Below are 72,089 nucleotides of genomic sequence, written 5' to 3'. Positions count from 1 at the left end.
GTGTTCCCCAAAAATGTCCTGGAGACTTGCAGTGCCAAAGCTGTCCTGCCACTGCGACAGCAACAGAAAGATGAATTCAACCCAGAAAGCAACATTCTTGGATGCTTAGCAATGTTCTTTGTTGAGCATATACACTTGGAAAATACTTTGCAAAATATTTACTTGCAAATATTTTCAGCTATGCTATAGTGTACTACAAAAAAAAAAAATAAAAAGAAAAAGCTGAATTTATCCATTCGTGGCTGTTTTGCAGTACAGACTGACTCAGAGCGTGCTAGTACAAGCTGAGTCTGCCCTGCTGCTGGGTTGTGGTTGATGGAGTCTGAGCTCTTACCTGCTCCATGTGCTCCTACTGAAAATTGAGACTTCATTGGCTAGTGATGCAAATGTGGGGGTTTTTTTCTAATGCATTTCATTAAAATTGTTTTAGACACAATAAATAAGGTAATTTACATGAAATTTGATTAAGAAATCACTATTTCTGGAGTCTGGTAGAAGGCAGAACTGAAGGAGGGTGCTGACGGTGTTGCACAATTATTGTTATTATTGTTAGCACTTACAGGCTAGATTGCAAAAACCAGATTTTTAACCTGGAAAATAGAGGCTTAGAGCAATGTGTCTGCCTTTTCCACAGGTAGAAATAATTGTTCCCACAAGAGAATACAGCAGCTTACAAAGCGTGCCAGAAAGTTTAGGACTGGAAACGCTGGGAAAAAATACATGGTTTAATGCTACCCACCTTAATGTGAAGATGTGATAATTTGACCAATCACATTCATTTTAACAGTGGATGCATTTCATCAAGCTAAAAGAAATAATCATACAAACATACCTGTTGTTTTGCTGTCAGCCAAATATAACCTCAATGCTAGAAGAGATTAAAAACCAGAGCGGTGACAGCGAGGACCAAAAAGCAAGAATCCTCTGCTAGTAGTGCAAGTGGTTGGCTTTGAAATGGAGTTTGTTTGAACACACAGTCTCTGTGCACATTTTTGGGCATTATTTGCACCTCTCTGCTCATACTTTCATGTTGTGAGAGGCCACAGCCCACACCTGATTCAGCCTCCTGGCACAAAATGAGTGCAACTTCATTTTTTCTTGAGTTGGAGCCCACGCCTGTAAGCGATCAAAAGAGAAAACTCAATCCAGGCATTGCTGTCCAAAACTAAGATCTGAATCTCAAACCATCTGTGGCTTTCAGTTCCTCTGCGTTTGCTGTAACAAAAACTATAGGAAAAAAAAAAGAACAAATAAACTTGTTAGGGGAGATGTCTGGGGTCGCTGCACAAGCTGTCACACTTAGTTAGCTACAACATGTTCCTGCGAGGCATATTTATGGTCCAGCATGGATCAGGCCAGGGGCTGGGACAAGGTACTTTGCCAGGAGAGATGGATCCTTCCATTTATTCTTGTACCTAAATCCAGACTAAGTTCAGTACGACTTTAAAAAACACAGATACAAAGGAAAAAAAGGAAATAGGAAACGTCTAAAGTAGAAATTTAGTTTTTCAAAAGAATATAACATACAGAAATAGGTTTATTACAGACTGTTGTTTGGCCAAGGGGTAAGTCAGTATCAAGTTAGCATGGTAAGACCATGCAGTGGCTAATGCCCATAGAGGTGTCAGGGCTTTTATCCCACCATCCCTGATCCAGCTGACCCTTTCTCATCTGGAACTGGCCCTTTTCAGAGTGGGGCTCAGACAAGGAGCCTGACAGCTCCCCCATGGTGACCTACCAGTCCCTGGGTGGTGGGACAGAAACCAACCCCCAGCATCAACCGACCATGACGAGAGCAACCTCCAGAGAGCCGGTGGTGGGAAGCAGACCAGAAACCCACGATTTCTCTACTGCTCTCACAACAATTACCTTTTACTCAACTTTATGAAGCTATTGCATTTTTTCCCTTTGTTTTCTTCCCTTGATTAGTCCACGTCCCGCCACCGCTCCTGGCTCCAGTTGCCATCTGTGAGCAATCTACATTCCCAGCCTCATCATTAAGTTGTGTCATTTCTTGAAAACAGCACAACCGTATACTCGTGGTAAGTATTTCATTCTGATTCAGGAGAGCTTAAAATGCCCCCATGTGTGCCTGCCCGAACCAGCTGAGTGTCACCGGACCACAGCCTTGGCTTATTTTTACAGTTTGTATGAAAAAGCCTCTGCCTCACGGTCCCTATGAGCCACAGGCTCTTTGCAAGCACCCAAGCTATGCTCCATTTTTCACTGTTGATTTTTCTTTTCCCCACCTACGGTAATAGTTTTTCATGAAAAAAAAAAGTCAATGACATTTTCTGCCTCTCTATATATATATTTTTGGGAAGTTTTCTTTATGGAAAGAAAACAATGCTTTCAAAAGTTTTATTATAAAAACTTTCGTTGCTCGTGTAAGTCTGAGAATATTGGGCTTTATTTCAAATACAAGGAAAACAGTTTTTGAAATATCCAGATTTACAGACATTCCAGTCTTCAAAGAGCTCTGGATCCAGAAGGTCCTTAGAAACACTTGGGACAATGCATCCCAGAGACACTAAGCCACCGTTTTGCCATTTCAGTGGAAAATAGAGACATTTTTTGGACAGCTCGTTGCCCCCAGACCATGAGGTTTGCTATGCCCATGCAAACAACTGGTCCATCGAATAAAACCTTCTTTTATGGCAGGATCTTGGACCCCAAAACCCCTGTTCCCCTGGAAAATAAATGCAGGGGAAAGTTTCTCCTCAGCGTATAGCCTGAAGAATCAGATGTTAGGCTGGGCTTAGCGCAGGATCAGTTCTGCAGTGAGGTTTCAGTCTCTGTGTACACAACGGGACAATGGACAATGTCTAAGGAAGAAGAACTCACTCAAAGAATGCTCAATATTCATCTCGTTGTGACAGGTATCACTGGCTTCTGTGCCTCTTGCTTAAGAAATCCATGTAAAATGGAGCCAACGGGGCACGCTGCTGCCTTTGACACACATCCGTATGTGCCACATGCCACTCACGTTAATGTAATTAACTTAATTTGACAAACGGCTTCGAACAACAGGCGCGGTTGTCTCAGAGCCTATTTGCTCTGTATGGTGACTACTCCCCGAACCATCAACATGACAGAAGAGCTGTGTCTAATTAACACTTTCTTAATACCTCAACAAATAACAAACCTGCTGTTGGGAAAAAAATAGTTTCACACTTCCTTATCAAATTAGGGTGAAATCACTCCTAATGAGCTAAAATCAATTAGTGCGACACCAAAATGAATGTATTTACGCTGTCAGCAAGCATTATTTGCATAACAGTTTGCAAGGGCAGGGAAGATGCTGTAGCTTCTCAGTGCTGCTAATGAGAAGCTGCTGCAGGAAGGTGCTACCAGAGAGGAAATTGCTTTATGTAGCCTCCGTACAGCATCACCTGGCACCCAGGGCCAGAAGCATCACAGGGGATTGTGCAATGTTTTGTACTCAAAAAATCCAGAAGTCCAAGTAAATGGGGCCCAGGGGTGCATCCTCCCTGCATCACCAGGAGGAACAGGGATGTCCCTGTCACTCATCTCTGCTCTGACAACGTGCACGGACTGTGCTGGTGACCAGGACGAGCTTTATGGCACCACCAGCACCTTCTCCATGTGCTGATGGGGGACCTTGTTCTTCCCTTATTTACCCAAAGGGGCAAAAGCTTCTTCAATACCTCTTCTGCCCACACAAGGAAAAACAGCTGAAAATGGTACATAACAAGAAAAAAAACTCCTTTATGAAAATCATCCTTAGCTTTCTGTTGTTAAAACCTTTAATCAAATTAGACGACTGGTTCATGAACAAACGGAACAGACATAGACAGTAGTAGATTTGAATCATATTTATTTTTTATAGCTACTTAAAACATGTCATTGCAGTTCTGTTGCGCACCGATGTATTCTTGACCTTGGAACGAATTGCTTCAGAGCTGTGCTTGTGACTAATGCCCGCATGACCATGTGTCTTTATCTCAATGCCTTTATAGTCATGCACGTATAAATACATATATAAGAAGAAGAATGACACAATGCAGACTGAAATAGCTGCATCTAAGCTGGTACAGCTGTAATCCTTACTAAGACACTGGTAGCAAATTATGTCATCTTTTTCTGAACTTAGGCTATTACACAGACAATAGTTGGATGCATTAATAAATCAACATCCTGAGGCTTTTATCACAAGAAGAAAGAATGCACGAGTGGAACACTGGTCCAAAAAATAAATGCAGAGAGAAGCAAACACAGGGAGGGACCAGGAGGAGAGTAGGGGAAAGCGTTTTTGGAGAGGAAACTGCAGGGTGACAGCAGGGTTGGGGTAGGGACAAGATGCATGACCCAACTACCTGAAAGAAAGTTGTAGCATGGAGAGTGTTGTCTCTTCTCCCAAGTAACAAACAACAGGACAAGAGGAAATGGCCTCAAGTTGCTCCGGTTGAGGTTTAGGTTGGATATCGCCTGTAAAGAGGTTTAAGTTGGCACGTTCTTCTACTCTCACAAGAATGAAGCAAACATTCCCCATTTATTTAATGTCCTTGGAGAACATTTGTAGCAAATATGAAAAGCAAGCCAGGCTCTTCAGCAGGGGACACATCTGCATGGGCAGCTTTGTAAAAGCACTAGGATTAAGCCCGTTTTGCTGAGCCCATGCCTAGAAAATAAGTATTAACTGGGTCAGGGTAAAGCCCCTTTGCTGCTGGTGGTCCTCATCCATTACCCCTGGGCTGGGGAGCCCATCGGGAATAACTCGATGTCAGCCAGATCCCTCCTGCTTTGCACATGGCCAAAGTGAATTCCTGTCCTCAAAACTTACACGAAGTACATGTGGCTCACCCGCCTGATTAACTGGTGATTAATTGACATGAGGCTGCAGCATCGTGGTTGCAGCATCGCCAAAACCCCATTTGAGGTCATAACAGAGAAATCTTTCTAGGCAACACTTCTTCTTGAGCCCCTCACATCTTTCAGGAATATAGTTTTTACTCCGTTTGCTGTGGTTTTCTCAGCAAACACTGCATTTTACCCACCGTGGGGTTTCCACCAGCGTGGCTGCTGTCGTGGGGTCTGGTTGGGAGCGGGTCAGCCCCAAGCGTTCCCGGCGTGCTGGGACCGCAGCCCCTCCACTTAACATAGCGTCACGCATTCCCCGGCACCGTACATCACCTCCCATCGCCCCAGCATCGCTCCAGCTGCCTCCTGGGAGCCCAGCGCCGCCAAAGACGGCAAAAATGAAGAAATGCAGAAAACACATCCATCGTGCAGAACGCACGTGGGTAATGGGCAGCATGGGATGGGCCCCTGGCGCTCACCCAGCAAACTGCAAAGAGAAAAGAAGCCATAATATTTTAACTTTCTGCTCTAGATAGAGTCTGCTGGGGTCTAAGGCGCTGAGGATGAATCTGTTTCTTATCTTTGCTTTTTATCTGGCAGCCACGGGGAAAGCATTTACTAATGCAATCAATGCACTCAGAGAAGTTTCAAGCAGACTTTCTGGCTTTCTGAAGAAAACAAAGAATTTGTCATGGATTAGCGTTAGTGGTAGTTATGAGTAGAAATTTGGGGGCAAAGAAGAGTCTGTGGCTGGGATTTCTTGGCCAGAGCTGCACATGCAAGCACCAGAAAGCCCACGCCAGGGAAGGTGGACACCTCAGCTCACAGGCAAAAACTCCAGATGGAAAAGGAGACATTATTTGTCCAAGAAAACAGAAGTCAATGGTAACTTATCTTAGAACTTCATGCAAAATAAAGAAAATTTGATGGAAGCAGATCTTTCGCATCACTCAACGGTCTGTTGAAAGCTGTTTTCTCTCTGGAAAACAAAACAAAACAAAACAAATTGTTCTCATGTTATATGTGGGTCTAATGTATAATTTCTACATTATGACTGGGATCTTTGAAAGATGATCTGAAATAAGGTTGCGATGTAATCTCCCGGAAAGGATGGGAGTCTGCATGGTCAGCACGTAAATGAGATGTGAGCATACAGGCAGCTAATGAAGCAAAGAAATATTAGTGAGAATGGGAAGAAAATATATTCCCGAGAGATTGAAACCAGAGCATTGCCATGTTGCATGAGAGGGAAGAAAATCTGGGTATGAGGTGGGCCCCAGGAGCTCCTCCAGAGTACCCTAAGGCACATGGAGCATCCCCCATGCCTGGGACATGCCTGTCTCTTGGGGCATCCTCAAAAACCCCATCTCAGCAGCTTTTAGACACCTTCAAAGTGATTTCACTTCATACATGAAAAAATTGGCAGGGGGTAGCTCGTTGGCTTGTGCAAATGGACCCACCCAGGGCTGGTCCAGCTGGAAAAATGAATAGCTGAAAAAGGCGGTGCTGTTGGAGCCATTAATGACACTGAGCAGCTCCTGTGGCAGAATCATCACCTGTCACAGTAATTAAGGCAGGACAAGCACGTTGTGCTGCTGTAGGTGCAGTCGTTCTTCAAATGAGTGATTTATACGGGCACATTAAATTATATCGTGTGTAATTTCTCACCTATCATTGCCTGAGGGGAGCACACAAGCCTGGTTCACAAGGAAGTGCTGCACAGACACCACGCGGTAGGATGTGAATAACAGATATTTTAATTCTACAAAGCATGGAAAACACCCTTGCGAAACTAAATCCCCCGTGAATTGCACCCTCACGGTGCGTGGGGATACAGGAATCCTGCTGGGAGATGTTTGGCAGCTGGTGCTGCCCGGAGGTGTTTTGCAAAACCTTGCAGATGTTTTGCTGGATGCTCATCTGGCACTGATGGAGCATTTGCTGGAGCAAACGCACACTGGATGGGTTCAGCCTGGTACTTTTCAGACTTTGATGCTCTCATGTGTACCATCTCCTCCAGGTCAGCTCCAGGAGTGCTCCTGGACCTGTTGCATCAGGCTTATCCTACACAGTTAATTCCGTATTTATTGTCTCACTTTCCAGTGGTTCTTATGGTCATTCAAAAAATCTGAATCTCTGGCACATAATGTACAAAAGTCAAATTTGATCATCAGATTTTGAACCTCAGATTTGGATCAATGTCTCGCTGTTGAGTCTGTGATGTACAACAGCAGCTGTGGCTACAGTAGGAGGGGACCATGGATTCATAAAGTGTCCAGAAATTAATATGATGTGACTAGTCTCAGCCCTAGAGGGTAGAAGAAAGAAAAACAAACACTATTGCAATTCTACACCCCAGCTACCTCAGTTATAGAGAGAATACTTCTTCTCTTGCCAGCTCAAAAGGAAAAATGAGGCAAATAAAATGGCACATCCAAAAGCAGGAGGACATGGAGGACCCAAGTCAGAAGCCAAGTCACATTAACTAGTGCATGTGTTTAATATTACTCAGTAAAAACCTACTTGACACCACAATAGCCTCAAAGAGGTGTTGAATTTTTATATTGATGCACGTTCAGCATGAGGCCAGCAGAACAAAGCAAAATGTTTCTTTTGACGAGATTTGTGCTTTTCCAACCTCTTGGGAAACACAGCAACAAAGGTCCTTTAAGATGTTGCAATCCTGCATCACGTCGAAATGTCATGGACTACCACAAGACAAATATATCTTTTGTGCAATTTAAATGGCAATCAGGGAGCTATTTTTTCTGATTAATATACGGAGAGTTGGCGGTCACAGCAGGGGACTGATGAGGCTAATCCGTCAATGTCCTTGAGAGTGGTACACTTGATTGCTCCGAGCAGCTAGAAGTACATAATGACGAAGAAAGGCGGTGATCAGAACCAGGGGATGCCATCCCTTCTGCTCGAGTCATTTGGATGTTTGCACCTCAGCTGACGCTACATGAGATATTTGAATGGGCTCTCAAGAAGGCATTGTTAATGAAATTAGGAGCGGGAGGGGAGATCAGAGCGTTCATGGGAGATCAGAGTCCAGAAACACAAGATGAAATTCAGGATATTTGTGTGTCTTTGGGAAGTATTCTCCGTATGAGCAGAGATGGACCTAAAGAACCCGAAAACATTAATATCTCTGAGATGAACTTGTCCTTTCAGTGCTTCTGCAGCAGATACTTGCCACAGCCAAGTAACCATAATTAGATGCACAAGCAGCCATCTCCACTGTCCTTTCATGAGAGAATTTGTGTCCTCATCAGGGGCAGGAGAGGGTGTTTGATGGTTGCCACTGACCACCCTTCCCTCCTACACCCTGTGAGACCAGATGCTCGTGATCCCTGGATGGTCCTACATGGAGAAGCCAAAGCTCTGTAGTTTGCTGACTCAGCAGTTAGCTGTCAAAAGAGAGGCTGAACACCAGCTGAAGGCCAGACTTGCTGTTTTTTCTCCATCCTTTGAATGAGCTGTGCTCATCTCTGCCAGGGCTCCTCAGTGCCCATGGAGGTATTGACAGCGTGAGCTATGGAGCCCATGGACACATCCATGTTACTTCCCAGAGGGTGGAGAGAAGGAATCATAACTAAAATAGAGCTATTCTTCTTATTATTATGGATTGAGTCCATATTTTTGAAACACCCTGTATTAATTTTCATTCTAAATGCTGTAAACACTCAAGTGCAGAAAGTCTTAGACCTAGGTAATGAACTGAAATGGCTTTAGCTATGCTGGAGAAAATTTACTACCATTTGAAATAATATGTAGCAAGCAATAATAATGGTGCAAGTAACACTCACATGATTCCATCTCATTTTTTCTTCAGGAAACAAAACATAGAATCATAGAACAGTTGGGCTGGAAGGGATATTCAAACCCCCCACCCAGTGCCCCCCCTGCCATGAGCAGGGAGATCTTCACCAGCTCAGGGTGCTCAGAGCTCCGTCCAGCCTGGCCTGGGATGTCTGCAGGGATGGTTCAGCCACCACCTCTCTGGCCAACCTGGGCCAGGCTCTCACCACCCTCAGTGTCAAAAATTTCTTCCTCATGTTCAGCCTATCCCTACATGCAGACATCCATCCTACTCTGGCAATGCATGGAAGGGTGTGAAGAGGTCATAACATCTCTAACAAGTACCAGCAACCCCAACACACATTAATTACACAGCTCAGCCGCTATTTCAAGCTAATTTTCCAGTGCTGCATTGAAACCACAGAATCTGACTAAACTTTCCAGCAACTAGACTGCAAGAATGGGCAACATATCCTTCCCTCCATCCCTTAGTGCTGTTGATTTTGCAGCATGTTTGGTCACAATGGCTACTGCCAAGGAAGAGAGATGTCCCACAAGAGCTGGGAAAGCCTTGTGGTGGAACAGGGTCTGCGGGACCATGGGTGAGCAGCACCCAGTCCCGGATGGGACATGCACCCAGCGGTGGTTTGCACAGGTAAGGTGGGACACCGGCTGTGAAGATCACTCACCATCTGCTCATTTGCTGGTGTAGAGCAAATCAAAGGGAGTAAAAAATTTCTAATGACCTGAAGATTTCAATGCCAGTACATTTCTAATTAGTAGGGGCTAATTTGCTTTCAGATCTTTTTCTCTCCTGTAAAGCTCAGTCTGCTTTGCAAGACAAATGATCCTTTTTCTGAAATAGTTTTCTTCCCCTTGGACTACAAAGCAACCAGCCCTAGGGCTCAGCCTCCAGCAGGCTGCAACCCTGCCACCTTAAGTCAGCTTTGGAAAACTGCAGGTTTCTGCTGACAAAACCAGCCCTGAAACCCTGGCATGCACTCCTGCATCCTCCACACTTCACCCTCCATCCTTCATCTTGCACTCTCTGTCCTCTATCCTTCACTCTCCATCCTCCATACAACATCATCCTTCAACTTCCATTCTTCATGTTCCACTCTCCATCCTTCATCCTCCATCCTTCCTGTTTCACCCTCCATCCTTTGTGTTCCACCCTCTACCATTCAAATTCCACCCTCCATCCTTTACACTCCATCCATCAGCTTTAATGCAGTGACCCTGATTATCAGCTGAATGTCCAGTCTTATTTTCAACTTATTTTGCAGAGGGAATGACAGTTCAAAACAACAAAAAGAGCAGGACACAAGTGAATTAAACTGCTGCTCAGACATTTCTCCATGGGCAGGAGGAGTGAGGTGCAGATCTCCTCGAGGCCAGTGTGGTCCTTGCTCTGAGCTCAACACATGCAGGAGTTATCAAACATCCCCACATCAGGCCCTTGGAGGGACTTGCGGTGGGGCATTCAGCTCCAGAAATATTGGTATGAAAATCAGAAATATAGGTAGACCCATCAGGAAAAACATGAGGCTGCTTTTTTCCTCTTGCACAGCTCAGAAGAACAATCCTTGTTGCTTGAGCATCTCTGCACCAGGAGAAATCACCCACCGGCAGCACGGAAAGCAAGTCTTTCCCCCAAAAAATTGCGTGTCCCCAGGCAGGTCACCTCTGCAGCTGGCAGTGTCCTCAGGGTTTACAGCTGTAACATGAGAAACAGTCATAACAGGTCTGTAGACCATAAATATGATCCTACAGAGCCACAGTTGAGCATATGACTGATCAGAAAATATTTAATGCTTGCAACAGGTTTTCCTTCTCAGCCCCATTAGATAAAGAGATACTGGTGGGAAAATCCAGGGAGGCTGATCCTGGAGTTCAGCGAAAGGGCTAATGAGACGGCAAACAATGTTCCTTTTAGGCCTTGGGCTTCGGGAGTCCCAAATTCCCAACACTAGAGCTAACACATTTTAAATTACTTCCCCAGTCTCAGCTCTGAAGTATGTTTACATTTTGGAGGGCAGCCAAGAAGTAGCTTAACATGGGTAACGAATCCGTGCTGAACCGGGATGCCGTCCCACCAGGGATGCCCCCGGGTTATCGCTGGGGCTCCAGCCCTTGCCCAAGAGCTAGTGAGGGGACACGCTTGGCTCTTCCAACACCCAAACCAGCTGTTTTCATTTATTTTCATCCCCAATGATGATAAATGCACACATGGCCAAGCAGCCAATGCCTTGGACACAAAGCGTGGTGGCATGAAAGATGATCAACACAAGGAAGCAACGCAGCAGGTCCTTCAGATCAAGCCAAGTACAAGGGTAAGTAAGGGTTGGCCAATGCCAAAACACAGCTGGACTGCTTGGAAGTCCCTGCCTCTGCAAGGGAAAATGTAATACAAGTTTTGGGTTGGGTTGGGTTGGGTTGGACTTTTTCTGTGAAAGTGGTGAAATTCGACTGCATTAAGAGCCGAGTTAGATGACCTTCATTATCACACCTTCTTCTATAAGGAAGAGGATGTAGGTAGTTCAGAAACAGAGAAAATCCAGTTCAGAAAGAAAAAAGAGCTTCACCAATCTCACAATTCAAGCTGATGGAGTTCCTTCCAGTTCTTCCAAATTTCTTGTGTGTGTTACAGGGAGGAGAGCTGTTTCTCACTAATCTTATCGGTTTCTCCAGACTTAAATAATGGTCGCTGCCAATGTAAATTTTTTCAATAGGTTTTGATGTGTCTACAGTTATTTCCTTCCAATATATGGAGGTTTACCTGTTTCTAACAAAAAATTTCACACATTATCTTTGTGCAGAAGCAGCGCTCCAGCATTCACATGCCATGGCAATACACAGCATCTAGCCAATCATTCAGGGCTTTCTGCTGGCAGCTGGGGTCACATTCCCCATCATTTTATTAGCACTGTAGCCTTGGTGATGCAATCTGAATATCTGCCAGTTTGTAGGAAAACTCAAAGTTTGTAGCTCTGAAGTTGAAATGTGAGACTAGGAGTTTACATCCTTACATTCACATGAAAAAGAGGCTTCTACCAGACCTGAGTTATCTATTTCAGCCTTTTCACTTATGTATTTTGTATGCATTAAATAAGGTATTTATTTCTTTTGTCAGATGCTCTTATCTTACTCATTTTCCATCAATGTTGCTGTGAGTGATTAAATTTATTTAGAAATGAAAGGACTAAAAGGTTTATACAATGTGTAACCTCATCTAGGTGTTCCTGCTCCAGCAGGGGGACTGGACTAGATGATCTTTCGAGGTCCCTTCCAATCCCTAACATTCTGTGATCCTGTGATCTGTTGCTCAAGGTGCTCATCAAAGATGTAAAGATATATTTTAAGGTGCATTTTTTAGAAAATAGCATATTAGAAGTATATAGGTACATTTCCAGAGTTTCAGGTGGAACCTGGACAGAAGAATGTACCTGTTGGCCACCAAACCCCACACTGGGGCTGGACAACTCTGAGTACGACACGGTGCAGTATGAAATACCTACCCTAGGACACAGAGCTGATATAGCAATTTGAAATCTCTTACTTTAGATAATTAGGTCATCTAATTCATCCCTGCTGTCAGTGTGGAATTGCTCCTAATATTTTCAAGTGGGTCCTCCAGAGTGCCATCAAATAATACGATTAATTGGGGCTCTACGCAAAGATATCACAGAGGTTGTTTTGAGACATCCAGAAGCAGGAATGATTTCTTATTTCCCCCTGTATTTATTGATAAGGGACTAGATTCTAACCAGTAGATTGAGGGGTGCCATCTGTCCCACCAGCTCACCATCAGCAGAGATGGACACCTTCCAGTTTACAGCCCAGAACTGCATTTATGCCCCAGCTCATTCCAGATGTAATGATGCTTCTTTGGGGACCAAAACCTGCAAAGAGAAAGATTCCTGTTGTGATTCTTTCTTCCAGCATCACTTTATACCCATCCGCAATGGCTATGACGACCTTCAGTCTCTCTGAACTTTTCCCCGGGGAGTGAGATGAAGAGGCATTTGCATGCCCAACCCTTTTTTCCTGACATTTCCTGGCGTGTAGATGGAGCTTCGTTAGTTGTACGTTATTTATTTGATCTTACGATTTTTATCCTTGGCTTTGATTGCCCAATAACACTGGAAATTATTTTGAAGGCTACAAGGGGGTTCTTCATAAATAAGAAATCTGCCACCTGACCCTCATTATTCTCCGCTTCCTTCTGTAGCGCTTCATTTTACATACGCAGAACATGAATGAAAATATAAGGGGGGAAAAAAATGGGAGAAACGATGTCGTGCAGACAAATGCACACGCCTGCTTCGGCTTTCATGTATGGGAACACCCGTAGCCTTCAGATGTCTACAGCAGCTTTGCATGCCGAGCTGTTACAGCACGCCGGGGTGATCAATAGCACCATTAATGTTTTATATGCTGCCTTCTTCCATGCCCACTCCACAATTCAAAACTCAGAGGAAGAAAAAAAAAGGGTAGAAACCCCCCAAAAAATAACCCAGAGATTTTGGTGGAGCTGCAGCCACATTGCGGACGGCACAACCCGATTTGTGAGCAAATGACACATTAGTTCGCTAACGGCAGCAATTACCATATATCACGCTCTTTAAGGATTATTATAAGTGTTATTTAAGAGACATGCTGTCCTCAGATGGATCCCCATCTCCCTGAGGAGGCTGCTGGAAGCTGAGAGGAAATGCACCAAGTAGAAATGACTTCATTGAAGATTTAATGACAAAGTATAGTATGTGGAAGAAGGAAGAAAACGGCAGGGTCACGGCACTAAAACAAAAAGGATGAGAGTAAACAAGCCTGGGATCTTGCAGGAGAAACAAAGCCAAGAAAATATGGGATATTTTGCTGGGAACTTTTTCCACATAAAATAAATCCAATGCTAAGTTCTTACTTAAATGCAAAGCTCTCATCTGACAACTTCCAAATCAAACGTCACTTAGAAAACAAAATAATCCTTCATGGTTTTAGGATGGGAACATCCCTGAGTTTCAAGCTACATGGCATGGGGTGGAGATGCGTGATCCCTGTCTGGCGCTGAGAGCTCCTGGGGGCTGAAGCAGCACGGATGCTCCAAGCGTGAGCAGCATTTCCAACAAGTAGTAATGAGAGAGAAAGGCAGGGTGAATGCCCTTTAACTACTAAGATTTGCAGCCTGTGACGGCTTAAATTATCCCCACCATAAAGCCAGGTGGGGGTAACACCGCGCATGGGGCTGGGCTGTGATTTATGTTCCCTGGCGCTGCCCCAGATGGAGCTTTGGGAAGGGCTGAGCTCTCACTTTCCTGCTAGTTTGAAAAACCAGGAGGGAAAAATAATTTCAAGTTTATTCACTCCTTCATTGTTGATGTTAAATTACTTCTTTTTTCTTTTTTTTTTTTTAATGAAAATGAAATAGTTCTACCACAGCACCTCGTTGGCATTTAAAACAGGCAAATGAAATGATGTATTAAAACCAAATATCAGAATGATGAACTTGGGAAATGTTGAAGTGAACTTTACAGGCTTTTTTTTTTCTGCCCCAAAAAACGTCTTGGTAAGTTACAGAAGGCTTTGCAAATAACATTGGTGGATCTGGTTTTACATTTTCTCTGAGGAGAAAGTGTTTGACCATCAAATCACAGACAGCTCCACTCGGGAAGATGCAGAGACTGCGGTTCAAAGCTGCATTAAAGTACCCTGCCTCACCACAAAGCGGCTTTCTACACCTGCAAGGCAATGAAAAGGGAAAAGAAATGTCACGTGTGAGGAAAAATAAACATAACAAAGACCAAAATTCAGCCTTATATTTTTTGCAGTGGAAATGATTGTGGCAATGCTACCAAAGCTGGTGTATGGATTGGCTTCAAAATGGAAACGAGATGCCCCTCTGCACCAGGGCAGGTCCCAGCCTGATGTTGTCCCCTCCACACACACCAGCCTTCACATCACCATGATCTGTCTCCGTTCCTGAACTGCTTGCAGAGATGTTCATTTTGCATACATTAAAAAAATAATAATAACTATTATTATTATTTTCCCTGCTGGAAACACCAGCTGTCTTCACCTATACTGCATCCGGGAATAAATGTTTTCAAACAGTGGAAGCTGCATTACAACGAACATCATACGTACAGCAATGCTTCATAGCAAAGAATTACTCATTAGGACTTTGGAGAAATTTGGATTAATTAATTTGAAATGTGGGACAAAAAGATCTGAACGCAATCGGCTGCAGGGACGGGCTGTTTTGCAGGACAGATTAGCAGCATTTAGAGCAATAAGAGCAAGGCTGCCTTGCTTACAAACACACCAAAGGTGAGGTGGATTTGCATAGAGCTGTGATTTTACTGTCACACTTACATTAGGAAAAGACTAACAACATCCAAGGGCACCGTTCTGCAGCTCAGGACTTCAGCTGAACTGCTGAAACAGGAGCAGGAGGAGCAATTTCAGCTCCTGCTAGAATTATTATTATCTGCAATTGGCTGCGTTCAGTGTGGAGCTTTTAAACCCTATTTCCTATTGTCGTGAGGTCGCTGGCTGGGCTGTTTGAGATGCACGGCTGTATCGATCCGCCTGTACCGACCCCCTCCCTCCGCTCCGCCGGACAAAAGGGCTCATTTCACACCCAGCTGGGTTCACTTTGGGGAGAACGCTCTAAACGGGCTCTCTGGGGTCGGTTACGCACCACTCAAATGGTATTTCTAGGAAAATAAAATAATTTACAATACATTTACTGATCAAACATGGGAAACAGCTATAATCTATCTTGCACTTTTATTTGAAAAGGAAGGGTTGGGAAACCCTGTTGGAAAATCCTGCAGCAGTGTTTAACAGAGGATAACCCCCACCCTCGCCCTGGAGGTCAGATGGGAGACTGATGGATCAGGTTCTTTGTCCATGCGAGCCGTGCTGGGCAAGGGGCTTTGGAAATGTCCTTAGGGACACAGTTTAGTGCCAGCTGTTGGGTTAACGGTTGGACTCGGCGATCTGGGAGTCTCTTCCAACCAAAATGATTCTATGAAATGATAAAATCAGAAAAGTGATTGAATTTGCTTTCCTAGTAAAGAAACTAGCCCAGAACTTGCCAGCCTGCACCCAGGAGGAGCGTGGCTAGCAAGGTTGGGGTGGAGTGAGCCCATCTCCCCCAGCGTTATCGCCTCTTAATTTAGCCGGGTACAACATGCATTGCTGGAAATTTTAGCAATTTTTTGTTTTTTCGTTTTTTTGCTTCAGACACAAAGCCCCTGTGTTAATTAAGCAAGGCTGTAAATGGTTACGCGGGACCATTGCAGTGTCCATCCGTCGCAGCAGCCCAGGTGGCCCCCGTGCACCCCAGCATCCAAGGTCGACCCACAGCATTCCGTCAAATGAAATGAAAATTCTTCCTGCAAACGTCAACAGAAAAATCAAAGCGGGAAAGACGTTATCGGCACTGGCACAAATGAGAGATTATCTCGGTTCTGCGGCAATAACCTACAGAGAAAGGCAAAAATTCAAAGCAAGCTGATAGTTTATGTTGCTGTAGGAGAACTGATGCTGAATAAATTCATCTTTGACAGTGACACACGGTGTGACCTCCAGACTATCTGAGTGCTTACAACAACACAAGGACACTGATGAATTTGAAGCAGACGTCACTTTGACATATGAGAAAATCCAACGGATTCTGATTACAGTATCCCGTGAAGCCATAATTAAGGCCTTTATGGCAACAAAGAAAATTGGATTACATTATTTCAGTGCTAAACAGCCAGAAGATTGCAGGAAAGCCAAGAGTATAGAGTGTAATGAGCCATAGACATCCCAGAGAGAAAACAAAGACATGGGCAATTGCAGGACATTTTTAAGCGGTCTTGCATTTTTCAAAATGATATAGGCCAAACCCATGAGTGGCAGCGGAGGAAATCATACCTTTATTTTCTACGGGTCTATTCATACCCCATTTTTCATAAGTAATGTGCGTCATGTAAATCAGAGGGCCTCTAAATGCAATCCACACGTTGCGGTTACCTTCAATGGCTTCACAAAGGAAGTTTTCCACCACTGCTTTATTTAAATGAATAAATCATCGGTACCACAACGCAGGTGAGAAGTGCTGAAAATCTCCAATATCACAACCATGTGAACTCTCCATCCTTTCTAGCACCAAACCAACTCTACAAGAACCAGAATCACCTAAATTAAAATAGCAAGTGAAAAGCAGGCATGGAACAGCTCCATCAAACTTTGCATTAGTTTTAAACCCTTTCCACTGCATTAGTAATAAATAGAGTTCGTATGATGGGCAGGAACATTTGAGAACATGCCCATGTCTCCTCTTCACTGCCTTCCTCCATCAAATATAGCGGCATCTGCTCCCTCCTCTCCATCATTTCAAAGAAGGCTGTTCATGGTCAACAGTTCTCATTTTTGGTTTGCAGTGGTCCAGAAAAGCAGTGATTTGGCTCTTTCCAAAATGTCCTTGTCTATGTATGTCCTTGCTCTGAATGCAAATCCAAAACTCAGAGCAAAGCTCAGCCCAAACCGCTGATTTTCCTTGGTTCTTTGCCAAGGCCTTGTCAAACTTCACCAGCATTTTGTCAAAAATGCCTCCCAACCCTTGTCAAAATGTTGGCTGATTTTAACACCAGACGTGAAGTACAAAACAATCCCAAAGTAGGCAAAATGCATCAACCTGTACCCAGACACTCTTTTTTTCACAACAAACCAATAGAATAATGGCTATGTTTTTCGCAATACAGTGCCACCACAATTCCAATTTGGCTCTAGAAAAAACACATCTTATTTTTCCACCCATGGTCCCATGGCCTTATTGTGTGACCCCCATGCTCTGCATCCAGCTGTGCGTCCAGCTGTGCCTGTTGAGGAACATGGATATTGGAGGCATCGCAACACGTCCTCACCACAGTTCAGCTACAAATCTCAGACATCTAAAGTAAATAAAACTCTGTGTTCTCAAGCCAGAGAATAAAAAATCATCTTACTCTTCAGTTATATGGTAGATTTATTGTGCACTTCATAAAACATGAATATCATTTGTTTTAATAAAAGGAAACCCACCGGGGATTTGGCTTCATCTCAGCTCTCATTTCATCATTTGCAGGTCACGTTTTGCTATGTTTCTCAGCTAATGGTACATCAGTCACATCCCATCAGATCACAGACAAAGGTGTCGGTGTTCTGCAATATTGTTTTTTCTAGAATTCTCCATCCTCTTGTGCTCTTTCATAAAAAATATGAATATGTCAAAGACATTCCAGCTTTATATTGATTTGTGAGAGATCATAAACATTTCATCTTTTTCACTTCTCTTCCCTGAGCAAAAAAAAAGCTGTGAAAAATTTCATTCCTCCTTTGTTTTTCTCAACAGAATTAGCAAATATCCAGGTGACAATCCAGATCAGAAATAACGTCTGAAACCTTATAAAAACCACATGAATTTTATCAGATTATTTCAGTGGGTAGCCCCATCACCAGTCAGATTTCAAGACAGACTTTATGTTGCTGTGTTGTTCTTTTGTTTGCTTTTCTAAATTGGACTCGGACAAAGAGAGAGGATGGATTGATGTGGGGCATTGGAAAAAGTGTGCAAAACCTCCCTGAGACCTTCGAGATACCATCTCGGTGCTCCCAGGGGACCCCCCAGCATCTTGCAGCCCCTCCCAGGTGCTGCATCTCTACTAATTAAAATCTGTTCTTCCCACTTGTTTCATTCTATGGAGCATAAATTCAGAGATTAATTAAAAATCAACAGAAGAACAGTGTTTGGTGAGGAATTAAATGGAGAATTGTGGCTGAATTTAGCAAATTCAGAAATGGCAGAATGTTTCCTCCTGATGCTTCATTTTAAAACAGCAAAATTGGTTCACTTGAAAGAAAGAGGTTAAACAGCAAGATTAACTAATCCCAAAAGCAAAAATATGCCCCTCCTCGATTTCATCTAGGATATAATGATATGGTTTGGGTTGACCCTAAAGAAAAATAACAAATATTTTATTGCACTTGAATCTGCTTTCTCTCAGTTTGGCTATTATTATTTTTTTTTAAATCCATTATCCATCCGACTTTATTTCACCTTCAGTATGAGCGAACTCGAGTTACCTGGAAATCTAATTTCTTTAAACATTCACAAACCATTAGTTTTTATGGTAGAGCAAAATTTTGGGAGGTATAAGCTCTCCCAAAACCACCAAGGACAGAAAAACAAAGCAGAGCCAGAAGTGCTAATTTGGAAGTCGAATAGCTTTGAGAAAATTGCATATGACATCAAATCAGAAGTAATGTTAAGATATCAAACGTATACCTCAAGCTATATGGGAGTCAATTGCTGAAAAATGCCAGAGCGGAAGTTGCTGGATGCATACATGGTACATGTTAAAATACGTTGAACAAAATGGCCTGGTGTGTTGATGAGCTATAGAAATCCATTCTTTAATACCTATAAAATGAAGTAATAGATATATTTGTCTTTTCCCCTTCCAGTATGCGGCCCATTTTGGTTACAGGTTAATGCGTTCGTTAGTGGTCACCATCATTAAGCACAGCCCCCTCCCCACACAACACATGGTGCACGGGGACCAGAAGAATCAAGACAAAAGAATCACGACTTCCTCCTACCACTCCACATTTTGATTTTCAATCCCCATTTTCAGACCCCGTCCCATTTACTCTCCACTCCATACCCTGACCCCAACCTGCCACACACACAGCGCCCACCTCCCGAATTGCCACACGAAGGTTTCCCAAGGAGAAGAAAGGCAATTTCCATCACTTTATGATTCATTTAATCACCTTGTGTGATGAGGATGATGATATTTGATTCACACAAAAGTGACTCAGATTACACACAGAATTATTGACTGATAAAAAGAGAACACATTCTCTGTAATTTTATTTTATTTTATTTTATTTTATTTTATTTTATTTTATTTTATTTTATTTTATTTTATTTTATTTTATTTTATTAACTCTTGAGTGATATTTTGCTTTCAGGAAGAACTGCAACAAGCTAAATCTTAATGATAGTCATCATGGGCAGAAAAATTGAGACTGTCCCACTCCCTTACACATGGACTCGAAACAATGGTCTCAAAAAACTCAAACAACAGGGATAGGAATGATCCAAAGCAGAGATCTCCATGAAAGCTTCTACACAAAGGTGTTGAGGGGATTGCAGGAGGAGGATTCTCAGAAAAGGGGTGGTCATGTATTCTCGACAAATTATCTTTCTTTCTATTTCAGCATCACTTTTGGGAATCCTGTGTGTGGCTGAAACCCTTTCAAGCTAGTAGATCAGTTTGGGAGGAAGAAGAATGATAATGTGGTGTAAATTATATGCCGAAAAGACAGCAGATGATGTAAAGTCAAGATTCTTAGGAGTTTTCATAACATAGGTTACATCTCCAGAGAAAGCCTATTTTATATTATCTCCTCTATCCCTCTGGCAGTTGGATAATATTCCTCCAGCAGCTGGACCACCTGCTTCCATGGAAGACCAATATTAGGAAAGAAGTGCTGCATTTTATTCACTTGCAAAAGTTTGGCCCAAGTGAGAGAAGTCAACAAGAGGTGACCAGATGGACTGCATTAACACAGACTTCGGAAAACTCATGTAAATTAAAGAAAGAGTGATCTTTTTAGATGTATGCCTTCCACACCGTGTGGCAGCACCGGCAGCGTATGCGTGAGAATGGACCTAAAATGTGCATTAAAGGCCACAATGTGAAAGAGGAGAAGGGTTTGACGGAACTTAAAATAAGATAGCCTACCTATAGACATGGAAGAGAATTAAGAGAAAAAACACCTTGTAAATTACCTGTGATTCTAGATATGAGGAAGAAATTGTTGCCCCTGAGGGAGGTGAGAGCCTGGCCCAGGTTGGCCAGAGAGGTGGTGGCTGAACCATCCCTGGAGACATCCCAGGCCAGGCTGGACGGGGCTCTGAGCACCCTGAGCTGGTGCAGATGTCCCTGCTCATGGCAGGGGGGGCACTGGGGGAGCTGGGAAGGTCCCTTCAACTCAAACCATTCTGTGATTCTATTATTCTACCACTTTGGGCCACAAAAGGATTTGGATTTGATGTAAAGTAGATGCTAGCGACAAAAAAACCAGGATGGAGTTACCCTGCTATATCCCCACCAAACATCTACCCTAAGAGCATACATTTATGTTTCATTTCCAAATCCTACAATACAGCACACAGCAATTTCTGGCTCGTGCTGTAGCAAGAGATACAGGGCAGCAATTGCCCCCCCTTAATCTGCCAAATAAGAGTCGCTACACAAGAGCGTTCTGAGAAATATGGGCAGACGAAAGGCTTTAGGCAGCTACATGGGCTTAATTTGATGCACTGTTGTGCAATCATGGTGCTGGCATAAAAAGACATCTGTACCACTCAGGTGTACCTCACCAGGAAACAAATGACATCAGTTGCTCTTCCCTGCCAGCGCACACGCTTTGCCCAGGCATCACTTTCCTCACTTACAGAGCGGAGCCACCTGCCTGCCGGCTAAAAAGGGAAAATGAGAAAATAAAACCTGAGCAGGCATCGCCTGGTGTGACAGCGGCGTGTTGTCCCCACGTCCCAGCGAGCAGATGCAGCGACTCGCCGTCAGACCTGCGCAACCGCGCTGTGGCAACGGCACTAAAACGCGTTCTTTGCTAAAAATGCAAAATCTGAACGCCACTTTAAACACTATTATAAATATAGCATTGGCATGCCTACTGAAAAACACAACTAATTCCAGTTTCCAAAGCCTCTAGGCAGGACATCAGGCCGGAGAGCTGTGAAATTCTCCCCAGCGTACACCTACGAAGCGAAGGCAACAAGGCAGCCTGTCCGCGGGACTTAAGGCTCGGAACAAATTGAAAACCGCTAATGGAATATTGTGCAGTTTGTTCATATTAGGAGCAGTCAAAAATCATACATAATGTAACAACGTACGTGCAACAGCAGGCTCACGCGAGATAATTTAACCATGAGGAAATGGTCTTTGAAGTGGTCCCTGATGAGATTTTGCTTGTTCCTAAGAGAATCCAGATGTATTCCAGAACAGCATTTTAAAACCACTTTCTAAAATTACACACACCACCCCCCAAGTCATTATGGTGCATTATGGTGACACTCTGCAGTCGGGATTTTATGGGGGAAATGACTTCTGAGTTGTGTTTTTCTGTTAAATGCTCCCCCTCCAGCACCTATACCCCCATTTTGACGACTGCAGGCATTTCATTACCTGACGTACACATTCTCTGGGCTTTGTGTTTTGCAGAAGATACATCATCGGCCAAATTCTGCCTTGTTATCCCTGGGAAGCTCATTAAAGGCTATTAATCTTGACTGCATAGGGGTTATGGTACAGTAACTGTGAGTAGATAGTTGGCCTGAACAGCCATGTTTTCACCACAAAATGTTAACTTGTGGTCTTTACAGCTGCAGAGTGAAGCAAACCAAGGGGAACCAGGCACCCTTCCTCTCTCATCTGCTCCATGAGAAGGGAAATTAAGTGTATTATTAAAAGAGCTCCCCGATTTTGTGCTTTGATGGAGATCTCCCTGCGAAGCCACAGAGCAGACAACCCAGGACATTTGCAAGCCAGGGATATATCACTTTAAGATTTGTGCTTTACATTGTTTTGTCCCAAAAGTGATAGAAGCAAAGCCTTGCATGCATTAGCTGGCTCAGACTGTGGAAATCAAGGATGCTTCAGCTAAAACAGAGATACCCAAACAGCCACAGAGCCCAAATCACTTTAGTCCAGGCTATTGAGCTCCTTATTGGTATTTTAAGGAAGCCAAGACCTCTTTTTCTTTTATTTTCTTCTCTTTCCTTTCTTTTTTTTTAATGTGACCTTCAGAAGGAAATTCATGGGCAACCCCAACAATAAGCGACTTCCCCCATCTGCGGTAAGTGCTGGGGAAAGCTATCAGGCAAAGAAAATTGATTCCCTTTCAGAGACAGAAACAGACCCAGAGAGGGATTTTATTTCCCTGTAAGGTTATTATATTCAATGTTAACATTATTTAAAGAGCTTTGAATGGAGCTGTACTCCGCAACATCTCATTATGGTGTAAAATCTCCTTAATGATTACGCTCTGCCGATACCCACTGCTTTATGGGATGCTTTCATTACCGTTAGAGACGCTCTCCATCTGGGAGTGACATATATCCATCACAGCAGCCTTGTGAGGATGGCGAAGAAAAGGAAAACATCACTGTGCAATAACTGTTAACGTTTCTGTCGGCAAAATCCCCAAAGTTGTAACGATTTGGTTCAAACACATGGGATTTTGCATTTTTCTGCAGTGCTTTTTAGCACTGGAAGCCTTCAGAGGGTTTTATATATTAAACATAGGTTCTGCGTTTAATCTATTTGTACTGGCTGTTTCCTTTCCATACAGAACCTGTCAGGAGTATAAAATAATCTGAAACACGGTTATTTATTTCCACACTGCATTACTAAGCGTATGAACAGCACTTATCACCCAGTAACACACCTGCAGTGCCGGCACCTTTGCATTTGTGGAACTAAACACATTTATACAAGTCAATAAGTAACACAGACTCATACAGCTTTTCTCAGGCTTAGCCAGGAAAGTTGTTCCAATATTTATCTTTTTCCCCTGAAAAAGTTTTCCAAGAAAATGAAATAACTTTGTATTTTATAAAAATATGGTCTGGAAATATTTGCATTTTCAGTGAAAACTCCAAATCCTCTGACCAAATGATGCAAATAACCAAAATGTAAGAGACTGGGAAAAGATGCTTGGACAAAATGCCATATTCTTTATTAAATGCGGCGTTTGACCTAAAGCACCCACAGCAATACGTGTCCTCGGGGGAAGGTGTGAAGGGGTATTTACTTCTACATTTGCACTTAGTAAAACTGTTACAGGAAAAATTATCTCCCACTTCTGGAGCCAAGAATAGGAGGTGCTAGTAGGTTGAAGAGGCTTTTTGTTCACTCAAAGAACAATGTTAAATACATTTTTATAGCAAAAGACATAAGCCTGATAGATTAAATCTCATGAAGGGAAAGATTAACAGGTGGCTCGGCCATAATATCTGATGTGTCTCACTGCAGGCAACGTTGCCACAAGTTACCATAACTGGATGGCAAAATTTAGTCTGGTACAACTGAAATTAGACAGACTCATTTCCAACCTTGAGTGCACTTAATAAAGGGAGCAATTTACCCAGGATTGTGGTGTGTCCCGTGCAGCATGAATCAGACATTAGGTCTGGGTCAGCCATCCCAAGGGCATCTACCATGGCCTTCTTCCCTCCCCAGCCCTTCTAAAAGCACAGAAGTCCTGGCTTTCTAAGCTTTTTCCTATTAATCGAATCCTATTTAATGCAATTTACAACGACCAGGGGAAACATTTCTGCACGAGCGTTGGTACTTAGTGGAAATACAGTTTTGTGTTGCATCGCAACTCCCTTGCAAAGATGTTTTTACGGCTCTCAGAAGGAATAAACCCAGCACAGCACGACCCTGCAGCAGCTTTGGCAGGTTGCAGCCCCCCACAGACACACAGCAGTGGGGGACCCCCTATCCCAGACCCCAAAACCCGGCGTTTTCCCCCCACTCCAGGCTTTGTGTTCCCTCCAGCAGGGTTGGGAAGAAGCAGCTCCAACTCTGTGTTTCTCCAATTCTCCACGTTTTGCAGTTCTCCAGATGCATTCCTACAGACAAATAGAGATCTTTTTAAAGTCTTTTTCCACCCCCCAGTCTGCTATTAATGTGATTAATGGAAGGAGAGAAAAACTGGGTAAGGAGAGGGGAGCAGCATCCTGCTCCTCTGAGCCGTGGCGGCCACCAGCCACCCCTCCTGCCCAGAGATGGATGAAGTTGCTGCACACCGGGAAGGGGAACCAACAGGCAGAGCTGAAACCCCATCCCAAAGCCAGGCTTAATATTTCTAGCTGGGTTAGAGCACCAGGAGGCTAAATCACACACGGGGTTTGAATTAATTGTGAGTTTTCCCCACTCTGTCCTCCTCATGAGCAGCAGTTTCTCTATCTGGAAGCATCCCAGCTACTCACCGAGCCAGCTCTGCAGACAGAAAGCAATTTGCCAGTCAACATATGCATTAACCTGAAAATCCCCCCAGGTAAAACTCCATGAGGCTCAATGAGCTGCAGATACCTTAACGGAATCCCCAAACCCTCCAACGACTGGATTTTAATAACTTTAATAACCCAAATACTGTAAGCTAAAGTTAAGATTAGGCTTGTAGGTTTTATTGTACTTATTTGAGTGCGGGAATGTTTTGAATAGCTTGTGAGCAGCTTTGGTTGTTTTTCTTGCCAGCATGTTGGCCCTGGGCTTGCAGCTTGATGCTCAACTCAATTGCTCCAGTTTAACAACTTTGCCTTCTCCTGACTGCTTTAGTTTTCAAAATAGTCCTAAATTGCAAACTGGAAGGAAGAGGAACATGGGGGGTTTTACGGGCATTTAAAGTTCACAAGGAGGGAGGTCCTGTCTGATGAACAGAAGTAGAAAACCATTTGCAATGTCTCCTTCTCCTTCTCCATCGCCCTGCAGGAGGGAGGAGGAGTCCGGACACTGGAACTTAGCGAAACCCCTACAGAATTTAGGACCTTCAAAGCTCCCCCAGTGTCCCCCCTGCCATGAGCAGGGACATCTGCACCAGCTCAGGTTGCTCAGAGCCCCGTCCAGCCTGGCCTGGGATGTCTCCAGGGATGGGGCATCTACAACCTCACCTGACCTATGAATGTTACCAGCTTCAAAGGAATTATATCACACATAGGCAAAGCAAAAGCAAATAATCTCTTCTCTAAGATGAACGTGTTGAGTCACAAGTTAATTAATGGCAAATTACATGAGCAAACTTCAAAACGAGCCTCCAGATCTCTGAGTCAGACGCCCACAGGCTGGAGGAGGGAAGGAAGAGGGGGAGAACGGCGTGCAAAAGGATGCCCCGAGGAGCAGGACCAGGAGTAAGCGGCCGTCCACTCGTCATGTAATTCCCAAGAAAGAGTTATATAGAACATGATGAGAGATGTCAGTGCTTAAAAAAAAGAAATAAGATGCCAGAACTCTACAAGCAACAATTTGCCAGAAAAAGCAAAACAGCTGAGAAGGAGTAATCCGATCCACATTTTTTTCCCATTTTCTTCATTAATTTTAAATACCAAACCTTACAGGAAGGCAAGCCCTAAAAAAAAATGAAAAGAAAAACAAAAGAGAGAGAAGGAAAAAAAAGAGAAATATTAACTCTTTCTTTTCTGTATGAATAAGAAAGCATCACTTTTCCTAGTGATGTCTCCCTGTCCTTCATCTGCTCCTTGCCATCCTCCTGTCCTCTCCCTGTCTCCTCTGTATACATAGCCAGAGGCTCATCATAGTTTGATTAGAAACATCCTAAATTATTGCGCTTTATTCCAATCTGCATTTCTGAAAGGTGATGGGATAGATGGTCCCGAAGGAATCGCCACCTCTCACAGCAAGACTGGTATGAAATGAGGGTGTCATCCTTCAGTGGAAACACCTTGCAATAAACACAAGGGCACTCGGGCCACAGTGGAACTTGTCACCCCGCTGTGGCACCAAGTGACAGCTGCCAGCGGTATTAGAAATGCCTCAAAAGCACCAAATCCACCCGGTGCACCAAGTCCTGCAGCCCCCACCCTGCAGACAGGAGCTCCAGGTCCCTCTCCATCTAAGCAGACATGCAATGGCCAGTCTGACAAGTGCATCACCAAAGGAAAAATAAATCCGGAAAGTCTTAGTGCCAAGAAGCTGCTTCACTGCCAACTTATAGAGGCATTTCTCTTTTCAGCTTTGAACCAAACACATCTCCTTACCCCGTACATGTTGTGCAGGGGGATCATCATGAGACAAATGCCTCTGGATGGTAGAAAGCAGCTGGCTTTCCTCTCCCCAACAAGCACCAGGCAGCCCCTATGTCCCCAAGATGTTTCCATCAAAATTCTCTTTGACCTGAGAGACCATTTAATAATATTTCCATACAGTTACAGTACCCAGAGCCTATCTAGGTTTCTATTTGAGACAAAACCCAAACCAGAGGTGCTCCAGGTCAAGTTGGTCAAGGAAACCAGAGTCCTCACCCTTCCACATCCCTCCCTCCCAGCTGGTGGCAATGCTCTGGCCACAGCCATGGTCACAGAAGTCACTTTTTTTGCTTAAAATTCAGAAATCATTTCCCAAATACCAAATAAAGCTTTTTGAGGCTCTGTTTCCATGTGTCTCAATTTGAAAGTGAAGCAGGGGGTGAGCAGTGAGGACCTGGTCCTGCTCTCACCCAAACACCCAGTCCTGGGCGCTCCAGCTTCCATCTGAAGTTTCACTTTTCCCCAACAATGAAACCATGATGAGAAAAAGGCAGGAAACAACCATTCCCGTTCAGTATCTGTTTCCATAGAAACACTGAAATTAAGAGAGAGAGAAGACTTTTGACATCACCCAGCCCATACGGCTGCCAGCACAGTCATGGAGTTTCGAGCTCCGCTCACACCTGAGCTGACAAAACACACCTTTGTCTGGATTTTACAGGCTTATTGACAACACTGACTTGAGAGTTATCCCGGAGCTACACGTCGCTGTGAATTAATCAGGGAGCAAAGGCTTCATGTGACCATCTCCCAAGGGTTCTCCATGGGCTGTGAGGACGTGGTGATGGGCACGAGACACCCTGACGCTCAGCTCTTGCCTCAGGAGCTCACGTATATATTTAGCTGACAAGACGCATAAAAATCACTCACTGAGCAAGACAAACATGAGAGTTATTTGGACAGGGTTAGCAGGTTTGCAGTATCCAGATGGAACACACAAGTCCTCCCAGAATGTGAATATCTTCTCTTTTTTTTGAGCAAATTAATACGGGCCATGAGCCAGACTGTGTCAAGAGGAATGCTCACATAAGGGGAAGAAATCGCACTGTGGCCCTTTGTCCTGATAAACCATCATCATATTTCCTGTTGCTGCTGGTTTTAGAGTTGGAGAAAAAAGACAAAGCAGGTTCCAGCCTGCTGTCTCACACCAAGGTCCAGGGATCCCCGTGGTTCTGACAAGATATGCACTCCATCAATGGCCAGGAAGGAGGAATTTCATCTTCTCCTTTGCCTCTTATGCGAACGCTTGGAAATGAAAACATCTGTGCCAAGAAATCCCCGAAGCATTAATGAAAATGGGATGCTGCTTCTTGTTACTTTCTAGATTTGATATATAACAGGAACGCCGAAAAAATGTGCAAAGGAATGTTCTCCTTCCCTCCACTGAAAGACAACAAGCTTTTCCCTGGTAGTTTGCAACACTGTTCCATAAAAACACAATAAAAATCACAGTGAGAAACACTAGAAGAGATTGACAGAGTAAAACAGGAACAAAGTACAAAACTAAAAGCATCAAGAGTAAGCTCTTAAGTCTTCTTCCTAATCTTCCCAATGATCTTCTCCGCTGCTCTCTTTTATTACCTCTCAGAAGGGCTTTAGCTTTAATATATATTGGAATTACCGGGGAAAAAGAAACATTTTAGACATTTAGGCATCCTAATTCCTTCAGGAGAGGTTTCTTAACCTTTAATCCTTCCTCAACCCGCGGGCCATGCAATCTGCAAGGCAAAAGGTCAGCAATGTGGGCAAAGAAGTAAGTCTGAGTCTAACCCACTTTCCTTCTACCCAAGCTATATGCAGTCCGTGCGCAAACACACATCACTGGCTTTTATTGCTGCTAAGGGCTGATGTGCTCAGTTTAAATACTGGTAAGTATTTAAACATCCATGCATGGCAAAGGAGAAGAGTGTGTGGGCTACCTGGGAGAGAAAGGGGCACATCAGCTCTCCCCAAGATCTCATGGTTGGCCAACCACGTCCTCAGCTGATGTGAATTGGTTCTACTCCCTCTACCTGTACCCTGGGGACTTTTTAGGGGTGACAGGTCTATCTATCATAGAATCATGGAATCATTTGGGTTGGAAAAGACCCTCAAGATCGAGTCCAACCATTAACTCAACTCTGGCACCAAACCATGTCCCTAAGAACCTCATCTCCGCGCCATGTAAACCCCTCCAGGGATGGTGACTCCAGCACTGCCCTGGGCAGCCTGTTCCAATGCCCCACAGCCCTTTGGGGAAGAAATTGTTCCCAGATCCAACCTCAGCCTCCCCCGGTGCAACTTGAGGCCGTTTCCTCTGCTCCTGGCGCTTGTTCCTGGGGAGCAGAGCCCGACCCCCCTGGCTCCAAGCTCCTTTCAGGCAGTTCAGAGATCAGAAGGTCTCCCCTCAGCTCCTGTTCTCCAGCTGAACCCCCCAGGTCCCTCAGCCGCTCCATCACACTTGTGCTCCAGCCCCTCACTAGCTCCGTTGTGCTGACATCTCCACCCCAGACCTGTTGGCCAAGTTCATTAGGGGCAACAACTGTCACAAACATAAGGATGGGCATGGGGTCTTTGCTGTGATGTCTGTCGTGGCTCCCGGTCACTGCTGTGCACCGAAACATTTCATCTGTGTTTTGGGATGGTTCCTGGCATGCATTTTCTAAAGTAAACATCAGCAGCAAAATCAGGTCCAGAGCCCTAAAGGCTCGATAGAAATGCTTAGTGCTGCCACAATAAATATTCACAAGGCGCTCCAGGGAGAGATGTTTTCATTTCCTCAGCCCTCTCGCTGATGGGGTGATCACCCTGCCCTGCACGAGCTACAGACACTTTCCCTACATCATCAGGAAGACCAGAGGGACAGGCAAGCTTGAATCGAGACTGCCAGGCAATAATGTGCTACAAAAGAGATGTGCGTACAGCACTGCCACCCTGCCTCGGTGAACTTTCAAACTACATTCACTTTATCAACTCCAGAATGTCATCCCCTCGTGCCCACACTTAGAAGAAATTTCATTTTCTCCACAAGTCACTTCACCCCCAAAAAAGCTTTCAAGGGAATGGCACAGATGCGTGAAATAGGTGCAGGCACTGCTGTGCACAGGGACAGAGCAGCAACCTGCCAAAAAGCTCCTTCCTGCTTAAAAAAAAATGAGGTAAAGACAACAGAAGATGCTAAAGCTTTAAAAGAGATTTAGCCCTTCTGCAGGTTTTCCACACCAAACTGATTTACTCAATTAATATCTGGCCCCAAAGCATCCTTCCCTCAAACTGATTCACTCTAAAGCTTGTTTATTTAAGGCAGAAAGAATGGGTGGAGGTTGGCAAGTGGGAACACGAGTCTCCCTCCTTTCTCTCAATCTATACATTGCTCTATAGGTTGATCAGAACAGGCTGTGAGCAGCTGAGCTGTGTTTGCTCCCAGGGGATGCTGCAGATGAGTTTCAGCATGATGAAATGATGATCTTACCATGACCTAACAGGAGTTCTTTGTCCGTCTATGGAGAAGCCTTTAATGAGTTCATAGCTCATACGGTTTATCACCATAGTTGGTGATGAACAACTTTGGAACCTTTGTAGTGAGATGAATTAAGATACGAGTTCAAATATTCAAGTGCACAGAGATATGCATGATGATGCCTTTTGTCAGACACCCCAGTCGCTGATTTATACTCACTGTCAAAAGGAAGCTAAAGATAGCGTTTGGAAGTCAGCATAAAATGTTGAATCTGTTGTATGGAGCTTAAATAAAACTACAAGTTCAAGAAAATTGTATGCATGTTGCCGTGTTTCTTGGTCTCACGTAGTTATTCTGCTGGTTTGGAACAAATATTAATTCAGCTCCAGCTAACAATATTTCTGCCAAAGCTGTGGTGATCGAAGTTGTGCATCGACAGTGGCTTTAGCACCTTTGGGAAGTAATTGGAAATGCAACTAGAGATTCAGCGGCAGTATGGATCAGGAACAATCCCTTCCAAAGTGGCACGGCAGCTTTTCCCCACTAGCCCCATTTCTTCTGACCAGGAAAACAGGATCAAGTGATCATTTACACCAGTGGTTCTTACTTTTTTTTCAGTAGTTTTAAAGATACTGACAAATAAAAAGACAAAATTATCTTTATTAAGCCAGGTTTCGGCTGTTCTTGCAGGTTTAAATTTGAAATGCAGCACATGAAGCCACATCGTTCTATGGTTTTATTGCATGAACAAGGCATTTCAGCCAACTTTAGTCTGCCTTTGATCATCTTACATGTCTCATCTGTTCATACTGCAACTTTTGAAAGGGATGTCTGATGTTTTCTTCTGAAGTTCATGTAAGAAAGTGACGGGCCCTTATTTTACGTTACCTTTAGAAAGGAGGAGGTTGACACATGCAAAATGTAGTTTCCAGTCATTTGTTTTAGTCATTTCAACACAAGCAAAGGAATCTGTCAGTGACAAGTTAGTAGATTGTTTGTTATTCCTTACGCTGGTAAAAGAGATTGTTAAATGCACCAGGAACATGTTCTGGAAATTGTACTATTTCTTATTCTTTCTAAAGCATAAATAGATGCTGCGCCATGGAATTAGGCCAAAAATGCATTAGCAAAATAGCCAAGTAGGAACAAGAGTTTGGTGACAGAAATATGTAATGGGACCTAACCAGATTTGTCAGCAGGAGCATTTTCCTCTCAACAATAAAGATGCTCTCCAAGATAATGTGTTTAGCCCTAGATATATTACAAGACAAAATGCAATAACTCGAATGGTTATTAGTTCATCGTGTTGTCTCTACCTGAGGCTGCTCTATAATAATAATTCTACCCCACAAAGCACCAGGTCGATGCTGGGGAGCCTGGACAGAGAGAATTTACATCTGGATTCTGCTTCGCTCAGTGACTCACGATAAGAAATATTTTGGGAATTACTAATATGCAACATATGTTAACATCTACTTTATATTCCAGCTTTCACTAAAGGCATTGGAAGATCTTCTGTTGACTTTAATGGGCTCTGAATGTGGGTAACAAAAATCCTGATGAGACTCTGCAAGAAGGTTTTCTGGACTGATCCCTGAAATTCTGGGCATTACGCACCTCCCTGTCCCCAGAACCAAGCTGTGGATCTTCTCCTAAGGCACAGAACAAAAGAGGGAAGGATTTTAAGCATCCCTGCTATCCACGGCAGCAGAATGCTTCCAGTGACTGATTTCCTCAAGCTTCCAGCCAGGAAGGTTGGTTGAGCTCTGTAAATTTTTGTAGAAAGGGCCTCCAACCATCCTGACGTACATGTCAAAGAGATACTTTATCACAACATCCATCACCCATCCCATCTCCTCAGAGTGGGAAGTTTTGCGATATCTGGTGTTACATGCTGCCAGATGCTTGGCTCTTTCATTTCCTGCCAGGCAGGAACAGAGTCTCATAACTCATCGGCAACACACGACGCCATAAACCTTTTTGCGAGACATACTTCGTAACCACGAGGGTTAAAAAGTATGACCCCATACATTTAAAAAACAATAAATGAGGAATCTAGTGGAGTAAGTAGCCCATTAGGCATGGCACCATGTTGAAGCATGAATTTTGACTCCTCAGATTTCCTAAAATAACACTTTCCAGATGGAAAAAATATTTACCAAAATAGAAACGCCCCATAAAAACACTGAATTCTATACAGTTCTGATGAGAACCTGTCTCCTTACCTGCCACTTACCACATCTGGCACACAGACCCGGAGCCAGGCGCCTGGAAGACCACATTTCGGAGCAGATGTGTGATTGAGGACCAGCATGGCCAAGAGCTTGGGACTCGAGGAGCTTCCAGCCTGTTGAGCCTGCTGTGTTTCCCACCAGGAGATGGAGGGACAGAGCTCTGTATCTTCCTTCTCCTCCTTGCAGTTCTCTCCATCCAAAGCCTGGGACCTTGGTCAAGCAGAACAGCAACACTCTGGTGTGGCCCTGATGCAAAACGGTCCCTTTTCAATTCCAACGTGGAACAAATTCAGGTCACGCTAAGGTTAGTCCAGGCTACTTCTGGCTTACAACTTTGGCGACAGTGTCAGCGCTGAATGTTTGATACCTAAATGAAGAAGTGCTGGTGGAAGTGGTACCTGGAGAGATGGGAATCCCCCAGCTCCCCCATGTGAGTGGGGAGGGCTGAAGGCAGGAGCAGCTCATGCTGCCACCCCAGGAAAAATATGCCTGTTTAATCCCTACCAAGCAAATTATAAAGCTTTTAAAGATCAGCCTCCGTCTCTTCAACTGAACATTCAAAGCTACAAGAAGAATTGAGATGAACTAATGTCTGCCTTACAGCATCAGATTCATTTGGGCAACCGCACATCAGGGCTCCTATTCGAAGGATTTGTCCCTTTGGTAAAAATGTAAAGTGGTAGTTTACAGATACAGAGGAAGTTCTGCTGGTAAAGGGTTTCCAGGAAAGCTCCCCAAGCTCGGGCAGAGCCAGGCCCAGGCAGTTATCGGGGAAACGCTGGTTTCCTCCGGCTGTTTATTTGGATGTACATTCAAACGGGCAGTGGAGCTGGATGAGACACAGAGCAACGCCCTGAGATAAAGGAGGAAATCCCTTTCAGGTTCACAGAAATAGATCTGGGGGGGAATGTCATTCCAAAAAGAAAACAAAGTATGCAAAGACTTATCGTGTGCATTTGGTCCACTTACTAAAAAGCCTCTTTTCCCGGTGGTAGTGAACAAATCTATCAGCCTAGTATCTGGAAATGCCAGAAGAAAGAGATTGTTCGTATAAACACATACATTTCCAGGGGAAGTTTACTCTTCCTATAGCCAGAGGATGTTTACTTTTCTAGCGAAAGAGTATGTTATAAACCTTTCTTCCCTTCTACTTCATCACCGTTTCTCTGGCACTTAGGAGCAGACATTCCTCATTTCAAACACGAGGTTTAGCAGGTCAAGCAAAGGGGGAGCCGCAGTTGTGTATGCAAGAAAAAATAAATATGGGGAATTAAATGACTAAACAAAGAGCCTGAGTTAGAACTTAGGGATGAGACATTCCCCAAGTGGGGCAGTGACACAGGCGGGCAATGTGATGGCTGAGGTCTGGCAGCTCCGAGAGCACGAACCCAGGGCTCAGCTCCACAGGTCGGACCCATGATGCTCCTAATGTCACAGGGGCCACAGACTGAGACCCTCCTCCCTCTCTCCCTCTGTCATGGCTCAGGAAGCACTTTGGAACCGCAGGGAATGTGACCGGCGTGTGGCGAGAGCCTTTTGGTGTGCTCGGTTTGCTGATTCGCTGCAAGCAGGCTTTAGAGATCAAAAATCAATGCCAACGATCTTAACTTCAGCTTAACAAAGTCCTAATGAAGTTTAATGGATGCCATTAGGTAAATCGCAAGCGCCAGCGCTATCCATCATTGCGCTGAAATGGAGATACTTTAAAACGCATTTTAAAGTTCCTCATGTAAGTACAGTAAGAATAAAGTGTATCTCATTATTTTTATGACCACTTAACAAGCTTCTGCAGTTTTCAGATAAGCACCCACAAACAAGAAACCACCTCTCTCCTCATCGGATACAATTCCACTGCCTTCAGATAAATCACGCCTGACTAACTGCAGGGTGAACTGGGCCATCTAAGCAGCAAAGACCCACATTCAGGATGAAAACGTGGCTTTGGGAAACCAGGCAAAAGCTGCAACCCTAATGTGTATGGAAATAATTCCAAGACCCTCTATTTGGACAGGCTTAAAAATATTTTTTTACCTTCCGGCTACTGAGTAAAGATGAAGACAAAGAGGTTTTGATTAAGGTCTTGTTCCTGCAAAAAGTGAAGAGGACAGGAGAACCCCCTCAAGGCTGGGCTTTGTAAAGCCCAGTATGTGCTTCAGGAGCAGCACGTGGTTCTGTGCAGAAAGGCAAGCTTGTTCTGTGCAGAAAGGCAAGCTTGCCCCAAGCTGAACAGGACAGGAATCCAGGTCCATTCCTCATAACTCTAATAGACAGGTTAAAACAGAGCTGAGCAGATACTGAGGACACCACGTCTACCTGTATCCATGCAGGTGCTGGCTGGCAAACACTAAACTGCCCAGGAGTGTTTGCTGTTGGTGTGAGAACAACCCTCTGGGGGGGAAAAAAGCATCTCAGCAACACAGCAGGAAAAGCCAGGCGTGCACTTTGGGTTTCACCATGGAAATTGCTGCAGGTTCCTGGATAAAAACTGAGTTTCTTCCATCTTTGTGGAATGAAGAAGCGTCCAGTTAACTGAACCTACGTGTATTTTCAAGAAGAGACTTTAAAATGAGGAATTAGGTATCGTCTTGTGTGCATTCCTTCCTCTTCCCCCAAAACTGAGAAAAGTAATCTCTGAGGGAAGAATTTAATCAAAGCCAGCTGCTAATTACTTTCCTGACACCAGGGGAAAAGAATGTTAGCATCAGAAAGATCTGGCAGATTTTCATGATTAATATTTGATAAATCTGTAATTGGATCGTTTGATTTTGCAATCTCCTTTGAATAGAGGTAGAAACTTTATTGAAATTAATCTTTATGAATTCAGGCCACAAACTTCAGGGGATGATAACTCATTGATTGATTTGAGTATCTTGAAGTGCTAAACCCAGAGAGAAAATAAATCGGGATTGCCTAAGGACAAGTCAATAGAGACTGAATGTAATTCAGAGTGCCTTCCTATTAGAATAAATAAATTACATTCTGTAAAGAGTGAAAGCTGGATTTCTCCAGCCTTTCTTTTTGCCAAAGCTCAGAGATTCAACGTGAATATTTAATTTTAAAGCAAATTAGAATTAAGTGTGTTAACATTGAATTAATAAAATAGCTGAGTAGTATGCAATAGTGAGCAAATTGTAACATCACAGTTAACTAATGTATCATATTGTTTAGAATTAGATATCAAAATTTCCTCTGGATCCTAATAAAATATAGCAGAAATTCTATTATATGCAATAAGAACATTGTAGGGCTGAGTATTATTACTATGAACAACAGAAATTATTTCTTGCACTGATTTTTAGCTATTGAGTTTTGTATTGAAACCTTTAAAACTGGTTTAAAGCAAAGAGCCTGGTTTGCAATGGAAGTAAAGGCCATTCGCATGTTCACTGAGGGATCTGAACATACAGTCTCTTATTTTGAAGGCAAGAGATTAAAGTTCTGATTCCTTAACCAGCTGCTTTGAACAGACAGCAAAGAAAAGGTAAAAAAAATAAGAAAGAAGAATCTTAATCCTAATATTCCAATGTGGCTTGTGTGCGTTTCTCCCCTTATTGCAGAAGCAAAGAGCAATACAGCTCTTTTCTATCAGCTTTAAAGGAGATTTGGGGTTGGGTACCTCTCCCCTGATATTTTAAATTCAGCATTTAAATAGTTGCATTAGTATGCACAGCACTTTCCACGTATGCAAGTAGGGAGGTTTCTGCCTCAAAGAGCTCATGATCTAAATTAAATCACAATATTGAAAAAAATCTACCTGAAAACAACACTGAGCCTTAAGGTAGCTACGAAGATTTCTCCCCGTTTCCAGTGATGCCAAGATTTAGGAGAAGGCAAGAAACAAAGAGTGACCATGAAGACAAAGATGACGAGGCTGTTCCAGACTCAGAAAACAGGTAAATAGCTTTGTTAGAAAAGCTGGAAAGCGTATGGGAAGCCATGGATTTGGTAGATATGGCATGACGGCGAAAGTGTTTGAAGTAGATGGGGAAAAAGGCAAACACAAGGATGAAAAGTAAAGAGTATAAGATGACACTTCAGGACAGAGCGGGAGAAATGTGTCATGTTCTGGGTGACACTAAAAAAAAAGAAGAAAGAATGGCAATTTGAACCCAGGTTATGGAGCTGCAAAGACGTAAAATATTCTGGAGTTATAAAGGGGAAACCAGCACCATACTGCAAACAAAGGGAGAGCATGTGGGGGGCTCTACATGTGTGGCTTGGGAATCGGGTCTGAGCCTCACTGACGTTGTGTATATATTCAACGTACATTTTGAGAGCAGTGGCTGATCTATTCAGCAAAACCCATAGGGCTCAACACCAAACCTGGGGTATATTTTTATATTGTTTTTCTTGGAGGAACAAGGACCCGTCCACAAGCACAGCCTGGAGCTTTCGGCGCACATCTGCCTTTGCATTCATAACTCCTGCAGTTAATTAACTTCATGTAGCAGCACGTACAGAAATTAACAGATATTTAAGAGCTCTGCCCATGGGATTGCCTCATGGCTTATCATGGAAAAGTTTATTTTAATGAAAAGCCGTATTTGTCAGCAAACCTCAGCCCAGATTCCAATGAGTCGGCGCAAGGAGTAAGGTGGAAAAACGAAGCTTTTTCACAACAAAGTAGTAAAAATATAAAAGGCTTTGGTTCGTTGAAGAAAGGTTTTATTCTTATTTTGTAACAGTCATTTGAGGAAATTACGTCTCACCCTTGGCGGATGAGAAGTGGCGTTGATGCTCCCACTGCATTGTCCTCAACACCACCCCCCCGCCTTCTTTTATTTATTGTCGACTTTATTGTATCTCCCGGACGCGGGTGCAGCGGGGCGGGGTGGGGGGGGGGGGGGGGGGGGTGCTGTGTAGCGGCCGCCCGGTTCACGCTACGTGACTGACGCCTGGTGGACCCCGCCGGTACTGCACCGCCGGTACTGCACCCCGCCGGTACCGCACCCCGCCGGTACTGCACCCCGCCGGTACTGCACCCCGCCGGTACCGCACCCCGCCGGTACTGCACCGCCGGTACTGCACCCCGCCGGTACCGCACCCCGCCGGTACCGCACCCCGCCGGTACTGCACCCCGCCGGTACTGCACCCCGCCGGTACTGCACCGCCGCTGACGGCCCGGCCGGTGCCCGCGGTGACACCACGACCCGAGGAGCCCCCGCCGCGACCAGACAAGGAGAAACGCCGACTGCGGAGAAACAAACACCGACTGCGGAGAAGCAGCGGCAGCCGCGGCGGGGCCGCCACACGCCCTCGGCCCCGAGCAATCGAGCGCCGAACGACTCGCCCCGCCTGTCTCCGTCTGACTCCCAGCACAGAATCCCAGAATGTCAGGGGTTGAAGGGCCCTGGAAAGCTCATCCAGTGCAATCCCCCCATGGAGCAGGAACACCCAGATGAGGTTACACAGGAAGGTGTCCAGGCGGGTTGGAATGTCTGCACAGAAGGAGACTCCACAACCCCCTGGGCAGCCTGGGCCAGGCTCTGACACCCTCACCCCAACAAGTTTCTTCTCAAATTTAAGTGGAACCTCCTGTGTTCCAGTTTGCACCCATTGTCCCTTGTTCTATCACTGGTTGTCACCGAGAAGAGCCTGGCTCCATCCTCCTGACACTCCCCCTTTATATATCTGTAGCCAGGAATGAGTCTCCCCTCAGTGTCCTCTTGTCCAGCTCCAGAGCCCCAGCTCCCTCAGCCTTTCCTCACACGGGAGATGCTCCACTCCCTGCAGCATCTTGGTGGCTGCGCTGGACTCTCTGCAGCAGTTCCCTGTCCTGCTGGAACTGAGGGGCCACAGCTGGACACAGTGCTGGCTCATGGTCACCCTGCTGTCCCCAGGACGCCCAGGTCCCTTTCCCCTACACTGCTCTCCAACAGGTCATTTCCCAACTTACACTGGAACCTGGGGTTGTTCCTGCCCAGATTCAAGACTCTGCACTTGCCCTCGTTCTATTTCATTAAAGTTTTCCCCGCGCAGCTCTCCAGCCTGTCCCGGTCTCTGATGGCAGCACAGCTCCCAGTGTCACCACTGCTCCCAGTTCGGTGTCACCAGCAAACTTGCTGACAGTGCACACGCTAATCGACGTGTCGGTGGATCGGCTCGCTGGGCCTGGGGACGGGCGGGCTGTGCGGCCGTGAGCGGGTGAGCTGGGGGCCGCCGCCATTTTGCAGGAAGAGGTGAGCGGGCGGCGGTGGTTTTGTTGCTCCCGGTTGTTCCCTCAGGGGCGGTTCCGTTGTCCTCCTCGCTCCCCTCCCGTCACCGGCCGGGCCTGGAACGAGCGGGCAGCGCTGCGGTGCCCTGTGCGAGCGTTGCCGGGGAAACGGGGGGCGGCCGTGAGGGGCGATCGGCCCCGCGGGGCCGGGTGAGGTGAGGTGAGGGGCGGGCGCGTCCGGCCGGTGCCTCGGAGGCCAGTGCGTTCGCTTCTCTTGCAGGGCAGCCGGGCCTCTCGGCGGGACGGAGCGCACCGCCTGCCATGGCCAATGTGAGTAACACACATCCCGGTGCGGGGGGGTGCGAACCCGGGAGGAGCCAAAGCGGCGCCATCCAGGGAGGAAACTTTGTAACCTCATCTGGGCGTTCCTGCTCCGGTGGGGGATTGGACTGGATGGGCTTGAGAGGTCCCTTCCAACCCCATGATATTGTGTGGAAACTTGTCTGTGTCATGCGGGATGCTTGCGGTTTATTACCGTTTTAGAGCTGCCTTTAAATCAGCGTGCTCATGGGGGGTCATTGATAAAAACCTCAGTTGTACTGAAGAGAAGCTGCCAAATTAATGTATACATTAAGTGGCATAATGTATACATTAAGTTGCATTATGTATACATTTAAGTTACAAAAGACATACCCATCCTTAACCAATTAACATCACCAATGCTTTCTGACCATCTGCAAAACGAGGGGATATTTTTCAAGTTTTAGATCCTTCTGAACAGAGTTTTTATCTTGATCATAGTACCGTTTAATGACTTTTTTAGAAGTAACTTTGTTGCATACGTATTTAGTGGTGAACACATACATAAACTTGTATAGAATCAAGAATACAGCACTTAAGGAAAAGCCTTTTATGTCAGTTTTTTGAAAGTATTTCTTTCCCTCACCTGGAAAATAAAGCTTTATGAAAGCACGCATGCCATGGCAGGTGAGATTTATATTTTCCAGTTTAATTTTTTTAAAGTTACACGTCTAACTGTTCATTTGGGTATGTGATTGGTTATATTTCTGTTACGTGTGTGTAAACGCATCATTGATAAAAACCTCAGTTGTTCTGCAGAGAAGTTGCTAAATCAATGTAGACTGTGATTAAGTTACGAAAGACGTACCCATCGTTAACCAATTGACATGACCAATGCTTTCTGACCACCTGCAAAACAAGGAGATATTTTTCAAGTTTTAGGTACTTCTGCACAAGAGGGAGACAGAAGATTAAGTAACATTGTTTAGAAGCAGAGTGCTTAGCTTATATCTAACTGATAATTAATACGTATATTGTAAGTAAGAAAGTAAGCAATTATAACTAACATCAGTTATTTCCTAGTATAGCTGTATGGCAAAATTTTAAAAAATTGTAGTGTGTATGTAGTAATTATGTGAATATAAGCAACAGAAGAGCATCCAGTCTTTGGAGCACATGGAGGACGATCCCCAGTGTTCCCCAACACTGATAAAATAAAGAATGCCGCTTAACAGTATCATTGACTCTGCTGTTAAGTTTATTTCTCAGTTTCAGTGTCAAGTTATAATTTTATTAGAAGTCAGTAGACTTGTCATTTATCTGAGTTTTAGAAGCCAATTTCTGTGGTCATTATGGGAATAATTGAATTGAGAATTAATCATAAAATAGTTTGAGTTGGAAGGGACCTTCAAACAGGATCTGGGATTTCTTTTTTATGTTGTTATTTTATTTTAATGTCATGAGTTAAGGTGAAACACTCAGGTTCACCAGGGTACTCTCAGACTGAAGAATAAAACACCCTTTATTGATTTAGCCTTGCTGTGGAGACATGAATAATTTATTGATTTCAGTGTGTTGGGGTTTTTTTCGCTTATGTAATGCTAAGTATGTAAATATTTGTGTAAGTGAGCTCAGCCAACATATCTGTAATTAATGCTGACATCTCCATGTTAAGTGATCCTGATTATAAGGAAAAATGTTCCTTTCTTGTAAACAACTACAGCTGACGTGTAATTACATCTGGTTTATCTGTGCTGTAATCATTATGCAAAAATCAATTTCAGTAGTGCTTTTACATAATAGAGAGAAAAACATTCAGTTGGAATCAGCAAACTTATGTTGTTGTTACAGGAACCTTTTAAATCTAGTAGCGTTTTAGAACTAAACAGCTTAAGGCCTTAGCTGTAAATACTTGATTTAAGTCAGAAAATCAAACATGCCTTTATGCATTTGAGTTTTCATGAGGTCGGTAGAACTTATTAGACATTGTACATTTATGCAAAGGTAGTGTGTAAGAAACTGATGCTTACTGGCTTAGGTCCTGATACTGTGAAGAGAGTTTTTGTCTTAATCATACAAATAGTACCATTTAATCACTTTTTTTTTAAGTAACCTTGTTGCATACATGTTTAGTGGTGAACACATACATAAACTTGTATAGAATCAAGAATACAGCACTTAAGGAAAATCCTTTTATGTCAGTTTTTTGAAAGTATTTCTTTCCCTCACCTGGAAAATAAAGCTTTATGAAAGCACACATGCCATGGCTGGTGAGATTTATATTTTCCAGTTTAAGTTTTAAAGTTACACTTCTAACTGTACATTTTGGGTGTATGATTGGTTATATTTCTGTTATGCATGTATAAATGCATCATGAAAGTTGGCAATCGGTTTCTAAAGTATGAAAAATAGATCAGATATTTTGGTTTAATCATATCACCTGGATAGTTCTTTTTTAAAACCAAAACAAACATATCAAGAAAAACCCAGTAACAGTTGTTCACATTACTACATAGGATAATATCATTTGGCCTCAGAGTTAATCTTCACGGTGAGAAGCTACCAGCTCATTGGAGCTCTGTTGTTGAGACCGGTTGTGTGTTGAGGGAAATAGCATTGCATCATTTTCTGGTTACTGTGTGACTGAATCAGTTTCTGATAAAATCATCTTCAGGAACTGAAAATTCTGTTGACAGTACAACTCTGTGGCGTGAAGCAGATTTTCTGCTGCATTGCAAGACCACAGAAGTCCTAAAGGTTTTATGGTGTATTGGCATTTTGATCACCTTCCTGGTATGTTGTAATACTTATTTGTAAATATATGAATGTACTGAGTTTGCAAATTGGCTGAACTAACTTAAGTTTTGCATGTGTTAAATGTTTATGGATTTTGAGAGCGAAAGAAAGAAGCTGAAATTACTATACCTGCCTGGTTTGATGTGTGAGTCTCCTGCTATAGTTCAGAGCTGTTGGTAGGTGTAGTTAGCTGGCAAAGAAGTGTGTGTAAGCAGATGTGTACGCTTGCTTCTACATGAAAGATGCAAGATATATCTACAGTGATGTTATCTTGTGTCTCCCTCCAGTCTTTTAAGAAGTAGGAATATAAGGATTTTACAGAAACACAGTTAATCATAATTAAGATTGTAATTTAATTATTGAGTGAGGATTTCTCTTGTGATCCACAAAGCTGTACTGAAACTAGTATTTTTGCTAGCAGTATGTAATACTTAATTTGTTTTTTGTCTTCTCAGGTGCTCTGTAACAGAGCAAGATTGGTCACCTACCTACCAGGGTTTTATTCTTTAGTCAAGAGAGTTGTAAATCCCAAGGCTTTTTCTACAGCAGGTTCCTCTGGCTCAGATGAGTCTCATGTTGCCGCTACACCTCCTGATTTATGTAAGAAAAAGCAAATTTGTTTTCTTTGAATTCGTGTGCTGTCAGAACTTTGGACCCCATATAAATTTGGGAATTCTGAAGTCTGCTCCTTATGTCAGGGCCCTGACTTCAACTTGTGCATTGTGGTTACTTTGGTTATAGATGATTTTGATCAAATACAGATATTTATATGAGAGAGGTTTTTTTTTTCCTGTTGTTTGTTTGTTGTTTTGTTTCTCTTTCTGTTTAGATATGATGACTAAAGCAAGGCCTTGACTTTTGCAGGTCCAAGAACTGTATGGCCAGATGAAGTAATGGGTCCATTTGGTCCTCAGGACCAGAGATTCCAGTTGCCTGGTAATATTGGTTTTGACTGTCACCTCAATGGCACTGCTGCTCAGAAGAACAGCCAAGTGTCAGAAAGTCTGCCTGATCTATTAGCAGAGCCTTCAGCAAGTGAAAGGCATGAATTTGTCATGGCACAATACATAAATGAATTTCAGGTAAGAACAGGTTTTTTCTACTGATATTTCTTGTCTAAGAGAAATGTAATTAATCTTTCTTACTGCTGAAGAAGGTGTCATTGATTTTTTTTCTAGGTGATTTTGAAAAATGAAATTTAGCTGGGATGAGGGAGAGATTATATAGAACCAAGCTGAAGTTTTATTATTTTAGGAAAAAGACATACAGTCGAAAAAGCACACCTTGAAATATTTCTAAGTGGTGCTTAGTGAGATGGCATTTTAGTAGTGACTTAATTATGTGGATACAGGAAAAAAAAAAATCTTTCAAAACTTGCTGTTTCCTAAGTCTCAGCACCTTTTTATCCAATAGAATTGGTAGTTTCTTCAGTATTTCATTTAATGCATCTGGACTTACATAGTTTGGATGGTGTTTAGATCTGTCTGCTTAGTTCTGACAACAAGTGGATCCACACAGGAGAGGCAGATCAATGTACCTCAACCTCATGTCTCACAATGATACTGTATTTTGGCGACGGCAGAGCTTGCAGTGAGTCAGATGCATTATTAACAACAAACAGCTTGATAATTGCTAGAGTGATTGCAACAAAATGTTCGGTGCTGCTCACTCAACTTTCCAGTCTTTCTGAGTTTGTGACATGGTCACACTTTGGAAGTCAACTAGTAAATCTCCATTGTAAAAATGCTGTATAGTGGGTTTTTTTGAAAATGTGGCATTGTATTCCAAAATGCTCAGAAAACATAAGCTTCTGGTGAGCTCCCCAGATTCGGTTTTCAACTTCCATGAATCACACTTTCTGTTAAAAGCCTGACAGAAAATTCTAGTCTAGTTCATTTAGTGCAAACTGGGTGCATGTCTGCTCAGTACAGCTGTTGCCGTCCCAAATGGAAGAGAGAAACTGGAAAGAGCAGAGGCACTCCTCTCATCTCGGAACATGAGATTGGTGTATTAGTTTTATCTGAGTGGAGTAAACGGGCCTAGCAGCCTACCAGTATCGGAAAGTGGTGTTGATCTTTGGAAAATGGTCACAGTGTCTTGATGACAGCATCATCATTTTGGCACTGCTAAGTGTATGTACCATGTAAGTGGTGTTTAGCTGGATAGGAGAAGTAGACAAGAAATCACAATGAACTACCATCCTAGTAAGAGGAGCATCCTATAGTTGTACAACAGCATGGTTTGTCAGGCTTAAACTACCAACTGATCTCTCCCAGTGACTTTGCAATCATGATGGAAGGTACATGTGGAAACATACGTGTTGAAACTGCAGTTAATGTCAGTTGTTTGTCTGTTGTGTTTTATTATTTTGCTGGGGGATTTTTTTGCTATTCTTGAATGTTAATTTCTAGAGCAAAAAACACTAGCCACGCTTTGTTTTCAGTGTAATAGTTTAGGGAAACTTTCAGATAAAACAGGTGTTAGGACTTAATTACTGTGTTGAGTTGTATATTTCAGTCTTGGGGAAACTTACTGAAATTCCTTGTAAATTATGGCATAGTTAGGGTTAGAAAAACTGTATTAAGGCATTCTACACCTACCCTGTTTCCCTGAAAACAAGACCTACCCCAAAAATAAGCCTTAGTATGATTTTGTCAGGATTTTTGAGGATGCTTTAAATATAAGCCCTATTCCAAAAATAAGCCCTGGTTACAGTTAATTTTAAAAGTCAATTCAAATAGTGTCCAGGCAGCTATACGTGTAGAAATGTAAGCATCTTTTGGAGCAAATATTGTGTAAGACCCTGTCTTACTTTCGGAGAAACATGGTACTACACAATAGTTGCTATCCCAAAGTTGTTACCACCTCTTGAGGGCATTTTAAGCTTAAATCTTAGATACCTAACTTAGAAGTGCTCCATTTGTAACATACCCACCAGAATCTGTTTTGTTGGGGTTTTTTGTTGTGTTTTGTTTGTTTTGGTGGTGGTGTTGCTGTTTTTTAAACTATAGAACTAAAACAACAGTTACCATATAAAAGGTATTGTTTGAAAACTGTTCTGCTTTTCAAGCTGTGACAGCTAACGCTGAAAATACTGATAGTTCAGAGATCTAGAACTGTTGAGTTACTTCTGTTTTAAAGTTTTATTCTGGCTCAGGTAATGTGTGTATGTCTGAAATCTATTAATTGCTGTTGTATTGAATACCTAAGGCCATTGCTTCAGAATGATATTTTTCAAAAATTTCTGTATTGTTTAAGGCTTTGAGATAATATGGTTACTATAAAACATAAAGCTTAAAATTTCCATGTCGTTTTAAGTAATAGGTTAAACCTACATTTGTTCCACTTTGAAAACTGAGTTTTAAGTCTCATTACGTATTATCTTTCTGGGAAACCGCTTGGGTCTATTAGTTGTCATGTAGTCACAAAAACATAGTCTGCTGTACAAAGTTATTCATGTTGTATATTAATTAATGGTAAAGTTACGATTTTCATCTTTCTCAGGGTGCTGATGTTCCACAGAAACAGCAAATAAATAATGCTGAAACTTACTTTGAAAATGCAAAGGTAGAATGTTCAGTACAAGCTTGTCCTGAACTGTTACGGAAAGGTATGTTTTCACTTTCTTTGACAGCTAAGAAATTAAAACTTTCTAAAATGTAAAAATATGTAAGTAAATGCTCTGATGTAATCAATGCCACAGAATGTGTCCTAGAGAAGGATAATCCAGACTTAATATTTTACAAGAGAAAAACACACACTGTAAAATAAAAACTGAAACTTTATTGCTGTTATTATTTTGTATTTTGTATAAGATTTGATGCCATTTACAGTCAGATCAGCTGGGATGGGGAGTAACTTTCAGCTGCTTCTTTAGTACCAGATAGATTCTGGAGCTAATTCAGTTTCCAAAAACCAGTTAGTGACAAAATCAAGTCAAAAATATGCAAAACTATTAGAAAATCCAGACTTAATATTTTACAAGAGAAAAATACACACTGTAAAATAAAAACTGAAACTTCGTTGCTGTTATTATTTTGTATAAGATTCAATGCCATTTACAGTCAGATCAGCTGGGATGGGGAGTAACTTTCAGCTGCTTCTTTAGTACCAGATAGATTCTGGAGCTAATTCAGTTTCCAAAAACCAGTTAGGGACAAAATCAAATATTTTGGCACTGCTCTTTAGGAACATAGCAAATTGAAATTAAGCAAGTACTGAAAGCATTGCTTTTGTATCTTTAATTTGTTCAAGTTAAAATGAAGTTGGAATAGCATTTTCTAATTTTAAGTGTGGTACACTGAAAGAGGGACGAGGTTGAAATCTTGGTGTAGATGCTGAAGAGAGCAGACTTTTCAGAGAGTAAGAAAGAATGAACCTTTCAACTTCAGATTTTGAAAAGTGCTTTTTCCTCCCACACTGAAAACAAGTCTCCTTGAAGCCTCATTATGACTTTGCTTCACGTTTGCTCCTGTTTGTAATAACAGATGACATAGAGAGAGAATTGTGATGGGTTTGAGTCTTTTCTGCCCCAGGAGAACTGTCACAACTCATGCCAGTAGTATGCTGCTGATACTGAGCCTGCTGTCATGTCCTGGGAAGTAGATCTGAGCCTTTTCTACTGAAAGATTACATGTAATGTGGTTTAGCCAGAAAATACGGGTCTTCACACCTCATATGTGTGGAGATCTGTGGTGGTGTTCATTTCAAAATACTAGAATATCAGTATACTTGGGTTTATATCTTTGTGAAGAGCGACACTTGCTTGCACATTTTGAAACCAGCATGCTGTTTGTGAAATACACACATATATCTTGGATTTAAATGAAATGAAGAGTCTAAAGTAGAGTCAATACTTTGTCTAAAACTGAAAAATTGTAAGTAAAATGCGAGAGCAAACCATAACATGCCCTTTTTTGTTTTTAGACTTCGAGTCGATGTTTCCAGAATTCAGTGCCAACCGTTTGACGGTATTAACTGTCACCCAGAAGACTAAAAATGATATGACTGTGTGGAGTCAAGAAGTGGAGGATGAGAGAGAAATGCTGTTAGAAAATGTAAGTAGCTGACAGTAGCATCAGTTCATTTTTGTTTGTAGATGAATCTTCTTTGAACTGTGTGTGTATTTCACAGTATCACAGTATGTTTGGGGTTGGAAGAGACCTCAAAAGATCATCTAGTCCAATCCTCCTGCTGGAGCAGAAGTATTTCAGTCCATTTCTAGCTCTGGTAGTAATACGCTGTATTTTTAGAGCACTTTTGAGCTAATACTATTTTCTCTTACTGATAAAATGGAGATAACTTTTTTCAGATTTGTATTTTATTTGTATTTTAAATCTTTCCTATAACTACTAAATTCTTTACAGTGAGGCAAGTCAAAAATATGCAAAAATATTAGAAAATGCTACAGTAAATTAATAAAGGTACTTGATTGTTGCCCTGTTGCAGTGAAAGGGCAGCAGCTGTTTTCTCACCTTATTTCAGCTTTAGTACAGTGCATTTTGTAGGATTTCACTGCTCTCTCTGTTTTTCTGTGATATAATGGAGATTCCAGTATGGAGTCTGTCTGAGTGCATTTTTACTTGTAAAAAAGTAGTTGCTCTGGTTGCTTTTTTTTTCTCCATTCTGATAATGAGCACAGTTAATGCTTTTATCAGTTACATTTATTACATCTTAACCATCCTCATTAAGTTTGTCTTCCTGTTCTGTTGCCACTAGAGGTCTCTCTGAAAATCACTTTATTTCACATTCTTCATGGTTTTTTGGCTATACTCCAGCAGGTGTCACTGTTCACCATCGCTGGTGTTCTTAGCACCTCGAAACGTTTCCGTGTATTATTTGTTATATTTTTAAAACTATTAAAAATAATCCTGTGGGATTTTCATCTGTATAGTGAGGGTTATAATTATGTTTGAAAATAGTCTGCTAATTGTCCTTTTCAGTCCTGTAAATTGCACATGTGGCCTATATAAAGTGTAAGAGTTACCACAAAAAAAAAAAGGAAGAAGCAGTCTGAAGGATCAACATAAAATTACACACAAATTAAAATTCCCTTCATTTTAGTGTGTTCTTCTCTTTGAATTATTTATGGTCTGTTGGTCTTTGGCGTTGTAATCTGGTCTAATTACATGTTAATTGGCATTTTCTCCCTTGTGCACCTCCCTGTCAAGTCTAATATAGTCACTGTAGGGGTGTTAGGATGTTGGATGTAACCTCCTGGCCTAAAGGTTACTAACAGCAAATTCACAAGGAAATGGTTTGTTTGTTTGCTTCATAAGTGGTTTGAAGTAACCTTAAAAGTACTAATTTAATGTGAGAGGCTTGCGCTGAAGTAATGAGGATTATTTGCAGCCAGATCTAAATGTTTACAGTAGTAACTCTCGAGTGTTTATTTAACTCGTTCTAACTGATGCTGGGGGGTTGTTACAATGCTGGATCAAAAGATGAACTGTGTCAGAAATATAATGCCTACAAAGCTGTTTTCAGATGGCTTACTGATATTTGTGACTTAATTTACACTTGAAACATAGTTAATCATCAGAACTGTGCAACCTCCAAATACAGAACATGTTACTGGAAAGGAGAAACTTCTCTTATTTTGGACCATTAAGGGACTGAAGCTGAGTAACTATAATAATATTTCTATAAGTTTGAAACCTTGAGCTGCCGAGGGCACTAATTATAGAGAACAACCCAAATTTTATAAATGCAAGTAAATAAGGTATTGCATTTATTCTGAAGCTAGAACTATTTCTTTTTTATGAGATTAGGGATTTTCTTTCACATTTTGAGGAAGCTATGTGAATTCTGTTTGCATTTTACTCCCGCTCAGCGTATTCGGCCGTGTAGATTTTTGCACTTGAGTGTGTTTTTTCTGAGTGTGTGGATGGTTTTAGAAGCATCATTTATCTTGGCTTTTGTGGGCTTGGGTTTTTTCCTTGCTCACCTTGGGAGGTTTCTTCCGTTTTCTGTGGGCCCTTGGTGGCCCTCATGAAATGGGTTGAAATTTGCTGGTCTAGGTGATTAAAAGCACACAAATGAGGTCTCCTGTTGCTGATTTATCTGTGGAAAAAAACATGCTGTGTAATCCATAGGTAAAAAGTTTGCTACAGAAATATAAGCAGATTCTTTAACTTTTATGGTTCATTAAGAACTATGTGATACTGTCCTGCTGGCTAAGACCTTACAGCAAAACGATATTTTTCATATATTTATACGAACATATTTAATGCTACATTTAGTGTCAATTTTGTAGAGTTCAGGTGAGATCTGTAAACTCGTGGAAATAACACAAAAATACCTGAAGTAATGGTTGACTTCTTAAAGAGGATCACAGCTATGATTGTGATCTCCATGAATAATCAAAGCAATTATATTATTCCTTGTACAGGCTGTTAATCCGTTACTGACTGGCACAAGGAACACTTAAAATCTCATGTGATTGGAGTAGCCTGATGTATGACATTAATTTTAATCCTCTTGGTATTATTAACATTTTTATTGAAGGTATGCTGAATTTCTCATTTATTAATAGGGACCAAAAGAAATCTGTGCTTGTTCATTTTCAGAACATTTTATATGTGTTCTGATGTATATATATATGTAATAAAAATCTCATTCAATATTCTTCTTTCCCTTTGTTTTCTTTAAGTTCATTAATGGTGCCAAGGAGATTTGCTATGCGATTTGTTCTGAAGGCTATTGGGCCGACTTCATTGATCCATCATCAGGACTGGCAGTAAGTCATGTGCTGTGTCCGAACCAGCAGTGGGATTTGTATTCATGTGGGTTAAATCCAGCATTTCATATGGCCCAAAAGCTGTCACTGTAGGATAATTCTTTTCATAAATTAACATAGGATAGTGACTCTGAACTAGTTCTCGAACTGTGTCAGCTGTCATGGCTGTTGGCATTTTGGAGAACATTGTTCAGCCCTGAAGTTGAGTTTTTGATAACTGTAAAAGTTTTCTGTGTGAAAGCTCTTGGTCACTGCACAAAATAGGCTGGTTAATGCCCCCCCAAGGTAGCTTGATAAGTCCTGACACTATTTGTGTGGATGGAGGGTTTTAAACAATCTCTTCACTATAGTTAATGATTGTTACACAGAAAAAATGAATAGCTTGTTCCTGTTGAACAGCGTTGGCATTCATTGTCAGATTACACCAGCTCTCTGGAGGAGCTGACAGTTTCTTACCAAGACATCTGTGAAACATCAAGAGTCTTAAAACTTGCAAGAGAGAATTGAGAAAGCTTCTGTCCGAGCATGAGCACACATGTGCTTTTGTCTGAGAACTAACTTTAAACTACATCATAGTTGAACGTAGTCATCGCAAAGCTCAGTTTTTATTTAAAAATGCTGTGTAAGGCAGTGATTTATTGTGTCAACAGAGGCAAATAGATTTAAGAGGGGATGTTTATAAGGTGAACAGGCAGTTTAAGCTGTGTATAGTGCTTAAAAGCTTCCCAGGAATTCCATGCATTTAAGAAATAGTTACGGATTGAAAGTAGGGTTCTGTCTTTGGCCTCCAATTCGGCAGTAACGTCCTTACCAATAACCTGTTCATCAGGCATAGGGGTTTGGTCAGAAACTTCCTCCTGAGATAAAGTGACTGAACTACCCGTTTCCAATTCACACACATTTTTGCTCTTCAAAGCATCTTTCTTTATGGGGGGCTTATTGAAAATGTCCATGTCTTTTGCTGTTTCACAGTGTGGTTTTATCCTTAATACCTGTAGAAATAGCAGAACCTTTCCAAAGCATTTGAGGGTGTTTTTTAATGTATGATTAATTAGACATTCAAACACACTGTCAGTGACAAAGGGGAATCTTTAAATATGGGGTACCAACATAAGCAGACGTGCTCTGCTTAGTTTTCTGTGTAGATTTCATGAATAAAACTGTACATAAAATTTCTTCTGACAGATATAACTGGTATTTCTGGGCTTAGGTTTTGTTTTAAAAAGGGGTAGTTCTGACACTTTAAATGTTCTTGGACATATTCACTTGACAAATTCTCTTTTGTTTCCACCTAGTTTTTTGGACCTTACACAAACAACACTCTGTTTGAAACAGATGAACGCTACCGCCACTTGGGATTTTCCATTGATGATCTTGGCTGCTGCAAAGTTATTCGTCATAACATCTGGGGTACTCATGTGGTTGTAGGAAGTATTTTCACTAATGCTGAACCTGACAGCCTTATCATGAGGAAACTAAGTGGAAACTAGCAGTCATCAGGGTTTCGCAAGTTCTTACGGCCTTTGCAATTCTTTTACTTGATGATTCTCTCTAAGCATTGTGAGGAAATGGTCCACTTTAAGGTAATCTAAGGTAATAAAGTAGCTATTATTTATTTTAGTCTTTGTGAATGTCTTCACCACATGTGACTTTGAATATTGACAACATTCAAACAGGTACCTTTATGTGCCATATGAATTTTAAGCTGTGAGTTTCATCTTGAATGAGTTTAAACATACATGTACACAGCTATCTGCATATCCTTTTTTAATATGACCTTACAAGCCACACTTTTTAACCATTTTGTCTTTCTGTGTCTAACAAATCTGTGCTCTTAGTATTAAAAATGCAGATGCCACTGAAGTTTCTCAGAATTTTGCCACTTACTGGAATAAGTAGGTGGCAAAAAAAGAGGAATAAGTAACAAAATTGTTCTCCCAGAATATAGAACTTAATAAAAACTGCAGAAGTTAATGCTGGACTAATCATTAATTTGCTGTCCTAAAGTGAGAATAATGAGATGAGCTCTCAGCCATATCTAACTACAAGCAGGGAAGTGTTCACTTGCCTCTTACATCCAGAGACTCAGTAAATAAATAAGTCTTAAATTACTCTACAATCAGTCATCTCTTAAGGTTTTTTGTCTTCATGTCGCTTGAGGTTTTATTTTCTCAGTGTTAGCTAAATATATTTAATTAGTTTATATATGTAAATGTAATTTAAAGTGGATTTTGTAACTTTCTTAGGTCATTAAATACGTTGTGGAAAAAAAATAATAGGGCAATGCTTGGATATCATCATTGTCTTTCTGTACTTGGATGCAATTTAGACTTGTCTCTGTGGAATTTTGAAATGCCTACGCAAAGAGCAATTATGATCAATTATTGCAATTATGATCAATTATAAAAATATTTCAACAGGGAGGTTTCAGTAAACTAGTCGGTCTCGTCAGGTATCGTAAAAACAATCAGGTCAATTGAAGTTACTGGAGGAAGAATAGTGGAGAAAATTCAAGGCACCTGGAAATACCAAAACCTCACTACAGAGACTAAGTAATAAACTTGACTTTAATCTAATCGCAGTCAGTTATTGGAGCCATTTGTTGATGCACCACTGCAGTAGCTGTGCCAGTTGATGCAACAACAGGAATCGTTCAGTGTTGACTCTTGTCTAAATGCAGTGCAGCTTTTGTCTGGGTCATGGCTGCACAGGATGTTTATCTGCCAGCTTTAGCTTCCTGTCACACAGCTGGGGACTTTAATCCTTGCCCCTTTTTTCCAGTGTTAACTATTATGGGTTTAAAACTTGTTCTAGGTTTTGTAGATGACTTCTGTTCCTTACTCAGGGTCTAAGCCAGTTCTCACCAAAGTCTTTTTATTGATTTTAAGAGGTTTAGAACTTTACCAAGTGCCTCAAATCTCTTGTTAACCATTGCTGCGCGCCCATAACTTTGCTGGATCACGGAGGTGAAAGTGAGGAAGACTTCCCAGAGAAGTGAGTGCTGTCTGTGCTAAACTCCCCCTAAGCCAGCAATTTGGATGTTATCTTGCTCACCTACCATCACCCTCATCCCTGTGAGCTCCAGCCTGTGCACATTCCGAGGTTGAAGTTGAAGTTAAGTGTGTGGCTGCTGATTTGTTCATCGTTTTGTCATGGAATTCGTGCTGTATTTCCAGAGCCCAAGTTCGTGACCTCCACTCGGCTGTCCAAGAAAGCTGTATTACTTCAAAGTCTTTTTCTTTCTCATCAAGAGGATTAAAAAAGCTTGAGAAGCTGCAGTGTGTCTCATCTCTTTGCAAAATACAATTATTTTGCAGAACACAAATTAGCTCATTTCATAAAAGAGGGTTAGTGTCTCACTGGACAGTAGATGACACTTACGGAGAACTTTAGGGAAATAAATTCTGTGAAATGGTTTGCATGTATTTTAGCTGTCTTGAAGACTCCTCATGCCGTCTTTTCTTCATGTGACTTTGCTGTACTTGACCTTATGGTGTTTTGGAAGGACTGGGAGCTGTCAGGCAGCTATTCAAATTAAGCTGAAGATGCAAATTTTTGAGTTCATGTTCTTTGAGATTTTGTCCTGTAAAGGACTCTTGCAGTGGCTTTTCAAATGACTTCAACCTGAGGCAAAAATCTCACAAAAAATAGTAGGGCTTTGCATTGACTTCACTAATACTAATGTTTCATGCCACAGTTTGGGGGGATGTATGATTTCCTGATGTTTTTTTCTAAATAAAATGTTCTCATACAGACTAATTCTCCAAAGACGCTAGAACTGTTCCAGTTCTAATTCCCTCACATCTATATGGACTGTTAATTAACTTACTACTATGGAATAGAAGTTTTTGAAGGCAGTGTAACTGTACTTCTGATAATGAAAAGCAAAACAACTTTCAGTGTTACAAAATTAATTCCTTTCTAGGGTAAAGAAACAAACACTTGAGAAGAGCCATTGTATTTAGTAAGATTGCACCTGTTTCCTTAGCAAACATCACTGCTCTGTGGGAAGTACTATTTTCTTAATTAATGAGAGGCTATTCATTTCTAGATGTTATTAATTAATTACCAAATATACCAGGATTTATTTTTTCCAATAAATTCCATAAAAATGTATTTAAAGTGGTGATGCTGAGCACCACAAGAGCAGTGCTCTCTTTGTGTAGTTAGATTTGTAAGCATGTTAGTTTACATGCAGAATATGCTTAAAATGATGCAAATCTAGATGTTATTCATAGCAGTCAAAAAGCCAAAGAAATGTTAGAGGTGAAATGTCTGTCATTTACACACCCTAAGGTATGAGGAACTGAAGCTAAATGTCTTTTCACGTAATTCCTGGCAATTCTCTTTCCACCCAAAGCCTCCTGGAGTTGAGATTCAGTGATCACTTGTGTTTGGAAATGTCAAAGTAGCAAGTACCAAAAAAGTTCTGGTTTTCAGTGCCTCGAATGTTCATGTTTAGGCTGTGCTGGAGTAAGAGCTGGTTCTAAGAGTTGTGCAGTTGCCTAAATAGCACCAGCTGACTGGTGGGTAGGACAGGACAGTGTTTTAACAGAGTGAGGATTGTGTATGCAGAAGTCCATTCCCAGTCCTCTACTCAAGCACTTTGGTTCAGTTCAGTGGATTTATGGATTTATTCATGACACATCCTCGTGTAACAGTGCAGGTTTTAGAACTGGGCTTTATATTCAGCTGTGCTTAACTTGTGGCAGAGCAAATACAGTGGTCTTTTTCTGATTCATTAACACTGTGCAGTCTGTCATGTGGAGGGAGCGAGTACAAATACTGTTAGTGATGTAGAGCTGAAATGTAATAGCAAAGTAATTGTATGACTTGCCTCATGCCCAGTCCTTTTAAAGCCTCTTTTTATTCAGAGTTGCTTATTTTTACTCAACATCCTCAAAGTTGTCATTTAAACCAATGCTCATTGTGTGTATACTTATAGAGAAGAGGAGAAATAAGCCAGATAATCGAGCAGCTCTTGTTTATAAGAGCATAAACAGTGAAGAACTCTGTTCTCCTTCCACTAGCAGCCACCTGCTTGGGAAAAAACGGATAATCCAGAGGGTCTCAGGGATCTCTTGGGGGAGAGAGCCCCTTTGCTTCAACTGCCGTCTTGGCTGTGGGCTTGTTCCCCTTCCTTGCTAATTGTGGTGTCATTCAACAAGAGATGCTCCGGTTCATAAACCCACAGGAAAGCAGGGTTGTGACTTTAGACAGCTCCAGGTGGCTGATCCAGAAAGGTGAGGCTGCAGGACATAAACTGTTTTGTCACGGTAACGTGCATAAAACTTTGTCTGTGAGCTCGTCTTACTCCAAAAGCTTCTGCCTGATCAGGCTAAACACATGGCAGAAATTGCATATACGGTGAAAAAGCACATAACTTTAGAATGACTTGGTGTATGGAACATCTGTTGATGCTGTTGCTCAAATAATTTGAAATAAGTATAAAGTAGCAATACAGTTTTTATACTCAGAGTGATTTGTGTGATCCAAGGCTTCAGATAAGGAGGTTACTGTTATGTTATGAGATACACAGCATATATATTTCTGAAATAATCTACTTTAGATAACTTATGAAACCACAGTGTTGCCTCTTAAAAGTTGCCCATGTGACCGTGTATATTAAATTAATTCCTTCCCTTGCTATTGAGTCAATGTTTAGTGCACACTAATAAGAATTCTTACCTTTCATAGCGACTGAATGACAGCGATGCCCAGTTGGCATCGCAGCAAGGATGTGGAAGGAGAATCAACTGTATCCATGTGAATTAATCGGTGAGGGCTGAAATACCTCAATCCAAAATGAAACATCCCATGTATGGATATTTTTACCTGTTCATTCTAGCAAAACAGGATGATTTCACACAAAATTTTTGAACATTTCTGTATTTGATTTTCGACTTTTTTTACACAAAGCCAAAATCCATACACAGTTTCTGATGTTACCTCTGAATAACCCACATATTCATCAATACTTAATTTGGTACTTGAGCTGTCCTTATGCACATGGAAGTTGTGGTTGGGAAGATGCTCTGGTTTGCGCTTCCCTTTTAAACAGCAGAATTTTACACTGGTTTATTACAACCCACTAGGAAATCTGTAGAGATAACACAAAGTTTAAACAAGTATCCTGTACACACTGAGCTTTGATTAGTCATTAAATCAGGCTAACACTAGGACTGTGATGCAAAATAATGTAGCAGTGAATTATTTCCTAATGAAGAGAAGGCAGAACGTATTAGAGCTGCTGCTCTGGGACTGGCTTGCGTGTGCTGTTGTGGGGAAAAACCCTCACTAGTATATATTAATACTCACGAGGTGGTAATATTGGTTTGCTTTTTAGTATCAATGCTTCATTCTGTGTCGTCGTTCTAATTGGATGCATTTTTAAATTGTTTTTTAGCTTGCAAAAGCGTCGCTTTGGAAGGTACTTGCTTGTCGCTAGGCATGCTGTGACAGGGAACGTGATGGATGGTCAAGAAAGTGTTACTTATGCAATTACTGTGTCAGGAACAAGCACTGAGGTTGGTCAGAATTCCCAGCAGACGACATTAATTATTAATAAGATATTAACACAGAGTAAAATTCCTGCGCTTTAAGTTATTACCTTTCCTTTTCGAGCATAACTTCATGACTTTAGGGTGGTGAAGTACTGAATTTTGACCCTGCTATTATTGTCCAAAGAGCTTCCATCAACCATCAAGAACTCAGCTGCACCTGAGCGCTAATTCCTGCCACTGATACAACCTGGCCTTTTTTCTTCTTTAAGCTTTTAAGGGCAGTTGGCCAGCTGCTTTAAATTAATTCATTGAAGCCAGCAGACCTGCTCTAATTTCCACCAAATAAAGGTACAGCTCATTGTACTTTAATGCATCAGGGAGGGTTAAATATTGCCATGTGTTTGTGCTTTCTCCTTGCTGCTCCAAGCAGGTCACTTGGACCCTTTTGTGCCCTTAATTTGTCGTGCAGGCTGGCACTTGCAAAGGGAAACGTCTCCCTAAATCTGGAAGTTCTCCAGGAGCTACATGCCCACATGCACACGCGCACCCGTGGCTCGCAGCAGCTGCCTGGTGACAACAATAACGGCTTCTATCAGCTGCAAGAATAACTTATGTGTTGGCTTTTTGCTCTGTCATAATTCTCTTTGTTTCCAGGGGAGTAATGGCATCTGACAGCCGCCTTTGTCAGGAGCAGATCTTTGCCAGGGCTTGATGATATTTACCACTTAGGTTTATTTTAGAGATGTGAAGTCTGGTTTTGCCCTGTAAGGGTTTTCTGTGCCTTGTTAATACGCAACGTTTAAGCTTAAGGTGTGTAAACCAACACGTGCCTTAAAACAGGTGACTGAGACTGAATCACTTGCTCGTGATCACATTCTAAATGTTACACTTCAACACAGACACTCTTAAAATAGCAAATTCTAGCAGCAGCACAGCAAAAAAGCTCTATTTTTTAGTTAAATAGAAAGGGCTGGTTACGGGGAGGCGGGTTTTCAGCAGGTGGGTAATTGGGGCTCAATGATCTGCAGCTGGTTCCCCCAGCCTTGGTCTGCTCTGCTCATCCTCCTGCAACAGTCTTGCAGTGGGGTCTTTTGTGCTGAGCTGTGGAACTAATCCTGCCTTTTTTGGAGAATTTCCACCTTGATGTGGGTAAGTTGTGTCTGTGAGATGCTCTCAGACTTCTGGTTCTGAATGCTGTGAAAATAATGTAAATTGCTGTATGAGTACTTGGGTCATGAGGCAGTGAAGACCCTGTAAGTGTCCTGCACTTATAGGAAGGAGATTAGACATCTGATGTGCCCTTTGCTGAGAAGCTGATGTGGCGATGGGAGAAAGAGCCTCAAGATACTCAATAAAGTCAAGTTTTTCTAAAATACTTGGTGATTTTGCAGTAATTGGGGTTTCCTGAGGGCTGACTTTGCTGCAGAGACCGCATGGTTCCTGCTCTCCCCAGAGCTGCAGCTCATAAACTGTAGCGGTGTCTTTGCTCAGGAAAACCTCAAGTTGAAAAATCTTGATCTAAGTAATTAATTAATTAGAGTAGAACTTAAAAGCTGGAGTGGAGCTGATGAGCTCAAGATAAACATGGTTATTATTTTCAGGACTGCTTGGTGTGCTGGCAGGACTTAGATATATTTCTGTTTGTGTTTTGTTCAGTGGTCTTTGTTCCTTCTAAGGGGGAGTGTCGTGTGATAAATGTGTTTTAAATCCTGAAGTGCCTGAAGTTTCAAGGATATTGAAAAATCGAAGTTGGTGATAAATAATGAGAAGACCCCGAGGTGCAGGAGTGAGGCAGATTTGTTTGGAGGCCTGGAAAAGGAAATGAGCGTGTGAGGGGAGAGGGCAGGATTGTTGCTGACTTGGTACTTTGGAGTCTGGGAGAGAGAGATCAGAAAAGTTTGGGATTTAGAGACAAAAGCATAGACAATAACATTAGTAATTCTTACAGGCAGGAATCAGAGTAGGAATCAAAGGAAACGCAGGTATTTAACTCCATCCTGTTATTATGAAAGTTGTTCAGAGCAACACGTGACTTTCAGCTTGGGCATTTCCTCCTGGTTGTGCTGCAATTTGGGTGATGGGGGACCCCCCCCCCCCTCCCCGTTCCTGCCCCTTCTCCTGCTGCTCCTCTAATCCCCACCATCAACACAAAACGTGACCATGGGGCTCCTAAAACAGCTGAGCCGAGTCCTGCGTGTGCAGGCGAGACTGCTCCAGCATCCCGAGGGGACTTGTCCTGCTTTGTGACCCAAAATTTCCACAGAAACGGGAACCATGTGGTTTGAGCTTTGCAGCCCCCCAAGGCCACTGCTCTTCCGGTTAATCTCATTGAAGATGTGAGAGCCACCCACCTCCTGTTGCTTTTGCCACTTTTCTTTTTACTTTATATAAAACCTCTGTAATCACTACCTATATAGTTAGCTGTCCTATTTGGAAAAGTATTTATTAGGCACTTAAGTGCAGGGATTCTGGGCTTTATGGGCCATGGACTGTCCATGTTCAGCAATAGTCTGTGATGAAGCCCTTTTTCTTCATACACATGTACGGCCCTTGTTTTTTTGAAGAGATATATAGATAGATGCATGTCATATGCTATATATCAGTATAAATGTATGAGGTGCTTACAGACAGATGGATAGTAGCGTGCCTGCCTGACTCCTACACCAGTTGTGGTTTTGTGTGTGCGCACAGTGCCAGAGACTGAAAATCTGCCTTTGAACGTAGGAATCTTTTATAAAGGAGGATTTTCACAACTAAAGCTAATAGATCAGGTTTGCTGGTATGCCACAGAGGTAACTATAAGATATTTCCTCTCTCTGCCAGCCTTTTGTTATCATTCAGATGGGTCTGATGCTGAAGTCTCGCTGAGTATTTGCTGTTGGAAGGGGCCTTGGGAGGCTGTTGGGTCCAAAAGGTTCAGAAAACTTGTATCTCCATGAAAACGTAACTGAAAAAAAGCATCTATTATTTCCAGATTTCTAGTGTGATGAATGAGGTTTTCTGTTACACACTAACACCCACAGTGCGGATAAGAACTAGCTGGGTTTTTCTCTTGACAAGCGAAGGAACCGTGGTCTTGTCTGGAGTGAAGCCAAAGGCTGGTGGAGCTCTGAGCCCAGCACCAAACCTGCAAATCCACATTAAAAATGGCACTAAATAATAGTTGCAAACTGACTGTGGCTTTTATTTTCTGCAGTGCCTTTAAAATAGCAGCTCTTCACCTTGGCAATGGGGATTCTTGCGTTCATTTTACTCAGCGAGGCTCAGGCTGCTATTTCAGGAGCTGCACAAACACAAAGGTCTCGTCGGTGCAGAGTCTGACAGGGAAACCTAACAGGATTATGAGACTGAAATTTCATGCAGCTGGGTGTTATGCTTCACTGAGAAAATAATCTTTACCGCTAAAACCGGTGTCTGGCAGGTTGGAAGAGCCTTAAGAAAAGAGAATGGATTCTGAGGGCTGGACTTTGGGGATGGTTTTGTGCCTAGAAGAGACGCAGTGATATCCCAGAGTGACTAAGTGACGGCTGGGAAATTAACTCATCAGGATATATTTCTCTTGGAGAAAACTCAAAAGTTTGGTTGGTGGAATGCTTTTGGGCGATAACCCATTATTTTTGCTAGTGAAAAGCCATGTATATATATTATATCCTACTTTGTGCTTAGCTTGCTGAGACATGAGTGTGAACAGCAGGAAATATCCACCCCAGGTGGGCAGCTCTGTGGCCAGAACAACCAACTTTGCATCTTTCTGTGCCCTGTGACACCTGCCACGGGCTTTAGGTGCAGCTCTTTTATTTACTAATAAATGGCGGTACAGGCTGCATGGCACAGACCCTCACAGCACGAGGATTACTTACATTTTTACAGGAAAAACCTGAACAAATTACCCCCTTAAAATAATTACTTAAACTATTGTCCTTGCAGCAGCGGGCAGGGGATGGGACTTGGCTGGCAGCCCTGTGCCACCCTCCCAAATTGAGTAGGAGGTTTGGGTTTGTCTTTTCTAACACACGTGGACTGACAAGTTGGGGTTTGGCCTGTATTCAGCACAGCTGGATAGGAACATCCGTAGCATAACTAAAACCCGTTTAAATTTTACAGCATTGAGTAGTGAAATGTTTGTAGATGTCAGTAAAGCCGGCTTGCTCAGGTTGTGTTTCAGAATGAAAACCTCTGGCAGAGTTTTATTTTTGGCAGCTTGGTATCACTCGCTCTGTTTTTCCGTTTGTTTGTATTTATTGTGTGTAGAATCTGTCACGTTGAGGACGTCCAGCCTGCTGGTTTTAGCCTAAGACTTGTAGGGTTGAGCTCTGTGTGATGAAATGTGTAAAGGTTACGTGTCTAAAACCTGACAAAAACCTTAAAAAAGAAATAGGGAAGCTTAAGCCCCATAAATACATATAAGTTAGTTGAACTAGATATATTTGAAATGCTTTCAAATGTAAAATATCAGTGCTAAAGGAATGATGTTATTAGATCAACCTGGGAGTTGGGTGGCTGTTTGAGTCTCAGTGGACTTTGGGATTAATGTCAAGGGAAGTTGGTACAAGAATTGATCAAATAATGATCTAATGAGTTTGGCACTGTAAAGTGTGTATTAGTAATAGGGGACAAAAATTGGAAGCCTGTTTTGACATGCAGCAGAAGTGTCGTGTTGTGGGATGTGCAAGAACTTTGATTCCAAGGGTTAGTTCCCATCTTGTTTGTTTAATTCTGAATTGATGCTTCTTTGTGCATTGTCATTTCTAAGGTTTGCACCTCCAGATCATAAGCATTAACTTCTGCTTGCCATTAATTCCATAATATCCATATTTTAAGTACGTTTTCACCCTTTCCTTTCCACTAACCACACGTAGGTCTGGTGACACCATTTACCACCAGAATCAACTTGTTGGTGGAAGGAGCGAGTCATGTATTCCTCGACTGGGAATGTATGAAAACCTCCAGCCCTTAGCGAGACCCTTGGGGTGTAACTGGTGCTGGTTGCTTGAGCCTCTTTAAGGGGGTTAAAATGCTTTCAAAAGCTTTGCCTTGCCAGTCCAAAATGGGGTTTTGGGGGGGGATTATGCTGGATTTTGGTGGGCAGTGGAGAAGCAGCTCCTGCATCTCAAAACCAAAATGTAATAATAATAATAATGATAATAATGATAATAAAATCAGTGCTTATGGCTCCAGCAAGCAGGAGGTTGAGCATGGCTTTGGGTGCTGCAGGGCAGAGGTACCAGGCGGGTTTTGCACGAACTGGTTGTTTAAGGGGAGGAAAAGAGCAACACAATCAACTTGCGTTGTCTTTACTGACAATGAATTCAACTGCTTTGCAGCAAATGGAAGTGAAGTGTTTGTAACTAACAGACATCTGCCTTCTGCTCGCTGCGCTGCAGGGCAGGAATCAGGGATTGCAGCCATGAGCACGAGTGCTGCAACCGTGGGGGTGATCCCGGCCCTGCGCAGGGAGCGCTGCTCCCAAAGGCACCTCTTGAAATGGGATAACAAACTCTTTTAAGGCACATTTTTAACCAAAAGCTGCACCAAATGCTGAACCTCCAGAGAGATACTTATTTTAATACTAAGTGGAAAGTTGGGTGCTGTAAGTGCTGTAGTTAACTGTGCTACTGTAAAATGCGTTTATTCAATTTAGAGCTGTGGGAATTGGCCCAGTCACTACTGTTTTCCTTAAATATACCTTTGCGAATGTTGATTTATTATTTTTTGGCCTTTTCTGTCTCTTCACCTGCATCCAGGAGAGCTCAGCTCAGCCTCTGCCCCGCTGGAACAGCCTTTATCAGCAAAACCCAGCCAATCCCCTTCTGTACACATAGGCAGATAGTTGTCAGAATATCCCATAATACAGCTGGAGAATTGTATCGCTTTAACTTTGGGTTATACCTTCTTCACGGTGCCCATCAATAACTTAGGCCAAAACCTTTCATCAGGCACGTGAAGTTGTTTACGTCCAACTAAGTGTTGGTTGTGGGAGTGGAAATGATAATAGAAATCACTGCATTAAAACCTCCAGAACGTGCTGGGATTAAATTAGCGCTGCAGCACAATTATGGAGCAGGGAAAGCTTTCCCGGAGCAAGAGAGGGACAGGAAGATCCAGGGCTCAGTAACTAAAGAATCTCTTCAGACTTATTTATTTTTTATTTAATATTCACTTAAATGGCCAATATATATATATAAAAAAGCAACAAATAACCATGGGAGCTCAAGAGGAAGAAACTATGGGAAAGATTCAGTGGGAGTTAAACCAAAATGGTCTTAAATACAGATATTTATATTTTTAAAGAGTTTTTTTGCTGGTAGGACCCCAGGGGAAGGAGAAGGGGCCTGGGGAGCAGATGGTGGCCCAGCACAGGGGACGTTGTTATCACACACCTCACGCATCGTGTGAATATTTAAAACATTTATTTATACAAATGTACAGCATTTACAGGTGTTAAAAAATTAGATGTTTTAAAGCAATATCACATATATAGAGCCTAAAAAAATAAATACGGTGCAGCTCAGCATTTATGTGCTTTAAACCCCCCCTATGTGCTCGCAGTCACCTTTATTTGCTCTTTTAAGCCCAATGTCCATCATCCTTGTACCACAGCTGGAGGCAGCAGCTCAGCTGGATGGTGCTCAGGTCCTTTTTGGAGAGAACAACTGGGACACGCTGGTGAGAGAGCACAAGAACTGGGACCTTCTCCAGCGGTAGCGTCGCTGTGGTCAGAGCAATGGAACTGCAAAATATATGGGAAATAGAGGGAGACGACATACAGAGACACCAGAAGGTGTTGGTGCAAACTTGACTGTAACTGGTGACCGAGGCAACCAGGAGGTAACAGTTGGTGGTCAGTTTTCTTATTGCTTGACTCCTAAATGCATGTGGATAGCAAGTCCCAGAATTAAACCAGAAATCCTTAGAACCTCCAGCTGAGCTGCCACCACCAGCCTGTGAGCCCTGAGATGGTGAGGAGGTCCCCTTGAGGTTCTACTGCTGGCCACATGCAAGATGGCCCAAGGCTTGAGCCCACCTTGGCTGAAGAGATTAGCAAGACCTTCCTAAGTAATCTCGGTTCTGCATCCCGCTGGCTTTCCAACACATCTTCTCTAAACACACATCTTGGCCAGCGTTCAACCCCTGCCCCGGGAGAGCAGCTGAACGCCCAGGTGAGGTCCTTCCAGACTTAAACTCTTCCATTTTGCATAATTAATAAATACTTAAATTGCTGTTGGAGGAGTCACATCCCCCTCCACCTCATTCTCCCCAACCCATAAGTACCTTGCACGCTCGAGTGAGCTTGCACAGGAGGGAACGGGCTTTAGAAAGGCTGCAGGGTTGGGCTTGTTTTTTTAGGGTCTGCTAGAGCTAGGTTTAACTTGCATAAAATAAGAGATTGCAACTACCCTCTTAATACTAGTGCTCTGTGAGCAGGTCGCAGGAGAACCGAATGATGTCACAATGCAAGATTCATCAGCCTTTCCTCAAAAGTGTTAGTTTTAGATAAAAAGAGGAAAGACACAGGGTTTGAGGTTCCATTTTCATAATGAGAAAACATCCCTCAGCAAAGCAGGCGGAGGTTCCTTCGCCAGGGAAGGCACCTGAATGCAGGTTCTCCTTCAACAGCGATAAAACTCCCCGGAGCACGAGCAGAGCTCACTCCAAAGGCCACGAAACTCCAGGCAGCACCTCTGCACACTCACATCTGCAGTTTTCCACCTATAACCGGTGTCTGATGCTGCTGGGACCTTCCCGGAGCCCTTTCAAAGCATTTACATTCCAGCATTGGCTTCCTTCATTCGCCTTTCCCCCTGTAACTCACCAAAACAAGCATATTGTAGCTCGATACAGCGCAGGTTACCTTGGAGCATGATGAGCGGAAAATCAGCTTGTAAAGGAACAATTTATAACGTTAATTTGTTGTTTGGGGTGGTTTTTTTGTTTAAGTAAGTTTGGTTTAACTTCAAGTCCATAGCCACCCTGCTTTTATTACAGACCTTGCTAAACAAAGTTGATTCTTTCTCAATAATGATGCAAAACAGTTTATATATATATATATATCTGATAATTTATATATTACAGGCTTACCCACTTGCAAAACAACCATTTTGCCTGGCAATATCAGTATTAAGAATCTTCTAAACACTTTGGATCCGACTCATTATATAAAAATAAATATTGCATATGTGATTTCCGAGTGAAACAAAAACCACAGGTCACTGAAACAGCTGTAGCTTGGAGCAGTCCATACACCACAGGCACAGGGCATTAAATACAATATAAGAAGCTATTGAGGATCAGGGGTTTTTCTCAGGCTGGAATGGGTGCCCAAAATGTGAAAACATGTAAAGCCCCAAAACAAAGAAGCTCTTGGCTCAACCGGCACCAGCATCTCAACCTTCACACACCTCCCTCCTCCCAGGAGAGCGTCAGGACCCCACACACACACTTTCTTTTCTAATCATGCTTCAGGAGCGGAGTTTTTAGAGCGTTTCTGGTTTGATTTATAACCCGAGGTGATTTTTTGCCCATCCTGGTGGGCACCTTTGGAGGAAGCACCTGTACGAGGCGCCCACCTGGTCCAAACTGCTCCTGCTCCCTTGTGCTCATCCCTTCCAGCTTCTGCTGCCTCGCCGCAAGCTCTTGCCCTCCCCGAGACATCTTATTTACTCTGCATTCTAAAAACAGGTTAACGAGACACCAGAGTTAGTGCTGCGACAATGACAACGTGGTCAGTTGAAGACGTCCCTGCTCATGGCTGGATGAACTTTGAAGGTCCATCCAACCCAAACCAGTTCTATGGTTGCATAACAAGAAAAGTTTCAAATGTGTAAGTGATGATAATAATAGCAGCTGGCAGGGATACGGTACTTTAAAATATCATTTCTTCATGAGGAAAAGATGGACATCAAGAAAAGTGTCTGTATCAGTCTCAGCCACGGATTCTGGGAACATTTGGCATGAGTTTCTTCAGAAAACAGTAGCGAAACGTGATGGTCTTACCCCCTTCAAGTACATCTACATCCCGGGCTCACCACTCCATCGGTAACAAAAACAAGGAGGAAAACCAGCCTTTCAAAGCCAGCTCAGCATGGAGAGGCTGAAGGTCCACGCAGATGTTCTCAGCAGCTCAGCGCTCCGTCCCCACCACGTGTGCCGGTGTCACCAGCGCTGGGACAGCAGCCCCAGCCACAGACACGCCGTGGTCAGTAGGCCGGGCTGCGAGAGCCGCCGCGTCTTGTTGAGCGGGGACAGGGTGGTGAACACGGCGTCTGTGGCGTTCCTGGGCAGGGGCAAGTTGCAGATGGTTCCTTCGCAGCACGACGTGCAGACCTGGGCACAAAGAAACAAGTTATAACTTCTTATTTGAAAGAACCAACATCAATGCAGAAAGACACACAGAAAATAATGAGACACTTGCAAAGGAGCACAGTGACCAGGCTGATTATTTCCCCCCCTCAACCCTCCCTTTTTATTTATTGATGTACTTGGAGAATGATTTCACCTGCACAGGAACAACACTTTGGCAGATACAAGGACGACACATCCATTTTGAAGCTCTTATTTTCTACCCCAAATAAGCAAACTGCTGAAAACCAGTGGTGGTTGGTTCACATAGAGCTCACAAACCAGAACTCAAATAAATAAATACTTACTTATTCAAATAGGGTTATGTTGCAGGTAATCGTTTCAGTAGGAAAACCATGAGCGTCCGTGGCAGAGCAGAGAGGACATGGAGCAAACACGGGGCAGCTCTGCAGGCCAAGCTCCTCAAACCCCTGAGCTACTGCCATTTATTTAAATGCTATTTAAAGAGATTATTCTTTTAATCTGGGAGAGGTTATTCCTTTGTTTCTGTAGCAAATGGAAACGAGCTGGAGCTCCTTAAGAAGAGAAACTTCATCTTTGACGATGCTGATTTACCCACTGAACCAGTCAGACTAATGGGCAAAGGCCAGAAGGATTCTGCCAAGTTTTCATATTAAAAAAAGGCAATTTTTGTGCTATACCTTGTATTCTTCGTGCTTTACATAGGTGCATCCCGTAGCCAGACAGTCCTCTAAGGGCACACAGCGCTTGGTGACCGACACGCTCTCCCCAGTGACTTTCATCATGTGTTGGCTGAAGCAGTATCTGGTACCTAGAAAGACAGAAAAAATGTCTTTACCTGGCAAATTTTGTCATAATCTACTAATAGGAAGTAATAAAAAAGATAGCTTAATTTTGTTAATCTTGGGATTTAAAAAAAAATGATTATTTTGATGTATTTCTTGCAATACATAAATGTCAGTAAATACAGGCACCCACAGCCCAAGCTCTGGCACGGAGCTGAGGTTTCAAAGCACCCCAGAACGTGCAGATTTGTTCCCAATACTCACAGATAAATAAACACACATACGTTGGATAATAAAGTTACAGAGAGAGTTTCATATAAACAAACACAAAATGCTGTGCACCAGCAGCTTCACAAGAATGGGCTTTAAAAAGGAAAACTTGCAGTACCTGTTTGTGCCTCAAGCTGAGCTTTGTTTGCATAGGTTTCGGTTTTTTAACTTGCTTCATGGACAACCATTAAATGCCCCAAAAAATCTATACAACGATGCCAAAACACGCAGCAGAACAGTGAGGAGGATGGATGTATTTCTCAGTTTCCCAGTCTTTGGGAAAAGCACCATAAAATGGGAAAAGCACCATGAACTGGACTGTGTCCCCAGGGTTCCCATCGCATCCCCTGCACGCTCAGGGCTCCCCCATCCCCAAGTGACACCGTCCTCCTCCTCTTTCTTAAGCTACTCCTTGTTCCCGTGTAAAACACACAGCAAATCCGAGCAGAAGGGCTGACAAACGCTCTGGTTGTCCCCAGGCCTAAAGGAATTTGGCTTTATCTCATGGTTCAGTCGAAGGTGCTGCTCCCCTTCCGAGCGCTGCGAGATGAACACGCTGCACTTTCAACACAGGAAACACACCACTATATATTTCCTCTCTAAATTATACCTCGCTTCTTATTAATCAACCTTATTATTAATCAAATTGTTGCTTCCACGGGGGGGAAAGAGGAGCATAATTAATTTAAAGTGGACATTCCTGCTCAGCCCTGTGTACTTGCCATGTTTTCAGCGTTCGGCGACAGCCGGGCGAGATTGCCACAATAAGCAATAAAATTCAGTCATGTGAATTAATATTCAAATAAGATTCAAATAAGCCATTGCAGCATGAAAGGTGATGCTAAAGGACGGTGGTGCCCAAGCACGCAGGACATTGCGCGGCCACGGGGTCAGGATGGGTCTCCATTCTATTGTATTAATAACAAAATAGAATAGATTTCCTAAATTTTGCAGCTCGAGAGTGTCTTTTAAGGCACTTGAGAGCCCAGCTGACCATAGTGTAACATTCAGTGACACTTTCCATTACAAAAGGCTTTGAAAATGAGGTGGTTGCTCTGCGGGATTATTTGGGGGACTTTCAGGGCTATTGATTTACACTGACCCCGGTGTGACAAGTGACACCATCGCCTTTTCTTTGGCATTTTTTCTCTCCCTTATAATGAATTTCATTATACACAAAACGTGGTTTCCTTTAAGTCCTACATTATAGTTGATGAAAATATTTTGTTTTGCTTTTAATGGCATCATCTCTAAAAAAACAATAGCAAATAGGAGGATGGAGTCTCCTTGTATTCTCGCACCGCTTAACCCGAGCAAACCAAGCAGCCTTGGGATCACTGCGGGGAAGGCAGCGCCGCCACTGCGCCCTCCGCCCGCCAGAGATGAGGGAGTGACCTGAGCAGATAACCTGCTCCCGGAGCAAACCAGAGGCTGCATTTCTGCGCCTTCCAAACATCGCATTTGAAAATTAAAGCAGCATAGAAAACAGCTGGCTCAATAAAAGCTTTCCGACCTGCCAGGCAGGAGCGCTGGGGACCGTAACCAGCAGCACTGCTTGGGTTGAGCACATCCGATGAGTTACAGACACACCAAAGCCTGGTTTTCCCCTCCCCTAAACCACCAGTAAGTACTAACTTCACTTGCCAAATTAGCGTGGCTTTTTGAGTCAAGTAACTCCAGCTCCTAAAGGCAGATCCCAGAGTCTCACAGCGATCTGCAGGTAACGCTGGCCTTACTCATTTAAACGCCACCGTCTGCTGCCCAAGCAGGGAGCCCCCACGGCGCTCACCTGGTCTCACCTGATGCCAGCCAGCCTGATCTCATCTATTGCTATTGATGTTGTACTGATTCGAGCTCAAATCAAAAACCTTCTCAGACAGATAACGCGCTCTGACACAGCTGCAAACACAGCTGGCTCGTCCCTGCAGTGCAGGTTCTGCTCTCTTTTCCAAAATAAATATTTTCGGCAGGCACTTGTGATGTCCCACGGCAGATCACAGACATCCCGGACAGATGCTGAACAGCAAAGCTGAGCCTACAGAGAGCACCAGGGGAGCACTGAGCCCCATCACATCCTTCTGCCCATCGCATCCCTCTGCCCATCAGCATTCTCCTGCCCATCACATCCTCCTGCCCATCACATCCTTCCTCTGCCCATCACATCCTTCCTCCTGCCCATCGCATCCTTCCTCTGCCCATCGCATCCTTCCTTCTGCCCATCACATCCTTCCTCTGCCCATCACATCTTTCCTCCTGCCCATCGCATCCTTCCTCTGCCCATCACATCCTTCCTCCTGCCCATCGCATCCTTCCTCTGCCCATCACATCCTTCCTCTGCCCATCACATCTTTCCTCCTGCCCATCGCATCCTTCCTCCTGCCCATCGCATCCTTCCTCCTGCCCATCTCATCCTTCCTCTGCCCATCACATCCTTCCTTCTGCCCACAACTGGTTCCCACCCTAGTGAGGACACAAGCCACGTCCAACCCACGTCCAAGGCCTCCACAGTCTTAGTGTTTGTGTCTCAAAAAGAGAAGCAGTAAGGGTTGATCTGAGGATCTCACCGATGCCTGTGTTTGATATTTTGGTGCCTGTATTGCAAAGCCCTTTCTAGGCTGTTCCCAGCTTCAGAGACCAATGATTTATGAGCCCAAAATACCAAAAATACCTCGAGGCCAGCTGAAAAGCAGCAATCTCGGCTGCCCTGAAGCGTGGGCTTGTGCCATGTGCAACAGAAGTGAATAAAGCAAGAACTGGACCTGTACTCACCAGTAAGAGAAACACAACCCTTAAATAAACGTCAGCCTGATTTAGTTTCCAGCTGAGCTAGAGGAGACAAAAAGTCCTAAACTTCATCCAGCACAGACAGAAAAGCTTAAAGGATTACTCATATCGCTTACACATCTCCATGATGAGGGGGCTTACAAGCGGGAGCAGTGATCGCCAGCATCCGAGTACACGTAAGGAATAATGGGGGCTCAGTGCTGTCCCCACGGTGGGGACAGCGAGCGGTTGTCATCAGGTAGATTTCAATTAAACGCCAGCGCACAGCTGGTTACCTCGGGGACAATAGACGTCGGGAGCCCACCGGTTGCATTCGTAATTATCTGCCGCCTTTTCGCAGGTGAAACATTTAAATCCGTGAGGATATGGTGTGGCTGAAAGGAAGAGATGATACTCAGTTAAAACAAGCCAATTAATCCGGCCCTGCTGTGCTTTTCAGAGGCACACAGCAGCATTTGTTCTCTTCAGACGGATCTTTCTACAGGTGTACCTGTCAACTTCATCAAGTTGGTCCTGATTTGTAAACATCTCGTCAGCAATAGCAATGCGGGAAAGGCACATACGGGTACAATAAGGACTCAGTTCAGCCGTGTTTACCTGGAAGAAGTGCCCGCTGCGGGCTTCAAAGGCACTTAATGGGAGCAGGGAATACTTATTGTCACGGTATCAGCACTCACATCCAATACTGCTACTCTATCAGTGCTGATAACACAATATCAGATGGATTAAAATACTTCTGGAAACGAGCTGCTGCCGTTTCCAGGCAGGCTGAGGTCCCAAAGGAAAGAAAATCAACTTGCTGAACCCTCCAGTCTTTAACAGCAGACCCTGTCCTGATTTATCTCAGCAGACGAAGAGCGTTAACTCCTTAAGTGGTCTCCTGGCAGGGCTTCTGTAGCACATTCAATACATCTTTCAAGATGTTGCCACCAAAAGGTCATGGTTATCTCCATGGGGTGAAGTAAGCTGGACCTCCACAGCCTCGTGGGCCATGTCTCACGTCCTCTCCTTGTCCATCGGCTCTGGGCCAGCCCCATTTGGGTAGGATTGGTGAAGCAAGAGGCGTTTGCTGCTTTTCTCCCCAGGCTCCTCTGGGCAAGGCCCAGCAAGTCCCCTGGGAACAGCTCTGGTGGGGCCCTCAAGGAACAGCTTGGGCTGGGACAACACAATGGCACTAATAAATTGACCCCTCTTCACCCTGCACCTCGGGCAGGTTGTGGTTGCAGCATAAAACTGGAATTTCATCTTGCTTTTTAAAGAATATACATCTTTCAGGCAAATTTGGAAAGGTGGTGAGTTTCCTCTGGGAACAGGTGGCAGGTACAGCTCCCCAAGCGCTCCTTGCTTGTGGAATTAAATAAGCTTGTACCTGATGAAGTGAACAGACTGGTGAAGGGAGAGCCCATGGAAGATGTGGAGATACGTAACTCTGCCATAGCACGGCTCCAGGGAGATACTGAAATAAGCCGGGAGCAGTTGGTGCCACAGCTGCACACAGAAAGTAGTGACCAAAAAGCTCCTGACATGCTCAGCCCATAACCCTCTCTGTCCTTTAACCCCTTTGGGAAGGAGCAGTTTGGTTTTACATCAACTAGTTTTATGAGTACTGGGGATATTTATGTAACTTTTGCTCAGCACTCAGCGCAACCCTGATGTTTCTGCTGCCTTAACACATAGAATCATAGAGTGGTTTGGGTTGAAGGGACCTTCAAATGTCCCCCAGTGCCCCCCTTGCCATGAGCAGGGACATCTGCACCAGCTCAGGGTGCTCAGAGCCCCGTCCAGCCTGGCCTGGGATGTCTCCAGGGATGGTTCAGCCACCACCTCTCTGGCCAACCTGTTCCAGGCTCTCACCACCCTCAGGAACAACAATTTCTTCCTCATGTCCAGCCTGAATCTCCCTCCTTTATTTTAAAACCATCACCCCTTGTCCTATCACAACAGGCCCTGCTCAAAAATCTGTCCCCATGTTTCTTACGGGCCCCGTTTAAGCACAGAAAGGCCTCAATTAGGTCTCCCCAGAGGTACTTTTCTCCAGGCTGAACACCCCAACTCTCAGCCTGTCCCACAGCAGAGCTGTTCCATCCCTCTGATCATCTGGGTGGCTCCCCTGGCCCCTTTCCAGCAGGTCCATGATCGCCCTCGTCCTTAACCCCGCGCCACGGCCACTGTGCAGCCCATCGAAGGCGTCTTACTGGAAGGGTGGAGGTAGACGATGTCCTTCACGGTGAAGTCGCGGGGCCGGGCGGCGGGCAGGCAGCAGGCCAGCAGGCCGAGCAGCAGCGCCCATGCCAGCGCGGGCTGCGAGGCCATCGCCGGGTGAGGACGTACTCATGCGGCGGCCGAAAACATCCACCTGGGCAACGGGAGAGAACACAGAGTCGTTCGGGTTGGAAGAGATCATCGAGCCCAACCATTCACCCAGCACTGCCGAGTCAACCACTAACCCATGTCCCTAAGCACCATGTATACGCATATCGCAGTGCACGACTGCTCTGATGCAGCGGGAAGACCAATATCAGACCCAAGGGATCTGCTCGTGTCACAGGCTTTATTCCTTCCCCACCCTTGAGCTCCTCATCTCTTCAACAGCGATGTTATTCCACGCACCACCCACAGGTCCATCATTTTAGCCACTCTTGAAATGAGCAACAACAGAACGCTCATAACTGCCTCCTGCTTAACACGCTGCATGTTAGAAAGTGCTCTGAAAGCCGCTGTTGTCTAGCATGCTTTCATTAAGTTGTTAATTAGCGAATTTTACTGACATAAATCACTCCTGATGCAGTTTTACAGCATAAGAACAACACTTCATCTGGTTTAAGGTCAGAGAATTAACATCCATCCATCCATCCATCCATCCATCCATCCATCCATCCATCCATCCATCCATCCATCCAATATATTCCCTTCAAATCACAAGTCACCTCAACTTGCTCTCAACGGCTCCTGCAGAAGAGCCCAGGGAGTGTATATGCTGCAGATTCCTAGGCATGTAGCATTGCTGGTATTAGCTATATTTTAGCTTTTTTGTTTTGTCTTTTCAAAAACCTCAGTAGGACATCAATAAAGTCATCGAGACCGCTCTGTGACAGGATTTAACTACTTCGTTAAGAGAAAACTGCAAAACTGAAGAGTTAGACTGGGAAGAAAGGTAAGGACGGAGCTGGAGACCCATTGGGATGCCCAGGGGAGCAGCGCTGGGTCTCCCACACTCCCACACAGGCTGACACTCTTCAAAAACACG

The 72,089-nt window shown here is 43.2% G+C and overlaps 2 protein-coding genes across 3 annotated transcripts; one reads left to right on the top strand and one right to left on the bottom strand.

Moving 5' to 3' along the window:
* Positions 1 to 38,328: 38,328 nt before the first annotated feature.
* On the top strand, positions 38,329 to 52,852 carry MMADHC (metabolism of cobalamin associated D). Of its 2 annotated transcripts, none has more exons than XM_080346677.1 (8): positions 38,329 to 38,370; positions 38,626 to 38,675; positions 41,897 to 42,041; positions 42,306 to 42,523; positions 44,946 to 45,051; positions 46,368 to 46,498; positions 49,093 to 49,179; positions 50,475 to 52,852. In XM_080346677.1, the coding sequence occupies exons 2-8, from the start codon at positions 38,667 to 38,669 to the stop codon at positions 50,667 to 50,669; spliced, it is 891 nt and encodes a 296-aa protein (XP_080202803.1). In that variant the 5' UTR covers positions 38,329 to 38,370; positions 38,626 to 38,666; the 3' UTR covers positions 50,670 to 52,852. The 2 variants fall into 2 exon arrangements, with proteins under 2 accessions (XP_080202803.1, XP_080202802.1); XM_080346676.1 differs by lacking the exon at positions 38,329 to 38,370 and adding an exon at positions 39,305 to 39,332 and having other exon boundaries at positions 38,377 to 38,675.
* An 11,983-nt stretch (positions 52,853 to 64,835) lies between these two features.
* LYPD6 (LY6/PLAUR domain containing 6) lies at positions 64,836 to 71,155 on the bottom strand (the record flags this gene model as incomplete). The annotated part of the gene is made up of 4 exons (XM_080346943.1): positions 64,836 to 65,006; positions 65,684 to 65,814; positions 69,118 to 69,216; positions 71,038 to 71,155. 4 exons carry the CDS (start codon positions 71,153 to 71,155, stop codon positions 64,836 to 64,838), a joined length of 519 nt encoding a protein of 172 aa, XP_080203069.1.
* Positions 71,156 to 72,089: the final 934 nt, after the last annotated feature.

This window comes from Nesoenas mayeri (assembly GCF_963082525.1).
Source record: "Nesoenas mayeri genome assembly, chromosome: 6".
In the NCBI taxonomy this organism is placed as follows: Eukaryota; Metazoa; Chordata; class Aves; order Columbiformes; family Columbidae; genus Nesoenas; species Nesoenas mayeri.
This window is presented reverse-complemented; position numbering and strand designations above follow the sequence as displayed.

What these genes read in the sequence shown, in the direction of transcription:
- MMADHC (XM_080346676.1), top strand. Translation starts at nt 39,309, where the DNA reads ATGAAAGCACGCATGCCATGGCAG. An exon ending in AATACATAAATGAATTTCAG is followed by an intron (nt 42,524 to 44,945) that starts GTAAGAACAGGT and finishes CATCTTTCTCAG; the next exon opens with GGTGCTGATGTTCCACAGAA. An exon ending in GAGAAATGCTGTTAGAAAAT is followed by an intron (nt 46,499 to 49,092) that starts GTAAGTAGCTGA and finishes GTTTTCTTTAAG; the next exon opens with TTCATTAATGGTGCCAAGGA.